Source organism: Pan paniscus, chromosome X (assembly GCF_029289425.2).
Source record: "Pan paniscus chromosome X, NHGRI_mPanPan1-v2.0_pri, whole genome shotgun sequence".
Lineage (NCBI taxonomy): Eukaryota > Metazoa > Chordata > Mammalia > Primates > Hominidae > Pan > Pan paniscus.
The window spans coordinates 135,948,739-136,014,154 of NC_073272.2; the positions used below are offsets into that span (position 1 = coordinate 135,948,739).

Below are 65,416 nucleotides of genomic sequence, written 5' to 3' on the forward strand. Positions count from 1 at the left end.
TGGACTACAGTGAATGTTGGAGAGGTAGTAAGAAAGCACAGATTGGAAAGCATCTGGAAGGCAGAACTTTCAGGATATGTGGATGTGTTCCTCCAACCCCTCTGGTGGGTTTCCTTCTCACTTACAGGAAAAGCCAAAAGCTGTAGCGTGGCCAATGAGGTCCTATGTTACCTGGTCCTCATCTTCTTTTCCCCTCACTCCCTCTCTTCTAGCCACACTGGCCTGCCTTTCTGTGAACAGATTAAGCACTATCTCATCTTTTGAATTTGATGTTCCCTCAGGTATCAGGAAAGCAGGTGTCCATGTGGTTTTCCCCCCTCAGGGTTCTGCTGAAGTGTCACCTTATCAGAAAATCCTTTTTTGGCCACCCTCTATAAATTAGCACCTAGCCTACCACTCCCTGTTCTTCTACCCTGCTTAATATCTCTTTATAGTACTTATCACCATCTGGCATTGTAGATATAATGTACATATGTGTATATATACACAAAAACATATAACATGTGTATGTATTTATTCCATGAGGACAGGGATTTGGTATGTTTTGTTCACTATAGAACACAACCTCCAGAACAGTGCCTGGCACACAGTTGGCATTCAATAAATATTTGTTGAATTAATATTCATGAAGTAGACAAAGAGAGGAGCAAACAATGGTTCCAGGATTTGGGGCCTGAATAATGGTGCCACTTACTGAGGTAATATTGAGGGGTTTTTAAAATGAGGATTAGGATCCCCTCCTCCAAACCTCCTGCCCTGAATTGCTTTGCGTATTGCAGATTGAGAGAAGTCCTTTCTCCCTCTTTGGCCAATGGAAGCCTGTGACAAGTCCAGACTCCTAGGGGTCTGAGCTCTCTTTTTCTTCCTATGGAGAGAGAGGGAAAAACTAGAGATAAACCAAACTGACTCTCAGTTCCTGAGACTGATGTGACATCGGCTTGATCTAAACCCCAAAGCTGATGTTTTATTTGTTGTTGACTCTGTGTATGGTTTTGGACAAACAATTGGCCTCCCAGTTTAAGAGACAATCTCACAAAATGCTTTTTTTAAACCAAAAAGAAAGAAATGAAAAAAAAAAAAAAAGAGCTACCATGTTCCTCATTCCTGCAGGTGCCCAACCAGGTTGACTTGTTGGAGTACATTTTCTGCATTCTTAATAGATAGCTAGCAGGAAACGCCTTGTACAGTCCCAGCTAGAGGGGCGGAAAGTAACAAGGAGGTGGGGGTACAAATCCTCAGCTCTTGCTTCCGCAAGCACTAACCTGCTCTGAAGTGAGCCAGGCAGCTCTGGCCATCTTTTCCCAGCCATAGAATCAGGTGATGGTCCAGAATTAAGAGGTAAGAGAATCTGGGGATTTTTTTTCTGGGGAGAAGGAAAGAAACTTAACTGGGAAGAAATGGGGGTAGTCATCAAATACTTTGCTCAATGAGATACAATCTGGTCCCCTTGGGGATTTCGTTCCAAGTGATTGGTTTGACAAACTAACCCCTCTGACTTCCCACCCTACCCCAGACTGCTAGGTACCATTTTGGAGAAGTGCGGTAAGTGCGTCCATGCAGGCAGATTGTGGTAGAGTTCTGGCCAAAATGCTGGTTTGGGATTCTGTGCTCAAATATTTTTCTTTCTTTTTTTCTTTCTTTCTTTCTTTCTTTCTTTCTTTCTTTCTTTCTTTCTTTCTTTCTTTCTTCTTTCTTTCTTTCTTCTTTCTTTCTTTCATTTTTTGTTCTTTTTTTTTTCAGAAGTGTGGGCAATATTTGAGGGAGCACTTTCTGTCTTTGTATCTTGTGAGATGGGGAAGTTGCAAACTGTCTGTTGTTCAGTAATTATGCCGTTCTGGCGGTACCACTGGTAAAACTTGGCCTTGGGGTTTTGTCTACTACGAGAGGCTTTTGCTATAAGCCAGGCACTGATATGGAAACATCTTCTCTGGGAGACAGCCACCCTTTCTTTAGCTTCACTGACATCCCCTTCTATCCAGCTTTGCAGCATCTCTTTCTCCTAGGCGAGACACACCCCAGCAATTAATTCATGAATGAAGAGACCTCTTATGGAGGGCTCATTTGAGGATGAAGCTCCTCATGTTTCTCCAGAGGTAGAGTGAGATGCAGTTCTTCATAGGACTAAGCCAATGACAGTTCTCAGAATTTTAATATTCCTCAAATACATTTTCTCTCCACTTTGGTCCAAGTGCAGCCCAGGGAGTTGCTTGTGAGCCGATCCAGAGAAGTGGCCTATGGCTTTCCTTTTGATTGTGTGCAGTGTGGTTGGGGAGGAAAAGAAGGGCATAGGTAGTACTTATTCAGTGAATACTGAATTTATTATTCAGGATGCCCAATTGCCCACGGACTGAGCTCTCCAAGGTGAAGGGGCTGAAACACCACCTCTGACTTTCTCCATCTCTAATATTTCCTGACTGTAGCCAGTTGGCCTGGGGCATCTGTGGATTCTACCCAAGGACACTAGGCACATGCTTCAGGGCCCTAATGTCCTCAGGGTCCTACCAGCTCCTTCCCTTGTGGCTTCAAGGGGAGTTAGCAAAGAGAGATTGCAAGCTGTGTCAAGCCTGAACCTTGAGCAGTGGCCACTGGAAATTCTGAGAATGAGAGGGTGAGTCCTCCAAAGTTGTTCACTGGCCCTGCCAGCAGCAGGCAGAGGCTTCAAGGAGAAGCCCTGAGGGAGCAGACAGAGTTGGGAGTTGCTGCCTGCGTTATCTGAAGGAAACCAGATGGCTGGTTTAGGGTTCTGGCTTGAGGCCCCCTAGGGATTAGGAGATAGATGGAGAGACTGAGGCCCATAGAGGAGAAGGGACTATTAGACCCAATGGGTAGTCAATAAGGGATGGTGAAGGTAGGACAGAAGTTAACGCCAGAAAGACCTAGGTTGAAATCCCAGCTCTGCCACTCCCCAGTTGTGTAGCCTAGGCAGTCTATTTCACCTTCTTTAAGACCCAAATTGCTCATCTGTAAAATGGGGATAACAATACCTAATTTGAGGATTATGAAGATTGGAGAAGATAGCTGTGTAGTTTCTGGCACACAGTAGGTGTTCTGTAAACTGCAGCTTTAAAAAAGCACTGCCTCCATGCTTCTCATTGCTTTATAATTCATAACACCTTGGTTTTTATTTCTGTCCCTTCAAGTATCAGAATAGATCATGAGCTTTTTCTCTAAATAAAGGAATAATTTACCTACAGTGAAATGCATAGGTCTTATGTGTAGAATTTGATGAGTTTTAACAAATTTATCCATTCATGTAGTAACCATCTCCCTCATCAAGATGTAGAACCTTTCCAACACCCCTGAGGGCTCCCTCATGCCCTTTCCTAGTCAATCTCTCAATCTCTACCCTACAGGCAACCACAGTTCTGAATTTCATCACCGCAGATTATTTGTGCTTGTTTCATGTATGTGAAATTGTACAATATGTGGCCTTTAGTGTCTGGATTCTTTCACTCAACATGTTTTTGAGATTCATACATGCTGTTGTGTAGATTGGTAGTTTGTTTGTTTGTTCTTTTGCTGAGTAACATTCCATTGTATAAATATGTCACAGCTAATTTATTTATTCTCCTGGTGATAAACATGTGGGTACTTTCCATTTTTGGTTACTATGAAGAAAGCTGCTGTGAACATTCACGTACATGTCTTTGTGTGGACATAGTTTTTATTTCTCTTGGCTATGTGTACCTAGAAGTGAGATTCCTGGGTCACAAGATAAGAATATGTTTAACTTTATAAGCAACTACCAGTTTTTCAAAGCATTTGTTCACATGTTTTTGGAAAGTAAGGGTGCAATGGATTCGTTTTTGAGCTAGTACCTGGTTACGCTTAGCATGACTGTCAACCAGAGGAAACATTGGTTACTTAACACCTACATTATGCTAGGTGCTAGGAATAAAGAAATGAATGTGAAATTCTGTTCTCAAGGATCTCATAAACTAGAGAGAGAGACAGTCTATTAAACTCTAGTCATTTTCATTAAATTGACAAGAATGAATAGGTCAAACCCATCTTTAGCCAGAGCACATGGCAAGTCAGATTCGGTGATCAAAGGTAAAGAAGCATCCTGACAGGCTACTTCCCTAGTAAAGGAAGGCCACAGCATGTCTTGAGGGCCCACTGTGTGCCAGGACCTGGTCTGAATGCAAATAGCCAGCCTCTGCCCACAAGGAACTCTCAAGGTGGGATATGATGATACCAATGATGGAACCCAAGTTTAGGGCAGTTCAATACACAGCTATTGAGCATCTACTCTATTCCAGGCACTGTTCTAGATACAAAAGATGTGCTGGGGAACAGAGCTGACAATCTTACAATCTTTCAGGAGGTTTCCACCAATGGTGACAACATTGGTATAAAAATGTTTTTTTTGTACATCTGCATTATGTTCAGAATATATCTGTTGGAGTCCTTAGAGATGGTGTTGTTTGTAATTGCTAGTTTCTAAGATGGGATGCGGGTAGGTGTAGGACACAGTCTTACATAGATTAAGGCGTCAGGGGAGTAGGAGAATTTGATGTGTTTACTCCTCTGCGTGCGAGTGGTCAAGATGGAAAGCAATGCCTACTATTGAAATTGTCAAGCACCGACTGGATTGCCTGGTCAAGCTCTCCATGGGAGCCCATGGTAGTTCTGGGCCAACCTTGGCTCATTCGTTTAGGAGAAAGGCACTTCCCCAGGAGGCAAGTTACTCTGCTATTTGGCCTCAATGTCCTCCCACCTCCCCATTTCCTGATGCTCTCTCTAGTCAGGTTGCGTGATCATTCTCATTTGTAAGAGAAGGCCCCTTCTCAGCACTTCATGGAGATTTGTCGTGTTGTCCCTTGAAGACTGATTAGACAAGGCTTCTCAAAAGCATCGTCATTGACCTTTAGGAGCTATGTGGCTCCCTGGGGCCCCAGTGAGCACGTGTACCTGGTGGGAGCAAATTGCTTGCCCCCAAGGACACTGCTCACCCAAACCACAGCCAAGCCACTTGGTAAATAGTGCCAGTGACATTTTGCCTTTGGTCCACAGCTGTCACCTGTGTCATTCACTCACAATGGAAGAAATGAAGAAGACTGCCATCCGGCTGCCCAAAGGCAAGCAGAAGCCTATAAAGACGGAATGGAATTCCCGGTGTGTCCTTTTCACCTACTTCCAAGGGGACATCAGCAGTGTAGTGGATGAACACTTCTCCAGAGCTCTGAGCAATATCAAGAGCCCCCAGGAATTGACCCCCTCGAGTCAGAGTGAAGGTGTGATGCTGAAAAACGGTGAGCATGTGGGGAGGGAGGGAGCTGGGATTCCCTATCAAGGCTGCCACGGATACACCAGTTCTTTGATGTACTTGACACACTTGGACACTTATATGTTTGCTAAAGGCAAGTTGCTCTGACTAGTGAGAAGCCACACCCCTTCCTAGAAGTTTAATGTCAAAATGGGGCTACCATCTACTGCTCCAACCTCACCTCCCCAGCACTGTCCTCCAGAAACTGGCTTCCTTCTGTCCTTCATGTTCGCTTTGATTTCTTCCTGGCCTTTGCACAAACTGTTCCTTGTCTGCAAATCTCTTCCCTCCCTTCTCCTAATTAACCCACATTCATCCCAAGATCACTTCTTTAGGGCAGCTTTCCCTGACCACCCACACCCCCAAGCATTCAAATATCCTATTACAGATTCTCCTACCGTTCTTTAACTCTCCTTCACAGCCCTTGTCACAGTTGCAGTTTTTACACTTGTATAATTATTTGACTATTGCATACTCCTCCATTAAATGAAAGTTCTGTGAGGGCAAGGACCATTGCTGATTTTGCTTAATATTGTATTTCTAGCATCTAGAAACAGTGACTGTGACATAGGGGACAACCAACAAGGATTTGTTGAATGAGTAAATGAACATACAAATATGCAAATTTGTGAGCACTATATCTAGGTACAAAGAACCTTGAAATTTCCATAAAAGACTAAAACATAAATTAGAATCTTGCTGAATAAGCCATTAGAGCAGAAGTATGTTATGATAGTTTTTAAATGTTGATAATATTTGCATTTTATATAATTTATTTCCATAAATGGAAAGTTCCCAGTTGTAGAGAGGTGGTTTTGAAAAGTTTTAAAATCAAAGCTGGCTGGGTGTGATGGTTCACACCTGTAATTCCAGCACTTTGGAAGGCCAAGGCAGGAGGATCACTTGAGGTCAGGAGTTTGAGAGCAACCTGGCCAACATAGTGAGACCCTGTGTATACAAAAAAATTTAAAGAAATTATTCAGGTGTGGTGGCTCATACCTATATCTCTGGCTACTAAGGAGGGTGATGCAGAAGGATCACTTGAGCCTGGGAGGTTGAGGCTGCAGTGGGCCATGATTGCACCACTGTACTCCAGCCTGAGTGGCAAAGCAAGACCCTGTCTCAAAAGAAAAAAAAAAGTAAAGCTACTGGAAAAAGAAAAAAAGAAGTTTAATGTAAAAATGGGTGTGTTTAATCAAATCAGTTCACCTATTTTATTATTTCCTCAATCATGTTAAATGCTGGGTTTACTGCTCAGCACACTATGAAACTCCACAACTATTTACTGTAATCATTATCAGTATTTTTCTTCTTCTTCTGTTTTTTAGAGACAGGGTCTCACTCTGTTGCTCAGGCTGGAATGTGGTGGCGCGATCATAACTCACTGCAGCCACGAATTCCTGGGCTCATGAAATTTTCCCGCCTTAGCCTCGCAAGTAGCTAGAATTACAGGTATGCGCCACCACACCCAGCTAATTTAAATTTTTTTTTTTTTTTTTTTTGTAGAGACAGGATCTCGCTATGTTGCCCAGGCAGGTCTTAGATTCCTGACCTCGAGCGATCCTCCCACTTCAGCCTTCCAAAGTGCTGGTATTACAGGTGTGAACCACCACACCCAGCTAGTATTATTATCACTATTATTATTACTATAGGCCTGTTGGGGCAGGAACACCAAAGCATCTATGAAAAGAAAACGCATGTCCCATGTAGGTGCTCCCAGCCTCTTCTCAACTAATAGTGCATGGTTTGGTGAGCAAGGGTAGGGGCCAGAGGGAAGTAGATGAATAGTCTTGCCACATCCCTTTCCCACCCTTCACAGGGACAGGTGTGTCTATTTGCTAATTGTTAAGAAATAAACAGTCGTACATCTCAAAACAGTTACTTCAAGATAACTAAGTCAAAATGTGCACATCAAAATATCCAGGTTTGAAGGAAGCCTTAAACATCACACTAGCAGGGGCTGTAGTATGACTTTCACGGACCCTAGACACTTTTGTCTTCATGGACCTCCTTCCTCCACAAAAACATTAAAAGTTACATTTTATGACTGCATTGGTATAAAGATGAATATAATCCAAGCTGAGTTCATGTTTTAAATATATTCAGTATCACTGTCATATTTATTTTTTCTTCTGATTTTAAAACATTTTTGTGGGCCCCTAAAACTATTAATGGGTCCTAGGCACTGTGCCTCCTGTGCCTAATGGAGAAGTCACCCTCGCCAGCTGGATGTCACTCAATATGGCTCCCTTTACCTTTTTGGAAAGTGAGCAAATATATCAGGGTCTGGTGGATTTCAAGAGCTCTTTATTGGTGTTGGTGAGTGCACATGTTGAATGACTTGCTCCCACTGGAAGACATACGTACCTCCAAGTGGGGGTTTTTGTGTAAAGTGGACAAGTGGGGCCTCTGCCTCCAGGCAAAGAGCTCCCCTGTTTCCAGATGCCATCATTCTGGCTTTGCTTTTTGGGACTGGAGAGGGAGTTGATGTGTATCTGATGTATTCACCTTTGCAGAATTTACTTCTCTCTTAGAATTTACTTTTGCAGTCAACCAATGTGGTTTTCTCAGAGAATCTTGTGGGTTAAATAAATATGTGGAAGGGCATGGGGTAGCAGCAGATACTAAAGGAAATGATGTGGAGCTTGCTGTTAAAATGGGCAGGAGGGGGTGGGTGGGGAGTGGGGAGGTGATGTCTAAGAGTGTGCTGAATAATCACAACAGAAGCAGGAATGACCATGGTCTTGAATCATTTGGGGGATTGACATGTGGTAAGAGCTGAGAAATGTGGTGTGTGGGATTCAGAAGATCTAACTGACTCCTTGGAAGTGTCAAAATCTCGGGCAGTTAATACACAGACAAGTATACTGACTTCGGCTATTTGACTCTGATTTATTTCTGAACACATTGGCTTGGATTCATTATAATCATTCCCTTGTAAGCATCATCAAGCCATGGTCTCACTTTCTCTATTCTACTTGCCTGGTAAAACCCAAGCTGGGATAAAACCAACTCTTGGCCTATTGCCCCATTTCTCTGCTTCATTTTGCAGCAAAACTCAAAATTGGTATTTATGTGTACTCTGTCCTTTCCTCTCATGCTCTCTAAACTCCATTCCACTCATGCTTTCAACCTCATCACTCCTTGAAATCGCTCTTATCAAGGTTACCCAGTGACCTCCACTTTCCAAATCCAATGGTCCCTATCTGTCCTCATCTGATTTGACCTATCATAACATTTGCTGCAGAAGATTGCTCTCTCCTCGTGAAATACCTACTTCGCCTGCAGTCAGCCCATAACATTATGCTTTCTTGGTTTTCCTCCTGCCTCCCTGGTTACTATTTCTTCTCAGTCTCCTTTGCTATATGTCCTTCTCTCTCCAACTTCTAAACATTTCAGGGCCCCAGTACTCAGGTCCCAGACAACTCCTTTCTCTGTCTACACTTACTGTCTTGGTCTTAAATGCCATCTATATGTTGAGCAATTCCAAATGCATATCTGCAACCCAGAATGGATTTCAGACGTGCCTGTCTAACTGCCTACTTGATCTTCACTTAACATGCCTAATAGGAAACTCAAACAAAATAGCTCCCAAACTGAATAAACTCTTAATTTCCCCCTCAACCTGCTCTGCCCACAGTCTTTCCCATCTCAATAAATGGGAGCTGCACCCTTCCAATTCCTTGAAGTCATGCTTAACACCTCTCTGTCTCACACCCCACATCCAATCCTTTTGGAAATTGTGTAGGTTCTATCTTCAAAATATCCAAGATCTGACCGCATCTTCTCACCTCCGTTATCACCTGGGTCCTAGAAGCTATCATCGCCCCCCGCTGAATTGCTGCAGTCACCTCCTAATTGGTCTCATTGCTTCTTCCCTTCCTCTCCTTCAGTCTATTCTTAGGAGGGCAGTCAGAATGGTAGCATTAAAATGAAAGTCACACACTAGCACTCTTCTGTTCAAAACCCTCTGCCAGCTTCCCATGTCACTTGGAATCATATCCAAAGTCTATAATGGGGCCCTACCTCATCTGGGCCCCCGTTGTCTTTCTGATCTCATATCTTACCACTTTCTGCCTCACCCGCTCCAGTCTAGGCTTCTTGGTATTCATAAACTATGCCAAGGACAATCCTGCCTCAGGCCTGCCCTTTGCACATGGTCTCTCCTATCCCTGGAATGCTCTTTCCCCAGATACCTGCATGGCTTCACCTTTCTCCATTCAAGTCTCCACCTGGATGTCACCACTTCAAACAGTCCTTGTCTGAGCAATCTATTTAAAAAATGAAAGCCCCCACCCTCTCACGTCTGTCTTCTTACCCTGCTTCATTTTTCTTCTTAGCATTTGTCACCACCGGGCACATTATATGTTGTATTTCTTTCTAGACTCCTCTCTCCCCTTACCCTCTGAGCTCCGTGGCAGTAGGGACTCAATCTGTTAACTGCTGCTTTCTAAGTACCTACCACAATGCCTGACACATGGAGGCACTCAATACATACGGCTTGAACGAATGAAATTATGATTTTGATCACAAGGTGTTGACCCTACAGATGGGGGTCACTGTAGAGAGGGAGTACGGTGTGGTGTACAGCTTTAGAACCACTCAGCATGGGGCCAAGCCAGCTCCATCACTTACTAACAGTGTGGTCTCCAGAAATATCACTTCTCCTCTCTGTGCCTCAGTTTCCTCATCTCTAAAATGGAATAATATTGAATTATAGGACAGTGCTTGTGAGGAGTCAATGAGATAATGCATGTCAAGTGGCACATAGTAAGTGCAATGTAGTCCAAAGCTTGAGTTGAGTTTTTGAACAGCTAAGATAGATGTGAGGACCTGTGTTCAAAACACCAGGTTCACAGAGCAGCAGGCATCTCCCATAAGCCTCCAGGTTTTCAGGGGGTTCTGTTTCATGGCTGCCATAGAGTTTCCTGTGCCTTCTGATTTCACCTCGACCTTCTGTGAAACCCCTGCCTGCTGAGGGAAGTTGGGCATGGCCCTGTTCCTTGCCCAAGCCAGCCTTCACAGGCCAGATAGAGAGGTGACTTGGTTCTCCATCTTCCTTCTTGGTTGTTGCATTTTCCCTATAAGAACCCCACAAATCCTTTGACTGTGAAGATGTTGTCTCCCTCACAGAGTGTGGTGCGGGCTAGGCAAATATTTGTCCGCTGATTGAGCAAATGAAGGAAAAACTGCCTCCCTCAAAGCCTCTCTTATCACCACTAGGAGTCAAGTTTCTCATAAGCTCTGCTGCCTCAGGGGAGGGCCCCATGAAAGGCTTCCAGTCCCACAGAGGTTCTCACTGGAGGTGTTATATGACATACATATGGCTTTGAAAATGGTGGGAAATCTTTCAAGTGGCCTTTCATTACTGACTGTTAGTATCCTCTCAAACCCTACAGACCAGCACCAGGCCGTCCAGCCCAGCTAGGCCATTCCAAGGAGAACAGGCTCCCATTCATGGGCTCCCATGGCCGACTCGCCCACATTCTAAGGGCTCTCTGTTGAGCCAAATATGCAAGTCCCAAACACAGAGACCCGTGTGGCTAGGAAATGCCGTCAAATTTCCTGGCTTCTCTTCCCCAATCAGTGTTGTGTTTTTATTTACTTATGTATAATTTATACTGGCTGTACTTCAGAAAAGAAAATACAAGTTGAAGGTATCTTTGAATTATCTCCCTTTTAAAAGGACATTGGGAATTTTAGAATCAGTAACTAGAGAAGCTTCAGTAACTATAGTTTGTAGGGGGCATGGTCCTGGTACGTATGCCACCCTGTGTTCTTCTTGTCCTGTCCCCAGCCCCAGTCCTGAGGCCGGCCTCAGACCTGGCAACATTGCTCTAGGGCTGCTGAGAGAAGGTGAGAGGGTATATACATGGGCCTTTAGAGGTCTCAAAGGATCCAGCCTCCTTCTCTCTCCCCTCCCATCTGCCATAATCAGTAAGGGTAGGGAAGAAATGCTGGCTTTTTTTTTTTTAAAAAAAAGTGTAAATATCTATGTGAGATATAGTCATGCTAGTTGTTTATGGCCCTTGTAAATACTGACAGTTTCCTGTCCTCTTTTCCCGTAAGGAAAAGGAATCTTTCTGCACAAACATATATGGAGCTTCCAGCGAATACCAGACACCACACTAAAATTAGTGCATTTTAGTTCAGTCCACGAAATCCACTGTGATTTATAAAGTTCAAAGACAGGCAAATCTAACCTATGGTGTCAGAAGACAGGATATGGTTACCTTTTGGGGGTGTTGTGACTGAGAGGGGTACGGTGTGCTTCTGGGGTGGTGATCAGGTTCTGTTACTCGAGCTGGGTGCTCATTACCCAGTTTATGAAAATTCCCCCAGCTGCACACTTCCATTTGTGCATTTTTCTGCATATTGGTTGTGCTTCACAAAACTATTTTGCAATGGATATTATTATCCTTATTTTACAGAGCAGGAAACTGCAGCCCAGAGAAGGTAAGTGCCTAGAGATGGGTCACACAGCCAGTGAGTGATAAAGATTGAAACCCAAGTCCATCGATCTCCAGAGCCAGTCTCTTGAATACCCCATTGTCTTGCCTTTGTACACTCTGACAATGCCCCAGCAAGAGGATTTAATACCTATAAGGACTATCGCTAATAATGTGTATAATGGCTAACACTTTTTGAACACTTTCTGTGTGCAAGGCCCTTTGCTAGGGTCTGTCACGTGGATTATCTCACTGAATCTTCACACCAACTCTACTGGTTAACTCTGACTATGTCCATTTTCCTGATGAGGAAACTGAGGCTCAGACAGTCAAGTGACTTGCCCAAGATCTCTCAGCTAATATGGGGAGTCTATAGTATTTGCCGGCAGATGGAATTGATTTCGGATCTTAGCCACTCAGCATTTTGAATACTAGCTCATATTCTGTGTTTGATCTCTATTTTCAGTTGGGAAAAGGAATCTGGATATTCATCCAAAGACTAGGTACCCCAGGGAGGCAGCTGTGAAAGAGGGGAAGGAACTGAGAGGCCCCCCTGGTGCCCTGGAACAGCACAATCTCCTCTAAGCTGTCCCTCCATCCCCAGTGATATTTTGGCCTCAGCTAATGCAAACAATATGCTTTTTGTACTTGGGGGTGAATGGATGAAGTGCAAGTGCCACCAGCAAAGAGGGCAGAGAGGGAAAGTCAATGTGTGCAGATCATGCAGGCCAAAGGTTGGACTTTCACAGTGCAAAGTGTGCATGTGTTCAGAGGGTTCTTGATTTCAACTTCATCATAAAATGAGATTTGTAGGCCAGGCATGGTGGCTCACTCCTGTAATCGCAGCACTTTGGGAGGGCCAGGCATTCAAAACCAGACTGGGCAACATACAGAGACCCTGTCTCTACAAAAATATTTAAAAATTGTCCAGGTGTGGTGGCTCACACCTGTATTTCCAGCTACTCAGGAGGCTGAGGCTGAGGCGGGAGGATTGCTTGAGCCTGGGGAAACTGAGGCTACAGTGAGCTATGATCTTGTCAGTACACTCCAGCCTGGGAGACAGTGAGACCCTGTCAAAAAAAAAAAAATCCCACAGAATTTGCATTAAAAGATGCAGAAAGAGGGAGAAGAGAAGGAAGGAAAGAAGAAAGGATAGATGGAAGGAAATCAGGCAATCATGGATTAGTCGTTCACAGCTGTGACTCGTTTTTTGGGAGCTTCACGTGTCAAGTGGTTTCTTATGTTTTTGCTTAAAACATAATTTTTACTATTTACAAACATAAAATATACTCCTTTTTGGAAATTTAGAAAACACAGATAAGCATTCAGGAAACAAAAACCACATGTACATCCATGGACATGTACTAATTTTTACAACGTGACATCATTTTGCACAGAATGGGTTGTAACCTGCTTTTTTAAAAAATTCATCAATGTCATATCCACTTCTCCATGCCATTAAATGTTCTACTACAACATCATTTTAATGGCTTAAGAGTATCATTTTATAGATGTACCAAATTTATTAAAATTTTGGATATTTAGGTTGTTGCTAATCTTTCGCTATATTATACAAATCACTTTGAACATCCTTGTGGGTACATTTTTACATGCATCATTGACTATATCCTTAAAATAAATTGCTACAAGTGGAATGCTTGGGTCAAAGAGTACACACAAATTTTAGGGTTTTGATATTTACCGACAAATTTCTTCCTAGAAATGTTATGCCAATCTGCCAGCCCTCCAACCCAAGGAGCATGTAAAAGTGCCCACCTCACTGCATTCTTTGCAATATTGGGGAGGCATAGTTGGTAAGAGCATAAGGTTTGGAATCAGACACCTCTACCACTTGCTAGCCGTGTGTCCTTAGACAAGTCACTTTAACCATTCTGGGTCTCGATTTTCTCATCTGGGTTGCTGTGAGGATCACATGAGATCATGTATGCAGAGTGCTAAGTAAAGTGCCTGGCCCATAGTGAGTACTCAATAAACAAAAACTACTATATATTTACAAATTGTTCCTGCCCACCTCTGATGTGTTATTCCCTGGGAATGGCCACAGACTGAGCAAAGACTTCTGAAATCCCTCTTTTATAACCAGTATCTTCTCCAGCCTCCAAACCAGCCCTGAAGTGCTGCTGCTGCCTCTGCTGCTGTTATGGGCCCCTTGGCTCAGTCCTTTCTGCCCCTCCCTTCTCCAGCACTAGGTGACTGTTGGCAGGGAGGGTTCTTAGGCCTCATGCATTAATGACCATCTTGCTTTTTCTCACGTTGATTGTGCTGAGTGTTGCAAACCAGTAAAGAAACCCAGAGTGGCTTTTTAAACTGAAATGATGAATAATAACAACAGCAAGAGCTACCACTTATTGAGTGGCAATTGTGTACCAGGAACTGTGCTAAACCTTTTACATGGATGGTCTCATTCAATCTCATAACAGTCTCAGAGGTGGGAGGGGACTTGCTCAGTGTCACATAGCTAGGAAGTGGCAGATCTGGGATTGGATTCCAAGCCTCTCTGATTTCAAAGTCTGTGCTTTTAACCACTTTCATCCTGCTCTCTTCGATTTAGAAAGGTTCAGTGGGGAAGGGTGTGTATGTGTGTGTGTGTGCATGTTTGTGTTAGTGAGTGTGTACATGTTTGCAACTGTGCATATGTATGTGTGTTTGTGTGTAAATAAGTGTGTGCACTCATTAGAATAATACTTTTTCAGGGCCACTATGTGCTAGGCACTGTGCAAGTTCTTGGGGATATAATGGTGAACAAAAGAGAAATGATCTCAGCTCTCGCCAAGCTTACTGAACAATAAAGAAGACCAATAGTGAATGAATGAATGTAAGAATTAAGAAATAAATAAATTACAGTATTACTGCCATGAAGGAAATAAACAGGGTGCAGTCACAGAAAGTAACAGGGTCACAAACTTTAGATTGGAAGTTGAGGGAAGGCCTTTCTGAAAGGGTGACATTTAAGTTTGTATGTTGAAAAACTAATCTGGAATAGGAAGTCAGGGCCTCCATGCAAGGATAAAGTGGAGGGAAGGTACTCTGGAATGGCAGCAAACTCATAAGTGCCTGAAGATGTTTTCTAGAGTGTTCTGGGGCTCCCAAAAGTGTATATGGGTGGAAATGTGTGGCGCCTCTGGGTATGCATGGAAGGCAGGGGGAATGGCCTGCCAGTTTCACCGAAAAAGGGCAGTGCAGGAAATGGAGACCAGCTCTCTCTGGACAGGTTTTGTCTCAGGACCAACAGCATCAGGAATTCTAGGGTTGAAGTTAGTGGAGTGGAAGCCATTTGTACTCCTGCTGAAAGAAAAATCCTAGCCTGCCCCATGTATGCCTGCATCAGGGTGTTTCTTACCTGCTCTCCACTCATTCATGTGGTCAGGGGCTTGAGAAGGCAGCAAATTCTGCCCTGGGGCTCCCTCTCTCACTTCTAGAGGTAACTAATAGGGGGCACTTGGATGAAAAAAATGTCACCAGGATCACTTTTAGTAGCAGCAGCAGCCTTGAGCCAGTGCAGGTTTGTAGTTTAAGAGGTCTTTACCCATCCACAGGGTAGGTGGGAGTGGCTGCTGGAGCAGTTGGCCCAAGAGGCCTGAAAAAGAGAGGCCCACTCAAATCCAGGGTCTCCACTCCATGGGCCACTGACTTCCAAGCCTAATCTGGAATGATGTGTTTCCCCAGGCCACCCAAGGCCCGCTGTTGGATCACTGTGAATTTGGGGTTAGGACACCCTGTGCGTGCCCAGAAGCTCCCATCCAAACTGTGCTCTGGGGCACCTGGTGACCATATAGGACTTTGGACTGTGGCACACCAACCCACTTCCCTTAACATTTCAGAGAATTCTAGAAAGGAAGCAGTTAAGAGAAATATTCAAAACATTCTGGGGCTCTGCTTTCCACATTTCAAGCATTCAGCCCCTAAGTCATATGTATGAGATCTGTAAGGCCTGTTCAGATGGAAACTGCCTAGTTGTCAGGGGCTACGCTTTGTTTCTAATTTGTGCTTAGGACATGCAGTACCCTCATTCAATATGAAACACAGACTGTGATTACACCAAATTAGCTTAATCACTCTCTTTGTGCACTGAATTGCTTCTGGCCTGGAGATACCAATTTTCAGAAGTAGCATTCACCCTCACCAAAACAAATCTTAATATATTGTCTTGCCTTTGGTTTCATAAGAAGGGCCAACCATCCCCCATCACTCACTGTGAATGGTGTGAGATGTTGGGGAGAATGTCTTTGCCTTGAGGGCTTGGACTTCTGTTCCTATCCTTTGTGTCACACTGAGTGACGGCACTCCAGTAACACTGGGCAGGCCTCTCAGAATTTTTTATCTTGTACACAATCCAGTCAAACCAAACATTCAAGAGCGCTAGGAGAGGTTTGTACGGGAAAGAGGACCAGTGTCCCAGACATCCTCTCCAGCCGGCTAATCTTCCTTTGTCTCCACACCCACCCTCTCTCCATTATCTTGGATAGATGATAGGCTCCAGGCTTTAAGAACTGTGTGGAAGAACTCTTTCCTTCCTCCCTTCTTGCCTGAGTGGGTGTTGAGAATGGGGAAAACATTCATCCTTGTCCTAAGCTATCCTGGACATTTGAGATCTCAGATTCAGCGGCTATCATAGGCACAATAAGAATAGTGTCTATGGGACCAAAGGACACTCCATCCCTCTTAACCAATCCACATGAACTTCACAAGAAGAAACTAAGTCACCTCTTGACCCTCAGAATTCTGCTTTTGCAAAATGGGGTCCAAGCAACTACTTCCCTCCCCATTACTTATCGTTCCAGCTCACTTCCCTTCTTGGCTAATCTGTTTTTGCTACCTTGGTTCAGTCTCTTAACATCCCTGTGCCTCATATTACTCTGGAAAATGTGGTTTTAGCTCCTAGAGTTGTGTGAGTGACCAGCACAGGTAAGTGTTAAGCCCTTTTTAAAGTTCTGTCGAATCCCCCTATTTGGTGTATTTAAAACACCAGCTGTAAAATAAAGCTAGATGATAGCAGCAACCAAACACAAATCAAGCACGTTTACTTCCAGAAAAGCATCCTTAAGGAGCTGGTTGGATCCGGGAGCAAAGGTATCTATACAGAGATGCTCATTGTAATGCTGTTAACATAATAGAAAAAAATGGAAGTAACCAAGCAGTGCACAAATATGACATTTGTTAATTACTGCCTTACCATGGACTACTTACTGTACAGCACTTTAAAAAGCTGGTGTTTGGCTCTCCCCCTTCCCTTCCTTTCCCTTCCCTTCCTTTCTTTTTCTTTTTTTCTTTCTTACCGAGTCTCACTCTGTTGCCCAGGCTGGAGTGCAGTGGTGCAATCTCGGCCTACTGCAACATCCGCCTCCTGGGCACAAGCAACTCTCCTGCCTTAGCATCCCGAGTAGCTGGGACTACAGGTGTGCACCAACACACCCAGCTAATTTTTGTATTTTTAGTAGAGATGTGGTTTCACAATATTGGCCAGGCTGGTCTCGAACTCCTGGCTTCAAGTGATCTGCCCAACTCGGCCTCCCAAAAAGCTGGGATTACAGGCATGAGCCACTGTGCCTGGCCTATTCATTTCTATAGGAGGCTTTTCATGATATTTTAATGAAGCAAAAATGGCTTGAATAACAATATATGTTGTGAAAACAATGCATACATGAATAGAAACCAATCCTAGAAACAGTACACCTATGGAGGACAATGGCTATTTCTGGATATTATCATTAGGATGATTTTATTTTAGCTTTTCTGTATTTCCTTCAAGTTAAAAAAAATAGAGTATGTATTAAAAAAAAACTACATCCATTTTGAAAACAATAAACACCTAACATGTCTTCTAAATCTTTCCTTCTCAGATGATAGCATGTCTCCAAATCAGTGGCGTTACTCGTCTCCATGGACAAAGCCACAGCCAGAAGTACCTGTCACAAACCGTGCCGCCAACTGCAACTTGCATGTGCCTGGTCCCATGGCTGTGAATCAGTTCTCACCGTCCCTGACTAGGAGGGCCTCTGTTCGGCCTGGGGAGCTGTGGCATTTCTCCTCCCTGGCCAGCACCAGCTCCTTAGAGCCTGGCTACTCTCATGCCTTCCCTGCTCGGCACCTGGTTCCAGAGCCCCAGCCTGATGGGAAACGTGAGCCTCTCCTAAGTCTCCTCCAGCAAGACAGATGCCTAGCCCGTCCTCAGGAATCTGCCGCCAGGCAGAATGGCAACCCTGGCCAGATAGCTGGAAGCACAGGGTTGCTCTTCAACCTGCCTCCCGGCTCAGTTCACTGTAAGGAAATGCCTACAGATACTTGGAGGGGTGCCTCTGATTGGTTGTGGTTGAGAGTGAGTTGGCATGAGATGAGGTGCCAAGACTAATTGCTGCCACTCTGGACATAGGGCTGCTGAGGGAAGGGATGTTCTGCTTAAATGTTCCATACATCTTCACTAGGCTTCATTGACATTCACAGTTTAATAGCTAAAGGGTTACATAGATAGCCAGCCAGATGGACTTGGCCCGAAGTACTCACCCTAGCCTGTCAACTTGGCCTTACCTTAGAAAAATGATGGGCTGCTGTGTAATATCGCAGGGTCCTGTGTTTACCTCATTGGGAGCAATTAAATAAGCCATTTGCAGAACAGAGCTCTGTGACGTACCTACAGGCTCAAACTGTAGCCTCCAAACAGGTTGGCAACTTGCAGTGATGTCAGGCTCCAGGCAAACAACAAGGGCAATCTATACCAACCATCTGCTCCACACATTAAAATTCAAAGCGACTGTAGAGGCAGCCCCATTGCTGCTTGGAGACCTAACAGTGCCTGACTGTCCTTGGCTTGCTCCTGCACTCTGGGATCCTCCTGCTTGGTTTCCCTTGGGTTCCTGCTCCCTGATCACCACCCCTCCCCTGAACTAAAAACACCCTTAAGGCTCACTCACCTCTTCATTCACTCATTCACCCAGCAAATATTTAATTTGCGCCTACCAGATGCGAAATATCCATCAGAAAACAAGGCTCCCTTCTTTGTAAAAGGACGGGGAAGAATTGGCATTAATTATACTTCCACCAAAAAATCAACCTACTCTGTTGCAAGATTTGCCTTTCATATGAAACACTTATAAATATATATTTTATAGTTTCATGGAACCAAGTCTGCATCCTCTGCCATTCTGTACTCTGGACGAATTTTCTTTTGCAGCTTCCTTGTCCATACATAGTGTGGTTCTAGTGTTCCATGCCTGAAAGAAATTACTAGAAGCCATCTTTACACTGAACTAAGCATATAGTAAACAAAAGGCCTGTTCAGCATAGCCTACCTAAGTCAGGCACTGTGTTCTATTCTAATGTGGAAAACAAATTTCCCATTAAAATACCACTCTGTCATTTCCAGAATTTGATTAGGAATGTACTTAAGGAGTAAATCATAGAAGTGTCATGTTTGGGAAACCTGTGAAATTTCCTACCCCTCTACTCTTTTTCAAAAGTCCTTTCCTACTGGATTCACAGGGAAAATTAGGCCAACTGTGCTTGTATATATGCCTGTGCATACACACAGCAGAGCCCTGTTTCGACAGTAGGTTAGAACACAGATGGCTGAAATCATCACCTTCCAAACTTAGCAACTCTTTACAGTTCAAGTCCAATTCAGCAAATATTTAGTGAGCATCTACTGTAAGCCAGGCACATCATGGTGAAACTAATGCAGGCATTGTCCTATTCCTGAAATCTCAAGACACATTCACAAACAAATGGTTATCACCAAAGTCTTCATGCTCTACTCATGTTGACATGAGTTGTATTAATTGGTGACTGGAAGTCCAGGATCTGTTGAGGAAGTCAGTGACCCTTAATCAGGAACACTGCCTTGGAATGTGGTGGACCTTTAAAACAGAAGCTTCTCAGTTTTTGTAGCATCTGATATGAGAGACTATGCTAGATATTCATAAACTTAGGGCCAGGCAATGTGGGGCCCCTGGAATGCTACTGGGCACTCTCTAACCTAGTCCTAGAAATTTCAGTTCCAATAATGTTTTCTTCTTCTTTTCTAGATAAGAAACTATATGTATCTCGTGGATCTGCCAGTACCAGCCTTCCAAATGAAAGTAGGTATCTGGGCCAGCCTTTGATGGTGTGTGTCTGTATCCTGAGAACGAACTTGAGAAATAAGGCTTCTGTCTACTACTGGAGACACTGGTAGTATAAAACCCAGAGTCTCCAGTAATGGACGGGAGCCTTATTTCTATCACTCAGTGTTTTCATAGATAGAATTTGTTTCATTTTAGCCTCAAAAAAGAGTATATGCACTTCCTATCTTGTAAAATTTTATTTTGCTATAGAAGCAACTCTCCTTAGTTTCTTTTTTCTTTTCTTTCTTTCTTTTTTTTTTAACCTGAGTTTGACTTAACTGAAGTAGCCAAGGTGACTCAGAAAAATTAAGAAATTCATGAGGATGAGGATTAGCTTGCTGTGTCCCAGATGTTCAGTTTTCAGCCTAGTATTCTTTTATTTATTTCTTTTTTTTTAACCTGAGCTGGACTTAACTGAAGTAGCCAAGGTGACCCAGAAAAATTAAGAAATTCATGAGGATGAGGATTAGCTTGCTGTGTCCCAGATGTTCAGTTTTCAGCCTAGTACATAGGGCCACCCCAGGACTCTGCAGTCAGTGAAAATGTCAACTGAGGCGTGAGGCCAGGACTCTGAGCTCCACACTCGATTTGAAAGTGGTGTCAGTGGGAACTTACAAAAGAGGACAATCTGGGTGGAATGACAGGAGGATCTTCATGACCTGGGTTCAGGGTTCAATTGCCAGCTTTATTATTTACTTGCTTCAGGAACCTGGTCACATTTCTTAACCACTTCATGCCTCAGTTGCTTCATTTTTGTCAAATAAGCATAAAATAGTGCCCACCTCATTGGGTGAGGTGTGAGGAGTAAATGAAATAATGTATACCAATGCTTAGAATAATGGCTGGCACATTACTCTAAGCGTTGGCATACATTAAACCATCAAGAAGTCTTTTTGGAGGGCATCCTGTGTTCCCCAAGCTGTGCTCTGTGTGCTGTGTTTAAGAGAGGACTCAAGCTGGGTGTGGTGCCTCACACATGTAATCCCAGCACTTTGTGAGGCCAAGGCGGGAGGAACACTTGAGCCCAGGAGTTAGAGACTAGCCTGGGCAACATAGCAAGACCCTCATCTCCATAAAAAATAAAAATAGAGAGGATCCAAAGGAAGAGCCACTACCACAGCCCCTGATCTCTGGCATTTGACAGTCTGGTGTGAAGTAGGGGTGAGGGCAATCTATAGACCCCACTAGAATGTCAACCCCATGAGGACTGAGACTTTGAGAGGTGTACCACTGTATCCCTAGCACCTTGCACAGTGGTATACAAATTTGTTGAATAAATGAATGAGTGAATGCTGGAAACAATAAAAGAGCATTTAACAAGGAAACGGTAAGAAAATGTAGTAATGTAGTAAAAATTATTCCAATGTAGTAAAAATTATTCTGTTTGATGCCTTCGTGTGAGAGACAAACAAAACAAAAACCAACCCTGGTGATTAATTGGCCATGCCTTCATGAGGAGATTCATTTAGAGCTGGTTCAAAAGCCTTAGCCTGGCCAAGGCAGGCATCACATAAGTCCCTGCCCAAGGAAATGAGTTCTGCTGGCCTTCTAACTTATGAAAGGCAAGGATTGTGGTGTTTCCTGAGTACTTGTTAATAGTTTCTACATTTGTTTATTGTGAGTCTCAGAATTACTGATAACTTGATGCTTAAAATTGTTCATAGACTAAAACTAACAGCAACAACAACATGTATTGGGTGTTGACTATGAGCCACATACCACATACTCCATCTTGCTCAGTCCCCACCATGACCTTGTGAGGTGTATGTGAATATGTCCTAGGTGCTTTACTCAACCGATATTCAGTAAATAGTGATTGAATGAATGAATATCCCCATTTTATAGATGAAGAAACTGGATCTCAAAAAGGTGAAAGGACTTGCCTTAAGTCACACAGCAGCAAGTGGCAGATGCAGTATTATCTCCTTGCTCTCACAGTGTCATAAAATTATCAGAAACAATTCCAAGTTAAGTCAAGTATACAACAGTGAAAATTAGTCACTGGTGAGATTATTTTACCACACATGAGTTCACTGTCTATCTGGGACCAGGGCACTATCCTAAAATAAAGGAAGGGGGATGCAGAAGGCTCAGAAAGCAAGCAAAAGAGCAAAGAAAAATATACCTTTGGGAAAGAAGGTGGGGGATGTTCTTTCCTTGCAGAGAGTAGTTGAGGAAAGGTGGCTATGCCAACAGGCCCAAGTCCGCCTTTCTAACACTGTGGCCCTGGGCAGAGGGAGGTAACATGGAGCTGAGAGGAAGAGAAGGGACTTCCTAGGGCTCCAAGTAAAAGGACAATGGAACCCAGCAAAGCCCATGCTCTTAAGCATGACACCAGTCTCCCAATCTTGCCTGATGGTACGAACCACCTGGGGAGCTTGTTCACTGCCCAGATCCTGCTCCCCCACTTCCTGGGGGAATAGATTTGGCATGAGACTCAGTTGCCTCTTCATGTTTTATTCTTTTTTTTTTTTTTTTTTTTGAGATGAAGTTTTGCTCTTGTTGCCCAGGCTGGAGTGCAATGGCGCAATCTCGGCTCACTGCAACCTCCGCCTCCTGGGTTCAAGTGATTCTCCTGCCTCAGCCTCCCAAGTAGCTAGGATTACAGGCACCCGCCACAATGCCCGGCTAATTTTTTGTATTTTTAGTAGAGATGGGGTTTCACCATGTTGATCAGGCTGGTCTTGAACTCCTGACCTCAGGTGATCAGCCCGCCTTGGCCTCCCAAAGTGCTGGGATTACAGGCGTGAGCCACCGCTCCTGGCCTCATGTTTTATTCTTTATATAATTTATATTAACCTCATTTCAAAGTGAACTACATGAACCTTTCAGTGGAAATTTAGGTTGTTCTGAAAGATTTCCTATGTGAGGCTCCAGAAAAATATTTGTCAAGGAAGGGAGGCAGAGTCTCCTCCTGCCCCTCCGATACGGCCCTAGTCCCCTCATGTGGGCTGTCATGCATCTATGAAGCAGGGGCATGTGGAGCAGAAGAGTCATCAGAGCCAAAAGGGTAGTCAGAGAGACCTTGGAGAAAGACATTCTGGAGGTTAGTCTCACAAACGTTGGTCAAAAGTTTTAGTGAATTTGATTTTATCTTTTGGTCGGTAGAAATAGACATACTGGTTATATATTGCTTCAATGGCTACAGATAATAATAACAGTTGATATTGCTAATTTCCAGACATAGGACTATAATATACATTGGAGATATAACAGTGAATAAAATTGTCTTGGTCCCTGCCCTCATAGAGTTAATAGTTTTGTGGGGAAGACATGCCCACCCCCAAAGGGAAAATACAAAATATTTGCAAGTTATGATAAGTGGAGTGAGGAAAACACATGAGGTGTTGAAATAGGGAAAAATGGGGGCCAACTTTAGATAAAGTGTTCAAAGGAGGCCTTTCTGAGGAAGTGACATGTGATCAGGGACCTGAATGAAGTGAGAGAGCCAGCTCTGGGAAGAATTAGGGCAGAGATGGAGGGAGGTGGAGAAAATTGTCCCTGCAAAAGCCCGAGATGTGTGTGAAGAATGGAAAAAAAAAAAAAGACCAGGGTGACAGGAGTGGAGTAAGAAAGGAGAGAGTGTGGTACAAGAGAAGTCTGGAGAGGTAGGCAGGGGCCAGGTGGTACAGGGGCCTTATGGGTCACATTGGGAGTTGAGATTTCATATTCTAAGTGACATTGTGAGCCATGGAAGGATTTTACGTGTGATCCAACTTGCATCTGATAAGATCACAAAAGCTGTTCTGTAGAGGACACATTGGAGAAAGGGAAGAATGAAAACAAAGAGGCAAGAAGCATGAGAGGATGATAGCCTGGATTAGGTGGCAACAGCAGAGACAGGGGTATTTGAGATCTATGTAGGAGGGTTAGCTCTTAGGACTTGGTAATGGATTAAATAGGAATGGCAAAGAAACGGGAAGAATCCAGGTTATCTCCTAGGTTTCATGTTTCAACAAATGGATAGGAGAATACAACTGTTTTGGCCATGTCAATTCTGAGGTGCCTATAAGACATCCAAGTGGATATACCTTTTAAACAGTTGTATATGTAAGTGAAGAAAGTCTGGGTAAACATTTGGGATGTATATTAGTTCTGTACATAAGTGGTATTTAAGGCCATTGGATGTGATCACCTAGGCAGAGGACGTAGACATAGAAGAGAGGAGAGCTGCAGAAAGAGGCCTGGAGGGTGTCAATATTTAGAGACTGGGGACATGAGGAACAAACGGAGGAGACTGAAAAGGTGTAGCCAGTGTGATAAGAGAAGAACCAGGGCAGTGTGGTACATAACAGAAGCTAAAAGAGGTGAATGTTTCAAAACAGAAGGAGTGATCAACTGTGTTAAAGGCTGTGGAGAGATCAAATAAGAGAAGGTCAAATAAGAAGAAATTCCTATTGGATGTGGCATCAGAGATTTTTGTAGACGTGTTAAGAGCAGTTTTCATTATGTGATGTGGACAGGAGCCAGATTGAAGTGGGCTGAAGAGTGAACCAGAGATGAGAAAGTGGAGATAGTAAATTCGAGGAGCTTCTTAGAGAAATTTAACATTGAAATGATAAAGAGAAAAAAGATGTTAGCTAAAGAGGCTAATGGGGTTTGAGAAGGTCTTTTTTTAAGAGGCAAATATTAGAGCCTCTTTGCATGATAATGGGAATGATCCAATATAGGAGGATGAAGGTAACTTGAGGGGTGAAGTCATTGAGAAGACAGAAGGGACATGTAGAAGCACTGACCTTTCATAAGAACAGGGGCTGTTCTGCCATTGAAAGTATACAAAAGAAAGCTAATAAGGACACAGATGCAAATTGATTTTCAGGCTTGCTTGTGAGGAGACTAAAAAGTACTAATCTAATGATTTCTATTTTCTCAATCAACTGTGGAGCAAGACAGCAAGAGTGTGGGATATTTAAAGAGAGTGAGAAAGTATGAAGAAGTCTTCTTGGGCATTGGGAAAGCAAAGCCTGATAGTAGACAAACATAAGTAGGATTTCTGGGTGGTGATCTGAAGTCTGAGCTCATGAATTTCAAGTGCGAACTCTCAGTTGGGTTGTGCAATTTTCATCAGTGATGTTAGCTTAGTGTAATGTGCAGAGAAGGCAAATGGGGACGCTTATCTAGGGGTGAGGTTGTGGCAAGTGAGTATGAAGGATAGAGAATAAGGAAAAGGAGTCAAGGGTGGGCAAGATCCATTGAGAATAGGTTGAGGCTGTGGGTTTCCTACATTTTCAAAGTTTGAAAAGAAGCTGAAAAGTCTCAGTCTGGTCCTGATGAATGACATACTTTCACTTGAAAACTTTGGTTTCTCAATTCTAACAAAGTGACCCCCAAATGCAATTGTTGAGAAATCTGATAACTTACTTATTAGAAATTGAGTAAACTGCCCATCACAAGTTGAATAAATTCTGTTGTGGCTGTAATAGAATTTATTCTGTATCCAGAGCATTTCTTGGATGCAGTTTCATGAGTTTCTGTCTTCCCTTCCTCTGAGGTTGAGGACTCTGGTATCTGACATCCCACAGGTGTTCATCTGGACCCTGGAGGAGACTTACAGTCTTCCATAGGGGCCTAACTGGCTTTCATTAACCATGTAACTTCTCCTTTAGCTCTTTCAGAGTTAGAGACACCTGGGAAATACTCACTTACACCACCAAACCACTGGGGCCACCCACATCGATACCTGCAGCATCTTTAGTCAAGTTGGAGGAGAAAGACAACACTTGGTCTAAGACACGGCAGCAAGACATCCCTGCATATTGTTCCAGATAAAAATGAAAGCTGCTCACACCCACTTGCCTCCCCAATCTGTTAAACAGCTTCGTGTCTAGTATGAGCTCAGTACTTGCCCTGTGAAAATCCCAGAAGCCCCCGCTGTCAATGTTCCCCATCCACACCCTGCTTGCTCCTGTGTAACAGCTCAGATGATGAATAATAATAAAACTGTACTTTTTTGGATGGTGCTATGCCGGGTTCTAATTTCTTTCACATCCATCATTTCATTCAAATTTTCCAGCAACCCTAATATTGGCATTATTATCTTCATTTAATATATGTGGACACTGAGGCTTAGAGAAGCGAAATGACCTGCCTAAGATCACATGGCCAGTATCAGGGCCAACACTGAAATCCAGGCCTCTGAACTCAGGGGTCTTTTCTCACCACTGGAATACTTAATATCAGGATATTAAGTTAATGTCAGGATGGCTCTTAGATATTTTCCCCTCCCATCTGCTATGTAAATAAAGAGCACAACTCTTCTATGAGTGGATTGGCGATCTTGGCATTAATACAGTAATTCTCCTGTCTCAAGAACAGTTTTTCCAGTGTATTACATATGTTTCCTAGATTCAGTAAGAGGAAAAAAGGCTTAAGGAGTACATTTTCTTTCAAAGTTATTTACTTTCAAAATCCATGTTCTTCTTTAGGTGATGGTTGGAAAAATTCAGGGTGGAGGCTGATTCTAGAGCGCTTGTAGCACATAATTATAGAAGTGTGTGTTTATCTTGGCTGACTCTAGAAAGATTCATCTGTGTTAGAAGATAATATATACCATTAGAAGTGAACTCTTAACATGCAGTTTAGGGAAAAGAAGAAATGATTCCAATAGAATTGGCATATTATGTAGCTTGGATGATCTAATAACATTTCCCTGCAAACCCCTGGAAGCTCTCTCTTGAATAAAACTGAAGGCAGTAATAATTTTTCTACTTTAATAAAGAGGAAAGAAAAGACTCCCTGTTCCTAAGAGACAAACGCTCACTCCTCTGACATAAGCAGGTAAATTCCTGCTCACATCAACTGATACTAATCTCAGACTCAGATTTCTGGCTTTTCATATCTATCTTGTTTTTCCTTTCCCACCTTACTTCCAAAGAGCTAAGGGGAAAATTATTTCTTTGTATCACTTTGGCATTTTACTCTTGCAATTAAAAAAATACTCTCTCCCCTTGCAAACAAGGTGTATACCACCCTTTACACACAAAGGTGGGGTAATTGACCTCTGCGTGTTGTCCGTGTGACTTCATCTACATGCTAGTTAATAATCTTGTGAGATGCTAACTTGGGCAGAGAGTAGGGGAGGTGGGATTTTTTTTTCCACCAGGTCAATCAAGGTCTTGAAACTGTGGAAAGTCAGGGCCCCATAGGACTAGAGCCTATAAACCTCATTCACCTCTTTCTCTATAGTTTTGAGAAATTTACAAGTGGCCCGATTGGCTTTGACTTAGCAGCTGCCTCTGCCCTCCACATCACCCACCCATCACACCCCCAACACGCACCCATTCCTGACTTTACAATCTGGAAGAATTGAAATTGCTTCAAATGGACTGGACACTCACATACTCAAATGATGCCTGTCTCTGAAAAAGCAAAAAGGTGGCAATTCCCTTTTTCTGTTAGCAAAGATTATCCTTTAAAAATCTCAGCTAAGACTGTTGTTTGCAGATCCAAATGAGACTTGTGTTTAAGAACATTTCCATTCTAAAAATCAGTGATCATGTTCAACACTGAAAATAAAATCACTCCTCCACAAATAAATGCTAAATAGAATATGTTATTTTTTTCTATGTAAACAATGAACACTGACCTTTCCCTAATTATTTCCCTAGCTTAACATAATTAATTGAAAATAATTTTGCAACCCATTTGTGTATACAATGGTTTCTTTCAATTAATTTAATGTGTAAGATTTTAAAATAGCATGTTAGTATGAATTTTTATAGATTAGTGATTATAGAAATGAACTAGGCTATAGCATCCTCATAAGGATTACAGTTTTATCACTATTTTTATTTTTATTTTTTGTGGTTACATAATGGATGTATATATTTATGGGTTGCATGAGATATTTTGATACAGGCATGCCATGTATAATAATAACGTTAGGATAAATGGGGTATCCATCACCTCAAGCATTTATCCTTTGTGTTACAAACAATCCTCTTACACTATTTTAGTTATTTTAAATTATTTTTGACTATAGTCACCTTGTTGTGCTAGCAAATACTAGGTCTTTCTCATTCTTTCTAACTATTTGTTTGTATCCATTAACCATCCCCATTCCCTCCCACCCACCACCAACTCTCCACTATCCTTCCCAGGCTCTGGTAACCATCCTTCTATTCTCTGTCTCCATGAGTTCAATTGTTTTGATTTTTAAATTCCACAAATAAGTGAGAACATAAGATGTATGTCTTTCTGTGCCTGGCTTATTTCACTTAACATAATAATCTCCAGTTCCACCCATATTGCTGTAAATGACAGGATCTCATTCTTTTTATGGCCGAATAGTACTCTATTGTGTATATATACACATTTTCTTTATCCATTCATCTGTTGATGGACACTTAGGTTGCTTCCAAATCTTGACTATTGTGACTAGTGCTGTAATAAACATGGCAGTGCAGATATCTCATCGATAGACTGATTCCTTTTCTTTGGGGTATATACCCAGAAGTGGGAATGCTGGATTTTATGGTAGCTCCATTTTTAGTTTATTGAGGAACCACCAAACTGTTATCCATAGCGATTGTACTAATTTACATTCCTGCCAGCAGTGTACGAAGGTTCCCTTTTCTCCACATCCTCACCAGCATTTGTTACTACCTGACTTTTTGATAAAAGTCATTTTAACTGGAGTGAGATGATATCTCATTGTAGTTTTGATTTGCATTTCTCTGATGATCAATATTGAGCACCTTTTCATATATCTGTTTGCCATTTGTATTTCTTCTTTTGAGAAATGTCTATTCAGGTCTTTTGCCCATTTTTAATCAGCTTATTAGATTTTTTCCTATACAGTTGTTTGAACTCCTTATATATTCTGGTTATTAATCCCTTGTCAGATGGGTGGTTTGGAAACATTTTCTCCCATTCTGTGTGTTGCCGCTTCACTTTGTTGATTGTTTCCTTTGTTGTGCAGATGATTTTTAATTTAATATGATCATATTTGTCCATTTTTGCTTTGGTTGACTGTGCTTATGGGGTATTACTTAAGAAATCTTTGCACAATCCAATGTCCCAAAAAGTTTCCCCAATGTTTTCTTTAGTAGTTCCATAGTTTGAGGTCTTAGATTTAAGTCTTTAATCTATTTTGATTTGCTTTTTGTATATGGTTTTGCGGGGTCTAGTTTCATTCTTTTGCTTATGGATATCCAGTTTTCCCAGCACCATTTACTGAAGAGACTGTCCTTTCCTCAGTGTAAGTTCTTGGCACCTTTGTAAAAAATGAGTTCACTGTAGATGTAGGGATTATCTCTGGGTTCTCTAGTCTGTACCCTTGGTCTATGTGTCTGTTTTTATCTCAATATCATGCCATTTTTTTGTTACTATATCTCTGTAGTATAATTTAAAGTCAGGTAATGTAATTTTTCCAGTTTTGTTCTTTTTGCTTAGGATAGCTTTGGCTATTCTGGATCTTTTGTGGTTCCATATAAATTTTAGGATTGGCTTTTCTAGTTCTGTGAAAAATGTCCTTAGTATTTTGATAGGGATTGCACTGAATCTGTAGATTGCTTTGGGTAATATGGACATTTTAACAATATTGATTCTTCCAATCCATAAACATGGAATATCTTTCCATTTTTTTGTGTGTCTTCTTCAACTTCTTGCATCAGTATTTTATAGCTTTCATTGGAGACATCTTTCAATTCTTTGGTTAATTCCTAGGTATTTTATTTTATTTGTACCTATTGTAAATGGGATTACTTTCTTGATTTCTTTTTCAAATTGTTTGCTGTTGGCAAATTGTTTGCTGTTGCTACTGGCCGGGCGCGGTGGCTCACGCCTGTAATCCCAGCATTTTGGGAGGCCGAGGCGGGTGGATCACGAGGTCAGGAGATCGAGACCACGGTGAAACCCCGTCTCTACTAAGAATACAAAAAAAAAATTAGCCGGGCGCGGTGGCGGGTGCCTGTAGTCCCAGTTACTCCAGAGGTTGAGGCAGGAGAATGGCGTGAACCCGGGAGGCGGAGCTTGCAGTGAGCCGAGATCGCGCCACTGCACTCCAGCCTGGGCGACAGAGCGAGACTCCGTCTCAAAAAAAAAAAAAAAAGAAAGAAAGAAAAAAAGAAATGCTACTGATTTTTGTATGTTGATTTTATATCCTACAACTTTACTAAATTTGCTTATCAGTTTTAATAGTTTTTTGGTGGAGTCTTTAGGTTTTTCCAAATACAAGACCATACCATCTGCAAACAAAGATAGTTTGACTTTTTTCTTTCCAATTTGGATGTTCGTTACTTCTTTCTCTTATTTGATTGCTCTAGCTAGGACTTGCAGTACCATGTTGAATAACACTGGTGAAAATGGACATTCTTGTCATGTTCCTTCTTAGAGGAAAGGCTTTCAGTTTTTCCCCATTCGGTATTATACTATTTACGGATCTGTCATATATGATGTTATTATGTCAAGGTATGTTCCTTCTATACCCAACTTTTTAGGGGTTTTACCATGAAGAGATGTTAAATTTCATCAAATGCTTTCTCAGCATTTGAAATGATTATATGGTTTTTGTCCTTCATTCTGTTGATATGAGATATTGCATTAATTGATTTACATGTATTGAACCATTCTTGCATCCCTGGGACAAATCCCACTTGCTCATGATGAATGATTTTCTAATGTGTTGTTGAATTTGGTTTGATAGTATTTTGTTTAGGATTTTTGCATCAACATTCATCAGTGATATTGGCCTGTAGTTTTCTTTTTTGTTGTGTCTTTGTCTGGTTTTGGTATCAGGGTTAATACTGATCTCATAGAATAAGTTTGAAAGTATTCCATCCTCTTCTATTGGAATAGTTTGAGTAGAATTGGTATTAGTTCTTCTTTAAATGTTTGGTCAAATTTAGTAGTGAAGCCATCAGGTTCCAGGCTTTTCTTTGCTGGGAGACTTTTTATTATGGCTTCAATCCCAGTACTTGCTATTGGTCTGCTCAGGTTTTGGATTTCTTCCTGGTTCAATCTTAGTAGGTTGTATGTGTCTAGGAATTTATACATTTCTTCTAGATTTTCCTATTTAATGATAGATAGTTGCTTATAGTAGCCACTAATGATCCTTTGAATTTCTGCAGTATCATTTGTAATGTCTCCTTGTTCATGTCTGATTTTATTTATTTAGGTCTTATTTCTTTTTTTCTTAGTCTGGCTAAGGGTTTAACAATTTTGTTTACCTTTTCAAAAAGTTGACTTTTTGTTTCTTTGGTCTTTTGTATTATTTTCTCAATTTCAAATTCCTTTATTTCTGCTCTGATCTTTATTGTTTATTTTCTTCTACTAATTTTGGGTTTGGTTTGCTCTTGCTTTTCTAGTTCTTTAAGATGCATCTTTAGGTTATTTGAAGTTTTTCCTTTTTTGACGTAGGCACTTACAGCTATAAGCTTTCCTCTTAGTACTGCTTTTACTGGATCTCATTGGTTTTGTTATTTTGTGTTTCCATATCATTTGTTTCAAGAATTTTAACATTTCCTTCTTAAGTTCATTTGCCATTTTGTTATTTGTTTTCTGGCTGTTTTGTGGCTTTCTCTCCTTTCTTTCCTTCCTTCCTGTTTTCCTTTCCATGAAAGGTGATTTTCTCTGGTGGTATGATTTAGTTTCTTGCTTTGATTTTTTGTGTATCTATTGTATGTTTTTTGATTTGAGGTTACCATGAGGCTTGCAAATGGTATCTTATGACCCATTATTTTAAGCTAATAACAACACCGTTTGCATAAACACACAAGCAAAACGAAAACTAATAAAAACTCTACAACTTAACTTTGTCCCCTCTGCCCCCTGACCTTTAAACTTTTTGTTGTTTCTATTTATATCTTATTGTATGGTCTATGTTTTCAAAATTTGTTTTAGTTATTATTTTTGTTTGGTTCATTTTTTAGTCTTTCTACTTAAGCTAAGAGTAGTTTGCACACCACAATTACACTGTTACCATATTCTGTGTTTTTCTGTGTACTTACTATTAGTGAGTTTTGTACCTTCAGACTTCTTATTGCTCATTAATGTCTTCTACTTTCTGGTTGAAATACTTCCTTTAGCATTTCTTGCAGGACAGGTCTGGTGTTGATGAAATTCCTCAGCTTTTGTTTGTCTGGGAAATTATTTCTCCTTCATGTTTGAAGGATATTTTCACTGAATATCCTGTTCTAGGGTAAAGGTTTTTTCCTTCAGCACTTTAAATATGTCATACTACTCTCTCCTGGCCTGTGAAGTTTCCACTGAAAAGTCTGCTGCCACACATATTGGAGCTCCATTGCATGTTATTTTCTTATTTTCTCTTGCTGCTTTTAGGATCCTCTCTTTATCCTTTACCTTTGGGAGTTTGATTACTAAATGCCTTGAGGTAGTTTTCTTTGTGTTAAATCTGCTTGGTGTTCTACAATCTTCTTGTATTTGAATATCATTATCTTTCTTGAGGTTTGGGAAGTTCTTTGTTATTATCCCTTTAAATAAACTTTCTACCCCATCTCCCTTTCTACCTCCTCTTTAAGGCCAATAACTCTTAGATTAGCCCTTTTGGGGCTATTTTCTAGAACTTGTAGGTATGCTTTATTGTTTTTTATTCTTTTTTCTTTTCTGATTGTGTATTTTCAAAAAGCCTGTCTTCAAGTGCATTAATTCTTTCTTCTGATTGATCAATTCTGCTATTAAAATATTCTGATGCATTCTTCAGTATGCCAATTGCAGTTTTCCGCTCCAGAATTTCTGCTTGATTCTTTTTAATTATTTTAGTCTCTTTGTTAATTTATCTGACAGAATTCTGAATTCCTTCTCTGTGTTATCTTGAATTTCTTTGAGCTTCCTCAAAACAGCTATTTTTGAATTCTCTGTCTGAAAGATCACATATCTCTCTGTTTCTGTAGGATTGATCCGTGGCACCTTATTTAGTTTATTTAGTGAGGTCATGTTTTCCTGGATGGTCCTGGTACTTGTAGATATTCATCTGTGTCTGGGCATTGAAGAGTTAGGCACTTATTGTAGTCTTCACAGTATGGACTTGTTTATATCCATGCATCTTGGGAAGGCTTCCCAGGTATTATACCACAATTGGTATTGTGTTGTGATCTTGGTGTTGTGATCTAGGCCATATCTGCGTTAGGGGCAACTCAAGACCAGTAACACTGTGATTCTTGCAGACTCATAGAGGTATCACCTTGATGACCTTGGATAAAATCCAGAAGAATCGTCTGGATTACCAGGCAAAGACTATTGTTCTCTTTCCTTACTTTCTCTCAAACAAATGGAGTCTCTCTGGTTCTGAGCTGGCTGAGGCTGGAGGTGGAATGACACAAGAACCCCTGTGGCCACCACCATTGGGACTGCACTGGTTCAGACCTGTAGCCAGTACTGCACTGGGTCTTGCCCAAGGCCTGCTGTAACTACTACCTGGCTACTGCCTATGTTCACTCAAAGCCCTGGGGCTCTACAGTCAGCAGGTAGAGAAGTTAGCCAGGCTTGTATCCTTCCCTTCAAGGTGGTGAGTTTCCCTAGGCCCTTGGCAGGTCCAGAGGTGCCATCTGGGAACCAGGGACTTGAATCACAAACCTTAAAAGTCTCCCTAGTGTTCTATTGTACTGTGGCTAAGCTGGTACTCACACTATGAGATGTAGTCCTTCCCACTCTTCCCTCCCCTTTCTACATGCAAAGGAGCCACACCCCATGGCTGCCACCAGCACAGGCCCATGGGGAGTACTGCCAGGTTACCACCGATGTCCTCTTAAGGCCCAAGGGCTCTTCAGTCATCTTGTGGTAAATGCTTCCTGGCCTGGGACTCACTCTTCTGGACAACGGGCTCTCCTCTGGCCCAGGGCAGGTCCAGCAATGCCACCCAAGAGCTAAGGCATAGAATTAGGGACCCCAAGAGCCCACTTGGTGCTCTATGCCCTTGTGGCTGAGCTGTTACCTAAGGTTCAGGACAGAGTCTCCTATACTTTTCCCTCTGCTTTTCTGAAGCAGAAGGAGTCTTACCACATAGCCACCATAGCTTGGAATGTGCTGAGTCTCACTTGAGGCCAGCTAGTTTCAGAATGTCACCCAAGGCCATGGCATCCTACCTGGGTATTGCTGCTGGTTTTCAGGGCCCAAGGGCTTTTTAGTCAGCAGGTGATTGGTCCTGCCAGGACTGGGTCCTTCCCTTCAAGGCAGTGGGTTCTCTTCTGGCCCAGGGTGTGTCTAGAAATGCTGTCTGGGAGCTAGGGCCTGAAAAGAGGGCCTCATGATGCTGAGTAGTGCTCTATCCTGCTGTGGCTGAGTTGGTATCCAAAATGCAAGACAAAGCCCTCTTTACTCTTCCCTCTCCTCTCAAGTGGAAGGAACGTGTCTCTTATGGAGCCATGGGCTATACAGCCTGGGGTTAGGAGAGGAGTAATGCCAGCACTACCTTAGCCACCCCAGATGGTGTTTCAGAAGATCATGTGTCCTTCACATCCACTGGCTTTGAGCCCAGTTCAGCACTAGGAGTTGCAGTCCTTTTGGCCTAGGCTACCTTTCAAGTTTATTTAGGGTTCCAGAGCCCTTGAGCCTATGGTTGGGAGGCTTGCCAGAACTCAAGTTCCAGTTGCTGGGATAGGTGATTGCCCTCCAGCTAGGGCTGGTTAAATATACCCTCCATGGGCAGTTGTCAGTTGACTTCAGTCTGGTTTTGCTTTCTGCTGTGACAGGGCAGCACAGAGTTCAATCCAATATCTCACAATCCCTGTGCTCTTCCTCTCCCAAGTGCACAGATTCTCTCTCCACCCCACACAGCTGCTCCATGGGGATGGGGAAGGGGTAGCATCAGCGATTCAAGACTGTCTTCCCTACCCCTTCCAGTGCCTCTTTCAGCGATAAGAAGTTAAAACCAGGTACGGTGAGTGCTCGTTTGATTTTTGGTTCTTATGAAGATTTGTATGTGTGTGTATATAGATAGTTGTTAAATTGGTGTCCTTGCAGGGGGTGGGAATGATTGGTGGAGTCTTCTATTCAGCCATCTTTCTCCATCCTCTATCACTATTTGTTTTCTGTTTTTATTTAGATTCAATGGGTACATGTCCAGGTTTGTTAAATGGGTATATTGCATGATTTTGAGGCTTGGGCCTCTAATGATTCCATTGCTCAAGTAGTGAACATAGCACCTGATAGGTAGTTTTTCAACCCTTGTTCCTCTCCCTCCTTTCCCTTCTTTGGAATACTCAGTTTTTATTGTTCCTACCTTTGTGTCTGTGTGTAGCCAACATTTAGTTCCCAGTTATAAGTAAGAACATGCCATATTTGGTTTTCTGTTCCTGATAATGGGATAATGGTTTCCAGCTGAATTCATGTTGCTGCATAGGACATGATTTCATTACTTTTTATGGCTGTGTAGTATTCCATGGTTTATATGTACCATATTTTCTTTATCCAATCCACTGTTGATGGGTACCTGGATTGATTTCATGTCTTTGGTATTGTGAATAGTGTTTGGATGAACATATGGGTGCATGTGTCTTTTTGGTAGAACGATTTATTTTCCTTTGGGTATATATCCAGTAATGGGATTGCTGGGTCGAATGGTAGTTCAACCCTTAGTTCTTAGAGAAATCTCCAAACTGCTCTCCACAGTGGCTGACCTAATTTACATTCCCACAAACAGTAAAGACATACACAAACAGTGTATGTGTTTATATATTTATAAATTGTCTCAAAGTTCTACTCAAATACGTTTAGTTATATTATTCTTCATTTTAATGATTCTGTATGCTTAGGAGTAAGTCAATGAGCCTATGTATTATATTTACAGCAGTTATACTTACCTTTTAGTTGAAAGCTGTGACCTTCCACTAATCTTTAAAGATGAGAAGTCTTTTCCTAATGCTACTGAGAACCTGGACTGAGAGTTAGGACAGCTGGGTTCTGGCCCTGGCTCTTCCACTAGCTAGCTGTGTCATCTTGAATCAGTCACAGCCCCTCTTCCCTGTTTCTCCAAGTCTCAGTTTCTGTATGTATAAAATAAGTTGATTCCTAAGGTCATTTTCAACTATGTAAGCCTGTATTTTGAAATAAATGTTGTAGCTATGAGAAAACCCATCAACAGTTGCCATATTGTGTCTCGAAGAAGAAGACAGGGTCTGGATAACTGAGGAGCAGAAGAGAGAACTGTGGCAGCCATTGAGGGCGCTGCCAGGAACTCCCTTCAAGAAAGAATTTGCCATTCAGTTGCAAGAAGTGTCGTTAGTTGAGTACTTCCACCTATTAGCACCTTAGGATCTGTTTCAGCTATGCTGTTTGTGGGCTTTCCCAGTCAATGGTTGAGCATTATATGGGTACTAGGGCCTGGCCATTTCTGCCCCAATGTGGGACTGCTCCAAGGGGCAATATTTGTTCCAGAACCCCTACTAATTTGGCTGAACTTTTGTCAGATCTGCATCTTGGTCTGAGTCTCTCCCTGCTCAATTCTTCTTCTTCCTTTTCTCTTTTGCAGGTGTTACTTACCAGGCCCCATAAACCCCTCACACCTTTAACTCCTCAGCTCCTGCTTTCTGGAGGACCTGCTGATACAAGGATATAGCGCACTTTAAGAGAAAATATAAAGGGAGAAATCCCAAGACTTATTGAATAGATGGTGATTAGACTAGTCTGGCTTAAGCAGAATATTTGGGTTGATGAACAGTTGAAAATTAAGCTGGCAAGATAGATTAAGGTCAAATTGATGGGTTGAATGACAGTGTCACTTAGGAGGCAGAGTTAAGGTTGGTGCCAGATTGGAGCCCTGGGCCAGCCCCAGACACATCTTTAATCACCTACCAAGATCATCTTCCAGACCAGCAAGTGACTGTCTCCATATCAAGAGATGGTTACTGTTGCAGACCTATGTGGTCTATATCAGTGGTTCCCCAAATCCCCACTAGACACATCAGTATCACCTGGGGAGCTTGTTGAAAATAAATGCCCCCTGACTCTTCCCTAGACTACTGAATCAGCATCTCTGTGACCACCCCCTACTCCTGCCATTAGTCACATGTGCAACCAGTTGTTATCAGTTTTCTAACCTGCTCTAACAAATTACCACAACCTTGGTGGCTTAAAGCAACACATATTTATTATCTTACAATTCTGGAGATCAGAAATCCTCCTACATGAATCTCACTGAGCTAAAATCAAGGTGACCTCAAGGCTGCATTTCTTCTGGATCCTCTAGGGAGGATTTGTTTCATTACCTTTTCCAGCTTCTAGAGGCTGCCCACATTCCTTGTCTCATGGCCTCCGGCCTCCATCTTCAAAGCCAGAAACGTGCATCTCATTCTTCCATAATCACACCTCCCTAGGAATCACTTATTTTGCCTTCCTCACCCATTTTTTAAAAACCCTTGTAATTACATTGGGCCCCAGATGATCCTTCTGTTTTAAAGTCAGAAACCTTAATTCCATTTGCACTCTTGGTTCATCTTGCCATGTAACATAACATATTCACGGGTTTTGGGGGGATTAGGATATAGAAATCATTTGGGCTATTCTGCCTACCATATCAGGTTTGGAAACCAGCAATCTATGTGGTATAAATGTTTCTTCCCAAGGCTATCATATCTGAAGACATTTGCTCAGCCAATCTGCATAAATGTATTGACAACCTTTTCCTTTAAATGAAGTGACTACTCTTAAAAGTACACATGCCCTTTGAGCTGACAACTTCACCTCTACGGATGTATCTAAAGAAAATAAATTTGACAAATGCACAAAGATTTAAATACACAGATGTTCAACACTGCAGTGTTTATAATAGTGAAAAATAAAGAACAACGTGAATGTCTAACAGCAGGGCATTCATTAAACAAACTATGTTTCATCCCTCTGATATAATATACAGCCATTAAAAATGATGCTAGAGATCTGTATTTATTCATTAAATTCAGATTAAGTATAAAAAGTTATATACACATATACTGCATACGCACATGCACTTTAAGCTCATTGTAAAAATATATATATATAATTTGAATAGGTATAATTATTTATTACAGCATTGTTAGTAGTAGCAAAAAACACCGTAAATGACCCCAATTTTTATCAAAAATAAATTGTCTAAATAAATTATGATACATCTATACAACTGAACACTATGGAGCAGGTAAAAAAAATCAGGTAGATTTGTATACACTGATATGGAAAAACATCTAAGATATATCATTAATTGAGAAAAGCAAGTTATGAAAGTCTATTTAATATTACTGCATTTGTGTTTTTTTTTAAAGGGAGATGTTAATGTGTGTGTGTTTGTGTGTGTGTGGAGTTGTTGTTTTGTGCAATGCTGCACAATTCCAAGGGAGACCATTCACATTCTATCACATGATAGTCTGTGTGGCAAAGACTTTATGAAACACAGGGTTATGTATGTATATGCATGCATGTACATATGTTTATGTGTGTATACATACACACCATATGTGTATACAGTATATGTGTATAGGAAACTCATAGCTAATTCCAAAAAATCTGTTCACAGTGGTTTCCTTTGGGGAATGTGATTGGGGAGACTGTGTGTGTGTATGTATGTGTGTGTTTGTGTGGTGGTATTGGTCAGGGAAATTTTACTTTCACATTATATCCTTCTGTGCTGTTTAAAATTTTTTACAATCCTGTGTCACTTTCATGAGAATATATATATATATGTGTGTGTGTGTGTGTTTGTGTGTGACAGAGTCTTTCTCTGTCGCCCAGGCTCGAGTGAAGTGGCACGATCTCGGCTTACTGCAACCTCCGTCTCCTGGGTTCAAGTGATTCTCATCTCAGCCTCCGCAGTAGTTGGGATTACAGGCGCCCGCCACCACACCTGGCTAATTTTGTGTAGTTTTAGTAGAGACAGGGTTTCGTCATATTGCCCAGGCTGGTCTCGAACTCCTAAGCTCAGGCAATCCACCCACCTCAGCCACCCAAAGTGTTAGGATTAACAGGTGGGAACCACTGCACCCAGACGAGAAAATCATTTAAATATGTATCTTATTCAGAAAATTTTTAGAAAAATGAGCAGTGGCTATCTCTAAGTAGTTGTAATAATTGTGAGGCAGTAAAATATGCTCCATTCTCTCCACGTTTCTCTGATAACCCAGACCACTTCATTTTTCCTGTCCTGTTCCTTTTGTAACACTGGAAGAGAATCATACACTCCTGGGGGCAGCTACAGCCTCAAGAGATTATCTAGGCCAGGCTGCTACCTTCGTACAGATAAATTATTTAAATGATCCAGGAAAAATCATTGCCTATCAGGAAAATGTAAATAACTTTCTTTGGAAAATACTAATCAAATACTAATTACCTGTATTCAGTGATTATTTTCTTTCTTGATTAGTTATAACTTTTGTAGAAATAAACTTGAATTTAAAAAATTTATTGAGTGTCCATTATGAAGTTATTTTCACATACATTGTCACAACTTAAACCTCACAGTGACCCTGTGCAATTGGCTGATGAGGAAACTGAGGCCCAGGCCTCAAGGAGATGTGTATATACTGCTAAACTGGGGAGAGAAGATGGAACCAACATTTATTTAGCACCTACTATATACTAGTTACAGTATAAAACTTACTTCGTTTTCTCTTAACAGCATATAGAAGTTATTGTTCCCACCTTGCTGATGAGGAAACCGAGGCTGTGAGAGGCTCAGTAACTTCCCCCAAGGTCACACAGCTTGAAACTTGGCAGAGCCAGAATTCCAAGCCAGCTCTTTCCTCCACCCCCACCCCCATTTTTTGTTTTGTTTTGTTTTTTTAGACAGGTTCTTGCTCTGCCACCCCAGGTTGGAGTGCAGTGGTGCAATCATGGCTCACTGCAGCCTCAATCTCCTGGGCTCAAGCGATCCTCCTGCCTCAGCCTCCCAAGTAGCTGGTACTACAGGTGCATGCTACCATGCTTGGCTATTTCTTAAAAATTTTTTTGTAGAGACAAGGTTTCACTATATTGCACAGGCTCGTCTAGAACTCCTGGGCTCAAGCAATCCTCCTGCCTCTGCCTCCCAAAATGTTGGGATTACAGACATGAGCCACTGTGCCTGGCCCAGCTCTTCCTCTTCTGAGAAAAGTGTTCTCCCCATTAGCTTGATGGGATATCTCTGCAATTTTCCCCTGGGGGGCCTTGAATCCCCTTGATATAATCCTGCAATCTTAAAAAAATCAATTTTTAAATTTCACAGATTACAGAATCCTGCATTTGAGGATCTCAAAACTTCTGCTCCTAAGCCTTGTGAGCAATGATGGTTACAAAAATAAACTCAACTCGGAGATTTTAGTTAACAAAAGATAAAAGCATTGCTATTTCCAAATCATTTTTTTGTCCCTGAGGTGGTGGGCAGGGAAAAAGAGAGAGCTGTTTATTTTTGTGGTAATTACTGCTTTGGGTAAAAATACTGACCCGTATAGGAATGTCTGTGAGTGATCCCTTGATATAACCATCAGAGTAGGGAAAGGAAAATGAGGAGCTGCTGTTTAATAAATATAGAGTTTCAGTTTTGCAAGATGAAAACGTTCTGGAGGTCTGTGTTGCATAATAATGTGAATATCCTTAACACTACTTAACTTGACACTTAAAAATAGTTAAGATTGTAAAATGTATTTTTTTATTTTTATTTTTTAGAAACAGGGTCTTCTCTGTCACCCAGGCTAGAGTGCTGTGATGTGATCATGGCTTACTACAGCCTTGAACCCCTGGGCTCAAGCCATCCTCCTGCCTCAGCCTCCTGAGCTGCTGAGACTACAGGCATGGGTTACCACATCTGGCTAATTTTTTAGTTTTCTGTAGAGATGGGGGCTCACTATGTTGCCCAGACTGGTCTCAAATTCCTGGACTCAAGTGAACCTCCACCTCAGCTTCCCATAGTGATGGAATTACAGGCATGATTTTTTTTTTAAAGACAAGTCAAGTGCAGTAGTGAGAAGGGATGGGTGGAAGTAGAACAAGGAGTTCGATCTGCAATTGTGAACAATCAATTGAGATAACCCACTACCTTCGGACGAGCCAAGATGGCAAATTTTATGTTATGTGTTTTTTACCTCAATTTAAAATTAAAAACAAAATATATTAGAGATTTCTGGGAACTTTTAAACAATGTCCAAGAAAGAGAAATATGAGAAAGAGGGGTGATAAGCATGTTATTTTCTTCATCTTAACAGTCTAAGTTTATTGCTTGCCCTTACCCTTGTAATAAATGAAGATCTAGAATCTTCAAATTTCAGACCTGAATCTATGTCAAGGTGAGGAATCAAGACACAGAGCTCATGGTTATAGCGAAGAGTAAGGGAGCTGACCATTTCTTTGCACCTATAATCTATATGTGAAACAATCCACAATGACCTGAGCCCTCAAGGATTCTCTTAAAGAATTATTAACTTAAAAAATATTTACATGTCAGCTATATTTTGCCATACCACTAGATGGTACAAAAACCTAGTTTTCTGGTAATGATTCGCTCATGTTGTGAAGGCAATGGTAGAGTATTTAATGTGAAATACTCCGAATATGTTCTTTGTGATGTTGAAAAGTAAAACATGTTGGAGTAACACCTGGAAAAAGTAGCATTACACTCTCATTTTCTGTTAGTTTGCTTCCAGCTTGCTAATGACAGAAAAGGCACATTTGGGAAGATAGTTTATACACGTCTTTTAAATCTCCCAACCCTTTGACTGGGATTTTGTATCTCAGATATAGTTTTGATGGTGATATGTCTACTCTGTCTGGTTTAATCTCAGTAACTTCTAGAGTTGTTAAAATTATGGTAGAAACATCTCCAATTTTAGGTCACAAGTGCTTGATACTTTGAGAATATATTGGCTTTTCTGAAAAGAGAAATGCTTTGAAGTTCCAAAAGAGGATGTAGCAGTATTTTGTTTAGATAAAGATCAAAAACAGGTTAAACAAATCCATGTGTTAAACATCAAGGTTCTAAATGAAATAAAACTAGAATTTTAAAGTAAAAACTAAAAAGACCCTTCAATCTGGAAGTTTTAAAAACTCTTGAGTGAAAGGGGGGAAAATCAGAAATTATAGATTTTCTGAAAAATAATGGTAATGAAAACACTACACATCAGAATTTATGGGATTTAAAGCAGTGGCCAGAGGAAAATTCATAGCCCTGGACATCTACAACAATTAAAGGAATAAAAACAAATGAATTAAATTCTCAACTCAAAAAAAAAAAAAACTGGAAAAAGAACAAGGCAAACCAAAAGAGAGTACAGCAAAGGACATAACCAAGATAAAAATAAAAGTGGAGGTTTCCTTTGGAGGGAGTGGGCAGTGGCTTGAAAGGAGGCCTTGGGGAGGAGTGCCTCGGCGGTGCTGGTAATGCTCTATATCCTGAGCTGGCTGTTGATTACACAATTGTTTTCACTTTCTCACAATCCACTGAGCTGGAATTCACTCTCTCTAGAGAAAGAAAGTTTAAAAGGGCACAAATATTAAGTGGCCATCTCAGTGAATATATATATGTATAATATATAATATTATATGTATAGTATATAATATATATTATATAATATATTATATACATATACATATTATATGTATATATACACATATGTACATGTAAATATATACATATATACATGTATATATATACATATTATATATAAATATATATAATATGTATAATATATAATATATAATATATTTTTTAAATTTTTTTAACAGAGAAGACCCTGTTTCTAAAAAAATTAAAAAATTATACATTATATAAAATTATATATTATAAATATTATAATATATTATATATTATAATATTATATTATATAATAAATATATATTACATTATATATTATATATAATTTTATATTATATATTTATATATTATATATTATTTATATTATATTATATATTTTATATATTATATATATTCTCTCTATATATATTCTCTATATATAGAGAGGGAGGGAGGGAGATATTTACATTTTTATGGGTACATAGTAGGCATATGTATTTATGGGGTATGTAAGATGGGGTACATAAGATATTTTGATGTAGGCATGCAATGTGAAATAAGCACATCATGGAGAATGGCATGGTACTGGCATAAAAACAGACACATAGACCAATGGAACAGAATAGAGAACCCAGAAACAAATCCACACACCTACAGGGAACTCATTTTCAACAAAGGTGCCAAGAACATACGCTGTGACCTTTTAAACTTCATTGAAGAATTTCCCCAAAAAGAGAAACTGTAATTTTATTATTCTGTTTCCCCCAGTACATTGTTCTCCCTCTGATGCTTAGCACAGTATCTTTCACAGAGCAGGCACTCAATAAATGTGGAATTGCCTTTAATGGCTTTATATGTTTCACCATTGAACCTGCCATTATTGGAATGTGAGGCCATAGATAATGAGAGTAATAGTAATGGTTTAAACACATACAGCACTTTATAATTCAAAGCTCTGAATCCCTGACTTTCATGTAAGTGGAACAGGTTGCCTGGATCCATTAATTATGTGGATCAGATGTACATGTGGAGGTCTCCTGACCTGGAAATGGTGGCTATTCCAGTGATAACGACAAAGTAGGGTAACAACATACTATACTCATCTAGGTTGACCATTCATCCTGGTTTGCATGGGACTACCCCGCTTTTAGCATTAAAAGTCCCATGTCCCAGGAAATTCCTCGTTCCCAGGCAAACCAGGACAGTTGGTCACATTATATCACTTTATGTGCATGATCTCATTAGCCTTCACAATAACCTTATCAGGGAGGGACTATTATTATTTTTATTTTACTGATGAGAAACTGGAGGCTCAGAGGGGTGAAGTCACTTGTGTAAGGTCATGCAGCTAGAAAGTAGTGGAGTCTCGACTTTAGCCCTCTTTGGACTGAATCCAAAGTCAACATTCTTTCCACTCTTCTGCAGCTGCAGAGAGCCAAAAGAGATAGACGACCGCAGTCAGTGGGGACTGGATTACTGAAGTTATCCTATTGGAAAGGACATTCTTCAACTTGTCCAGAGAATGACAGAGAGATTCAAGACCAGTTGGGAGAAGTGCAAATTGGGATAGCTCCCTTGGCCCAGAGCCAAAAGCTATGGTTTAGTGCAGTCATTCTGGACAAGGGGTTGATTAAAACCTTCAAATATGAACAAATGTTGCAGAGTTCTCCCTAGGTAGAGAAGCAAATCCCAATGACCTATTAAATTCATTAGCAAAGAGCTAAATTCCCTGAGGACTTGGAGCAGCTCCTCTGAGTACAGTTTCTAGATAACTTACCAAGCAGGGTGGCCAACTCCACCCAGAGTGGAAATTCAGAATCACAGTTACAGTTTGAGCTAATTGATGTCAGTTTTTTCCAAATGACCCACAAAGACTGTTTTCTGATCTTTGGAGTTCATTAAGTCCAGGTTCCTATTATAGACCCAAAGATTCAGGAGGAAATGCAGGGTTGGAAGCTCCAGGATGGAACTTTCAGGAAGCACCTGGACAGAAATAGCGAAAGATGAATATGATAACAAGTAAACAAAGGGCACAGAAGCAGCAATGCCTTCCCAAACCAGCAAAAGAGCATAGAAAATTATATTCAAGAGCTGCCCTGGTGGGATATTCTGAGGTGTGCAATAAGCACATCATTTGAACCTCATTAGTTTCCCAGAAGCACAGCTGGGAATATCTCAACTCTCCATTAATGCAATTTAGCATGTCCTACCTAAGTGCTCTGCCCCCTGGCAGGTAGAGCAAATCTCAGTATTAACATGCATGTTCATATCACTGACATTAAGTTTCATTTCACCCTCAAAAGCCAAAGGACGATCAGTCTTCGATATTCTGTTAGCTAATCCCATAACATATAATCATGCAGAAGGTTTCAGAAAGTCAGGTGTGCTTTCCTGCTTATAAGCCAACACACTTTGTGACACAAATAATAACAAATAATCAACAGATATTTTAACCAGGCAGAAATCCATCCAATGGATTATTCAGCCTTGGTTATTATTCTTTGTTACCTGAAGCTGATGGAGTTGGTAATTCTGAATAAACTGAAGAGCACCATTGTCACCCACTTCCTAAAGGAAAGTACCAGCTTTCAGAAGGACAATGCCCATGTCTGAGCCATCTCTGTATTTTATCATGCCTAGCACAGCAACCTAGTTCAGTAAATTTTTTCCCCAAAAAATAAATGAATGAAAATAGCATTGTGTCACTGACCAATTGATATTACTCTTGGCCAACAAATAAAACAAATGAACTTTACAGATTGTTTTTGGACCTTCTCAAGACTGGAATAGCTAACCTCCTCTGATATCCCATGGCGCCCTGGGCTTCCCCTATCTCCTTGACACCAAGTCACAGCATAGGTCACTTTGTGTTTATCCCAGGTGACTATTTCTTTGTCTGTCTTCCCCACTAGACTATGAGCTAGGTCTGCCGTGATCATCACTGCATCCCCAATGCTATGTTTGTGAATGACTGGTTGCATGAAATATTAATTCTACTCTATGTTCCAGAAGCACTAGTTTGAGGCTAAGGAATAATCAATTTACCACTCTTTCCCCAGGTGCCCTTGCTCATCCAACTGTGTGACCTTGGGTAAACAGCTCAGCTTCCTGGGAGCCAGTGTCAGTTAGAGTAGTGGGCTCGGGGATGGACCTGCAAGGGGGTGCAGGGCATTCCCTGATACTAGGGCTCTGAGGGGGGACCTAAGGCTGGAGGCAAGAGTAGATTGCTCCTCCCGAACAAAGTTGAAAGGGGGAGGCTTGGTTTTCTGGTGATAAGGTATAGAGCCTTTGGCTTCAGATAGATGAAGGCTTAAGGTATATCTCCAGCACTTATGACTAACTTTGGACAATTAACCCCATCCCTCTGAGCTTTATTTCTTTATCACGGCTCATTTTGGCATCTTACCCTAACCATTGTGTATCCTCAAGGTGAATTCATAATTTTGTGTGCATGCGTATTTGGAATTTTAAAATAATATTTGAACAATAAAGGCTACCATTTACTGAGCACTCAACATGTGGTGGGCTCTGGGCTAAGTGCCTTAGATACATCATCTCATTATATCAGCAAAATAACCCTTGGAGGCAAGAATTAGTGTGCTATTTGACAGATAAAGAAATTAATTCTTGGAGTGGTTTAGTAAGTGGTCCAGCCCATGCAGCTGGGTAAGTTGAAGAGCAGGGATGCAAGCCTGGTTTTGTCTGACTACAAAATCTCATCCTCTTAACTGGTACACTAACTGCTGTAATTAAAAGATATTAAAACGGAAACATGTAAAAGCCAAAGTACAAAGTAAATAAATAGAAGAGCTTTTGCTTTCTGTTGAAGGGCCATTAGTTCCAGGCCCATTCTGATGTCAAATGGAAAAAATAATAAGGTTGGTCCATCAGTTAGCAGAAACAAACAGACCACTTTTCCAGTATGCTGGTCCTTTCTCCCCATTACTAGCTAAAATGATTACCATCCACTCAACCACTTTAATGACTCCTGACTCAGAGCTTTCATTTGGCTCTCTTTTTACCCATAAGATATCAAAATATTATGTAGCTAAAAAGTTCTCTCTGAAAGAACTTTGCAAACTTTTTTTTTAAAGCAGAAGTCATCAGTTATCAGTCTTCTAAAGCCAGGAATTCTTTCAAAATTCTATAAGATCTTTTGTCAAATGAATTTAGCTCTGAATGAAGGAAATACTAAGCACCCTTCACACTGTCCTTCCCCGGAGAGTTTCAGACCTCATGGACGCTGTGTAACATTGGGAATGACTTTGGTGACTAAAACTGGTCCTGTTGCCCTAGTTTCAGGACAAAATTTGCAAACTGCTTAGGTGTCAGGGGAAGCACATTTTAGTCAAACCAAGCACAATTTCCATCCTGTTAGAGACAAGCCAATTACTGTGCCAGGTTAGAGAAGAAAGGAGACAGGCCACAGGCACAGGGGCTTGCATCGTCTATGCACAGGTCTATGCTTTGGGGGCTCTGCTGCTCTCTGCTGGCCACAGGCTGTTGCTGTAGTCGCCGAGAAAGTGATTCATTCAAAGTGCTGCTTCTGGGGTTTCTCCTACTATTGTCACTACCACTAAATAGTACCTTTTATTGAGTGCCCTTTCGGTGCCAGGTTCTGAGCTAGGTGCCACGTTCTGAGCTAGGTGCCACGGAGTCAGAGATGACAAGTCTTTGTCCTCATCCTTGGCAAGCTCAGTCTAGTGGGGAAGATAGATTCTCAAACAGAGAATTATAATAAAGTGCAGCAAATGCCAAAAGAGAGTGTGAGAAAAATCCTTGCTTTCCCTCAATCAGCAGTATTGAGTTCCTACTCTGTGTCAACTGTCTAGTGAGGTTCTGGGAAAATAAGCACAGAACTTTATAGGTGTAGCTGTCCACTCAGTACATGTCTCATCTCATTTCATCATCACAACAAATCCGTGAGGTTTACAGGGCAGATAGTAATAGCCCTATTATATAGATTAGGAAGCTGAGACTCAGAGAGGTTGCATGAGTTGCCAAATGTAACACAGCTAGGTGCTAGGTTATAGAGGCTTGGACTCGATGGACTTCAAATTCACTCTCTTTACTGCTGCACCACACTGCTTGGTGCTGCTTACTGAGAGGTTGGTAGGGTAATGGTTAAGACTAAGTGCTCCTAGAGTCAGGCTGCCTGGGTCCGCTCTGACTGTACCACTCTCTTGCATCAGGCAAATTACTTAGCTTCTCTGTGCCTCATTTTCTCCATCTTTTAAATGAGAAGAATAACAGTACTTAACTTACGAGATTATTTTGAGGACCAAATAAGTAAATGCTTATGTCAGTCATATAATAAACAATAAATGTCAGCTCTTTTATTATTATTATTATTATAAAGATGGGGGTCTCACTATGCTGCCCAGGCTGGCCTTGAACTACTGGGCTCAAACTACCCTCCCACCTCAGCCTCCCAAAATGCTGGGATTACAGGCATTAGCCACTGCACCCAGCGGTCAGCTGTTAATATTACTGTCAACACGTGAGGCAGAACAACTTGGGGCAAGTAGGAAGAATAGATGTAGATCAAGGAAGGTGCTAAGTGCTGCTAAAGTAACATCTGATTAGTTATTCTTGCTTGATTAACAGGAAAAACCCTTCCAGCTCTCTATACAGAGTCCACTCTGATAGCTAATTTTTCCAGTCCTCCAGGGACAGCCCCTCTTCTCCTTGTCTCCAAGAGTACCCGCACAAGTAATGGGGCTACAGAAAGCAGAAGAACTAATTCTGCCCTGGATAGGTGACCTCTGCCTTTGTAGGGCTGGGGGCAGAATAAAACTGTCAGAAGGACCAGGATTTGTAAAAGCGTCTACTGTAGAGGATTTATAATTGAATGAGTCATCTTATCCATATCTTTAAAACAGGGCCAGTATGGGTTAGTACTGGAAATATGAGCAGAGACTTAATTATATAGTGATATTTAAATTGGATCTTCCTTCTATCTCAATACTCTGGGATGCCATGGCAATCCCCTTCTCCCACTTGGCTGCTTTACCTCAATTCGCTCTGACAGCTCCTCTTTTGGCTCCTCCATGAGCTCTTCTACCACCCCTTAAATGCTAGTGTTCCCCAGGGATCTTTGCTTGGCCTCCAGTCCTCACACACTACACTCTTTTTCTATGTAATTGCATCATTTCCCACAACATAAATGACCATCTATTTCCAAGTTGATAACTCCAGAATCTCTGTCTCCTGCCAAGACATCTGCCCAAGCTCCAACCTCATAATCTACCTGTCTGCTAGATATCAGCACCTAGAGACCCCACAGGCAACAGTCCCTGCCAAATGTGTTTCTTCACTTGTGTTCTCTACATTATTTTCTGACATCAGCATTAACCTAGCCAGTCAACGTAGGCACTTGGAAGTCATTCTTTTTTATTGAGATATCACATACCATAATATTTGCCTTTTTAAACTGTACAATTCAGTGCTTTTTAGTAAATTTACAAAGTTTCTCAACCAGTCCCACAATCTTGTTTTAGGACATTTCATCACACCCGAAAAAGTTCTGCTTGTCCATTAACAGTTACTCCCCATCGTCCCCTCTCCCGGTCTCTGGAAACAATGAATCTGTGTTCTGTCTCCTTGGATTTGCCTATTCTGTATATTTCACATAAATGCAATTGTACAATATATGGTATTTTGTGACGGCTTATTTCACTTAGCATAATGTTTTCATGGTTCATCTATGTTGTAGCATGTATCAGTCCTTCATTCCTTTATGTGGCTGAAAAATATTCCATTGCATAGATTTATCACATTTTCTTTATTTATCAGGCAACTGACATTTGAGCTGTTTCCACTTTTGGGCTACTATGAATAATGCTGCTATGAACATCCACATACAAGTTTTTGTGTGGACATATGTTTTACTTAGTTTTAGAGTTGCTGAGTATATACCCAAGATTAGAATTGCTGGGTCATTTGGTAACTGTACGTTTAAGCTTTTGAGGAACTGCCAAACTATTTTTCAAAGTGAGCACACCATTTTACAACCCTACCAGCAATGTATGATGGTTCAAATTTCTGTAGGAGTCATTCTTGATTCCTCCCTCTCTCTCAGTCCACACAGATAGTCAATCACCCAAGTCTTGCCAATTTAACAACCTAAACCTCTCTCAGTACTGCAACTGCTGCTCTTGGTCAGTTCTACATCATCTTTCACCTGGACTATTGTAATAGCCTTCAAGCTGGTTCTTGCCTCTGGCTACTCATCCACCTGTACCAGCATGAGCTTTCTAAAAACAAGCCCCAAAGAATGTCAATTCCCTGTTTGAAACCCTTTAATGCAGTGACTGTCAACCCTGCCTGCACAGTAGAATCACCTGGACAGATTTCAGATATCCTGATGCCAGGGCTGCACCCCAAGCTGATTAAATCAGAATATCCAGGTTTGGCATCCAGACATCAGTATTGCTAAAGCTCCCGAAGAGATTTCAATATGTAGCCAAAAACAGAAACATTGCTTTAGTGACTCCCTACTGCCCATAAGATGAAGTTCAAGCTCCCTAGCATGACCCACGGGTCCTTCATCATCTGACTCCTGCCCACCTATTTATCTGCATCTTGTACCCCTCCCTGCATCACACGTAATACCCCAGCTGTACTGATCTGCATGTGGCCTCCAGCAGAAACATATCTTTCTTCCCTGTCTTCTCTGCCTGGAATGTCCTTCTCAGCTCTCTTTGCCTCGGGAGCTCCCTCCTACTCATTCCTTAGGATTCAACATCTCTAGAAACTCTTCCTTTATCATGTCCTTTTTGTCCTGTGTACTCCTTCAGCGCTATTGGAATTGTTTGTCTTCCCCAGAAGACTGGGAACCACCCCATCCCCCACCCACAGTTTAGCACCTGAAATTTATCATGCCCTCTAAGTAAGAGCTTTTGGGTAAGTGAATGAATTAATTAATGTCCTCGAAAGAGTTGCAACACAGCATTTTGTTGTGTACCATCTTAACAATCAGACCCTGAAGGCATCTGGGCCAGAGTAGACAAGGACCTCAACCATGAAGAAATGGCCCGGTGTACCCAACCCCACCATACCAGCACACAGCTTCTCTAGCCAGGGGAATCTCAGGTGCCACAGAAATTGGACCTCAACCAGAGAAGTTGGCTCTTGACTAGAAAACACTGAAGATGAAATAAATTAGGACCTAACATGAAGTGGATAGCTTAGCAGACCCTTCCTGTAAAATTCGAAAACTCCTGCCCAAGAGAAGAGGGACCACTGCCTGCGCTTGAATAAAGGACTCAAGTATAGGCAAATCGAAGCACCTTCCTTCCCTGAGCCCATTCCAATGCTCATCTGATCTCTGGAGCTTTCATGTTGTACACCTCTCCACCCTATCTTAACCTTGAATCCCAGGTACACTCTGCCTGCTCTGACAACTCTCTACCTACCTACCTGCCTACCTGACTCTCATACCTTAGCTCCACTTTGATCACCTGGTAGCAATGGATTGTCCAACTACACCAAGTGTCAAGCCTACAGGCTCTCAGGAACCCATCTCTGAGAAAGGCATCAGCTTTGCCAGCCAACTGCCTGCCCAATGTCCGGCCCCAGACTTGACCCCTTGATGAGGTATTCTCCTTACATATATCTCAATACTAAAATGACTTACCAACACTGCTATAGACTAAATGTTTGTGTCCCTCCAAATTCACATGTTAAAACGTAATCTCCAATGTGATGGTATTTAGGATGTGGGGCATTTGGGAGGTGAATAGGTCATGAAGGTGAAGGCCTCATAAATGGAATTAGTGCTCTTATAAAAGAGGCCCCAGAGAGCTCATTTGACTCTTCTGTCATGTGAGAACACAGAGAACACCACCATGTATGAACTGGAAAGTGGGCCCTCACTAGACACTAAATCTGTTGGCATATTGGTCTTGAGCTTCCTAGGCTTCAAAACTGGAAGAAATAAATTTCTGTTGTTTATAAGCCACCCAGTCTATAGAATTCTGTTATAGCAGTCCAAATGGACTAAGATAACACTAACACTAATTGCCCATATTGCATGCCAGCTGTAAGAGAAAGCACCATTTGAGGAAACATAAAACTAAACACACATTAGAGTCCTTTTTACAACTCTGCTTTGTTGCTGTTTAATTCATGGTTCTCAACCTTGACTGCACATTGAAATACTGTGTGTTTCGAATGTTTCGAAAATACTGACAGCTATAAGTAGGTAAACCAATCAATTGAATTGCCTAATTTTGAAAGTAAATAAATAAAAATACCAATTCCTGGGTCTCACACCCAAATATTCTGATTTGATTAGTTCAGATGGCAGCCCAGACAGCAAACGTTTTATAAGCTCTCCAGGTGATTCTAATATGCAGGCAGGATTGAGACCCACTTGCCCAAAAGCTACAGTCATGTGCCCCATAAAGATGTTTTGCTCAATCACAGGACCACATGTACAGTGGTGGTCCTATAAGATTACAATGGAATTAAAAATTTCCTATTGCCTAGTGGCATTGTAGTCATAGTAACGTTGCAGCCCTAACACCATAATGCAATGCAATGCATTACTCGTGTTTGTGACACTAGTGTTAACAAGCTATTGCTCTGCCAGTCATATAAAAGACTAGCAATACGACTATGTATAGAACATATACTTGATAATGACAATAAACAACTATGTTACTGGTTTAGATATTTACTATACCATACCTTCTATCATTATTTTCAAGCGGACTCCTTCTACTTATTAAAAAAAAACAGTTAAGTGTAAAACAAGCTCAGGCAGGTCCTTCAGGAAGTATTCCAGAAGAAAAAATTGTTAGCGTAGGAGATGACAGCTTCGTGAATGTTACTGTCCCTAAAGACCTTCCAGAGGGGAACAAGATGTGGAGATGGAAGACCATGATACTGATGATCCTGACCCTGTGTAGGCCTAGGCTAATGTGTGTGTTTGGTCTTAGAGTCTAACAAAAAAGTCTCAAAACTGCGCTTGCTTTGGCAGCCCATGTACTAAAACTGGAATGATACAGAGAATAGTAACATGGCTCCTGTGCAAGAATGACACACAAATTGTGATGCGTTCCATTAAAAAAAACTAAAAATAAGTAAAAATAATAAAAAGTAAAAGTTTTAAAGTAGATAAGCTTAGAGAATAAGGATATACATGATGAAAATATTTTTGTACAGCTGTACAATATGTGTTTAAGTGTTATTACAAAACAGTAAAACAGGTAAAAAAATTTAAGGTTTATAAAGTGAAAAAATTATAGTAAGCTAAGGTTAATTAGTTATCGAAGAAAGAAAAAAAATTATGTATTTTTTGAGACGGAGTCTTGCTCTGTCACCCAAACTGGAGTGCAATGATGCAATCATGGCTCACTGCAGCCTTGAACTCCTGGTCTCAAGTGGTCCTCCCACCTCAGCCTCTCAAGTTGCTGGGACTACAGGTGTGTGCCTCCACACACAGCTAATTTTTAAATTTTTTATAGAGATGATGTATTGCCATGTTGCCCAAGCTGGTCTGAAACTCCTGAACTTAAGCGATCCATCCACCTCAGCCTCCCAAAGTGTTGGGATTACAGAAGTGAGCCACCATGTCCAGCCAAGAAAAAATATTTTTTATAAATGTAGTGTAGCCTAAGTGTACAGTGTTTGTAAAGTCTACAGTAGCATGGAGTGATGTCCTAGACCTTCACATTTACTCACCACCCACTCACTGACTCAACCAGAGCAACTTCTAGTATTGCAAGCTCCATTCGTGGTAAGCCCCTTATACAGGTGTATAATTTTTTAAATCTTTTATACTGTATTTTTACTGTGCCTTTTCTATATTTAGATATGTTCGATACATAAATACTTACCATTGTGTTCCCATTGCCTACAGTATTCAACATAGCAACATGCTGTTCAGGTTCGTAGCCTAGGAGCAATAGGCCACACCATATAGCCTGGGTGTGTAGTAGGCTATACCACCTATGTTTGTGTAAGTGCACTCTGTGCTGTTCACACAACAAAATCACCTAACGACACATTTTTCAGAATGTACCCTCATCATTATGCAACACATGACTGTGCTTCTTAGACTCCAAACATACTTCCCCTGACTTGGTTCTAGGGAGTCAACATTGTCAATGTTACAACTTCGTCTTAGAATGGTTTAGTGCTCCCCCACCTTCTTCTTATACCCAGGATCATAAAGGCTTCTTCAAGGGCATTTTGTTGGGCACGGAGCTGACCACCTCCATGTGTTTCCTTCCCTTCAGGCCTTACAGAGCTTATTCTCATTATTCCACCTCTATTTGCAATGGAGCCTGAAACCTATCCTTATTTGCAGTTTGCCATTTAAAAATCATCCCTTCTGGCTTTACTTTTTGCCCTGTTCTTTCTGTGTCCAAACTGAAAGTCCGAAGTGAGAGAAACTCATGCTACAGAGTGACTCGCTGGGGTTTGGTGTCAAATCTTAAAACGCCCACTTTCCAATCAAGGGTGACTAAATTATGAAGTAGCACCGCCCCCACCCCCTCCTTTTTAGCTCTTCACAATGCTTGCTATCACCTATTTTATAATTAGCAGTAGATTAGCATGAAAAAGATCTTCCTTCCTGAATTAGGCACTGCAAATATATTTTCTAACTTTTGACCTAAATTGCAGTCTGATTTAAAGTTTTGTTTGTTTGTTTACCGGTTTTCTAGAGAAATAAGAAAAAAAAATAAAGTTTTGTTTGTTTGCTTGCTTGCTTGCTTTTTTTATTCACTCAACAAATCCTTAGCACATTTTGAACAAAGCAGCTTGAAAGCAGAGTTAGGCTATTTCTGTACACAAATAGAGAGCAACTAAGCTTGTGTTTTCACCAGTGGTCTTTTGCAGAAGATAAGGGTCAATAGCTATGAGGGACCAAGGCTCAAGTTTCACTTAAGGGAAACTGGATTCACTTCTCCAAGTGATACTGAAAGCTTGTATTCCAGGGTTAAGATTTACCAAATCAGGGACTCTCTTGTTTTCAGGGATAGTGCAGATTCTACATATCGGGTTTTTAGGGTGCACATGATGAATAGTTTGGAAACGTTTCTGCACCAGTTTATCACTGGCAAGACAGAGGTACCACTTGCAGTCCTCTTCCTGAGAAGGTTCCTCCCACAAGGCATCCCACTTCCTTTTCAAATTTTACTTATTTTGCTCATCAGCAATAAAATGAAAATGTGTCTTTCGCTCTCTATAATCATCTCCCCAACTCAGCAACTTAAGGTGCCTCTGTCACTTTGATTTATTCAAATGATTTGAAATGTCAACTTATTGAAGATCTGTAGAGGACCGTGGGTAATGTCACCCACTGCCCTGAAAAGCCAACGAATTTTAACTCTCTGAACGGATGTCAGACAAGGGCAAAGCTGAGCCCATGGAATCACTTTTTGCCATGCTTCTCAATGGAGCAATTCAAGGTGACTTCATCATGCTCATTGAGGAAGCCACATCTCCTGCCAGTTTGTATGGCATCATATTGGGAAAAAGGAAAAATGGTCACTGAGAGGAGACTTTTCCCCACAAGTATGATTTCTTAGAGAGCCATGGCATTATTTTGGTGCTTAATGAAGTGAAACCTTTTTATCCCAGCTACAGTCTGGCCTTACTGGATTGGCAACAGCCCCAGCAAACTGACAATTTAAATGAGGGTGCCACTGCTTGAGGACTTTATGTGAGGCCTCATTAATTAGTCTATGAGGATGGTCTAACACGGTGCTTGGCACAGTGGTAGATAGCACTCGTGGCATATTAACCATTGCTATGATTATGAAAAGTTCATTTCTAGAGAGTTCCACCAGTAGTTAAGAGGTAGGCTTAGGGATTTGACCTCTAACACACTGTGACTATTCCTGTCATTCTATCCTGCTGGTGCTCTAGGGTAGTCAAAACCATTTTAAGAAACCGCAGAGAAATGTTAAATTCTCCTGTTGTGCTGGAATTCAGTGAATGCCAATGGATCTTAAAATAATTGGGTCAGTGTCTGAGGCTTAGAAAGGCAAGAATTCTCTTTTGCCACATGGGATTTTGTGTGAATTTGGCATTAATATCAGACCTGTGCTATCTTGGCTTGCTTCTTTAGGAAGTAAGCTGGTGCTAACCCCTCAAGGAAAGGATAAAACACTTAGCAGAGCCTTGTTTGTTTCTCAGTAGGGAGTGGCACACTAGCTTAACATGTAGGAAGTTGGCAATAAAGTACTATATATGACGGAGATCTGACCTCGTTCTTAGCTGAGGTTGGTATGGCTTCCTCTAGAGCATTTGCCAAGTGGCCTTTGTGGTTAAACAGCACACTGAACTTTCTCTTAACTCCTTTTAAAGTGAGGACAAAAGGATGGATATGCCTGGCTGCCGCCAATGAACATTACACAGTGCCTCCTCTGTGTTAGGTGTTGGAGGTGCCATGAGCAGCACAGCCCCAGTCCCAGTTCTCAAGTTCACAGTCTAGTCAGAGATACAAACAGTGATGCGCTGGAGCCCATTGCTACTGACTCATGAGAGTTGATAGATGTTTAGAAATTTTTGCCAGTCAGTCGTTAAACACACACTTATTAAAAATAAAATTCTATAAGCCTGCAATTAAAATACATTTCAAACAAAGGTAAGAAACACTCAAAATGTATCACTTCCTAATTATTTTACTGCCATTGCTTATTATATATGCTCTTGAGGTGATCTATAGCTATTGTAGCAGTCTGATGGAAATGCTGTATAATGCTGTACTACTGGGCATTTCTACCCAAATCAATGTGTAACCTCACGTTGGTAGCTTGAAATTGGTCATGGTGGGAATATTTACACAGTGGAAATTGGCAATCACTATAAACTTGGAATGTTTTCTTTTTTCCTTTCATAAAATCAGTTATTAAACATTTATTAGCACACCTGGAGACATTCTAGCAAATAGATTACAGTAAATCCAGTGGGCCCCATGGCTGTGGGATTATAGCCCATGGTAGGAGAACATGGGAAAGTGTTGTGAAAGGCTTCACACAGGAGGCAGGTGCTTGAAGCAAAGCTCTGAAAGATAATTAGGAGTGAAGGCCCAGAGGCAAGATAGGGCAGAATTGATCGAATGAAAAAGATGTGGGTTTTGCTCTCAGGGGCTCTCAGTTAAAAGGAAACAGGAGAAAGGGAGTGAAGGGTCAAGTGCTCTGTGGGGTCTACTGGGACTGCTGTAGGGGGCACAGAGGAGGGCACAGGGCTGGTGGGGGTAGAGTAAGGCTTCCTGGAGGAGGTGATGTGGCATCTTACCACGGAGATCAAAAGAGAACTAGGAGTAGCCACCATTCCTGGAATGGAGGTAGAAAAGTAATGTCTTCTTATATATTAAAATATATTGCCAATACAATCAGCATAGAAGAGTAATCAATGTTTTAAAAATGTATTCTCAGGAAATGCTTCACTCTTGAGATTGTGCAATCCTTGAAATATTGCCTTGTGAGTGGGGATCTTAGTTTCTAGTGCAGCCTCCCACCTATCACGGGGCTTTGCTTTATAATAGCCCTGGCTGAGGGCTTTGAAGTTCTGCCTGAATACTACGGGTGTTGGGGGAGAAGGGAATTGAGTGCATTTGTTAAATTCTGAACTAAATGGGAACAAAGACCTCATTTGGGGAGATAATTATTAAATCCTATATTCAGAAGTCTGGTGTTTGCTAAGCCCTTCAGTTTCATGGACAAAGCATAAACAATATTCCCTTTTCAACACCACAAATTAACTTTTCCAAGAAAAATTGGCTGTGAGATAAGGATAGATTATATTCTGGTATGTGTATGAGGAATGGGGACTTTGAACTGCTCTCAAGTCCCTAACTACAGAAAATCTAAGAAATGATGTTGTCTCACTTTGGTAAAATAACATCTGGGGAAAATACCTACTTTCTCTTTGCATTTAGTGCCTCATTAAAAAAAAAAAACAAAAAACTAAAGGTCAGATTAGCAACCTAAAAATGAAACTAGAATGGAGGTGAGGAAAGAAGTAGTGTAACATTTTACCCTGAGGCTGAGAAGAGGGAGCAGATCTAGTTGTGCAAGCACTCAGAGTCTGAAACGTAGGCCCTTAGTGTTACAAACAGGATGAATGCCTTGGCAAATAAACTCTTGAAAAGAAACCTGTGCTAAGCTTTCCCAGAGACTCTGAGTTTTCTTTAATCCTTTACATCCTTCTTTTTGTTACAAAAATAAATTTATTTATTTATTTATTTATTTATTTATTTGGACAGGGTCTTGCTCTGTCGCCCAGGTTGGAGTGCAGTGGTGAATCACAGCACACTGCAGCCTTGACCTCCAGGGCTTAAGCAATCCTCCCACCTCAGCCTCCTGAGTAGCTGAGACCACGGACACACACCACCATGCCTGGCTAATTTTGTCATTTTTTGTAGAGACAGAGTTCTCTCCATGTTGCCCAAGCTGGTCTCAAACTCCTAGGCTCAAGAAATCCTCCCACCTCAGGCTCCCAAAGCGCTGGGATAACAGGCATGAGCCACTGCATCCGGCAAATTCTTCTTAACTTTCTTGTTTGCAAGAAATAGAAACCCATTCAGCTAGTTCAGATAAAGGATGGGTGGGAAAATGAAATTAATTCAGAAATATTAACTGACACTCACTATGTGCCGGGTTCTGAGCTAGGAGTCCCTGGTAAGCAGTGACTAAGATGGACACAGTCCCTGTCCTCACAGAGCGTACCATCTAGGAGGAAAAAAAGCACTAAACTAACAATTACACAGTTTGGGTGTTGTTGTTGTTGTTGTTTCTGAGACAGGGTCTTGCTCTGTTACCCAGTCTGAAGTGCAGTAGCGCAATCTTGGGTCATTGCAACCTCCGCCACTGGGGTTCAAGCAATCCTCTTGCCTCAGCCTCCTGAGTAGCTGGAATTACAGGCATGTGCCACCACACCACACTAATTTTTGTTTCTGTTTTGTTTTGTTTTTTAGTAGAGATGGGGTTTCACCATGTTGGCCAGCCTCGTCTCAAACTCCTGACTTCAAATGATCCGCCCACCTCAGTCTCCCAAAGTTCTGGGATTACAGGCATGAGCCACTACGCCCAGCCTATTTGTTATTTAATTATAAACACAATGTGCACTCTGAGGGAAAGGAGTGAGGGGTCGTGAGATCCCATGGAGCTCCAACCTAATAGGGCTGGATGAAAGGCCAGAGGAGGCTTCACTGGAGAAGTGATATCTGAGAAAACTCAGGAGCATACCTTTAGCTGGGATGAAGGAAGCATTATCTGGTACCCTTGCTTTTCTTTCCAATTCCCTTATCAGGCAATATGTTACAAAATCAGCATGAAATTTGATAAATTAAAACTCAGAAACAATGTAGAAAAAAAAGCCTCCCAATCTATTTTATACTCGCAGGCTCCTTCAACCAATATGCTCAATTATTTTCCCTGAACAGATGTTCCCAGACCTTTCACTCACCCAGGAGTTTATTTCTTGTTTATTCCTGACAAAATTGCTGTTTAGCATAAGATTTAAAATGTGTGCATTTACAGCACTACATCCAGAATGCACCCCAGAAAGGAATTTTCACCATTAAATGTACAACTTAGTCAGGGGTATGATGACTAAAATGTTGTGGGAATGCTGATTATTTAAACATGACATTATTAAGTTTTAATTCATCTTTGTAAACAATTCTTTATTTTTATACTGCTGCAGAATTAATACCACTGTTGACTTGTGTTTCAGTCTTTACATATCGCATTCCCTGTGCTTTTCACAGGTCTACTGTGTTTCCACAGTTACTTCCCATCTGAGAAGCTGGAGAGGAGGCATTTGCCTTGACCCTCCACCCACCTACAGTCAGGCAAACATGCCTCTGACTAATAGAAACTGCCTGAAGGTGATGACTTGGTACATCCAGCAGACACTGAACTGCTGGACAGAATCATATTTATAGCTTTCTTACAACTATCTTTTGCTTCTCACACAGGGTAGCTACTGGATACAGGAAGGTGCGTCTTCTTTTCTCACACCCATTTCTCTCCTTTGGGTTTATGACTCCACCATTGTAGACATACTTGTCTGGCCTAAGAAAGCAAACTGACCAAAGAGTTGCGCAAAACTCAGCAGTTTCCATTTTGTAAACCTTCTCCAGTTGGAACTGCATAAAAGAGCCCTTCTCCTTTAAATTTCACTTTGAACTCGACCTTGGCTGAACCAAAATATCAGAGGGAAACTCAGTCAAAACCACAGTGTAGACCCCAAATAAGTAAAGATTTACTTGAAACCTGAAGATTTTCTCAAAAGCTTTTGAGAAGGTGCAGATAGAAAGGCCAACCTCACTTGGATTTATGATAAGGAGTGATATCTGAAACCATGGGTTCTAGGCACTGGCTACCACTAGAGGTAGGTGGTAAAATAGCAATAATAATAATAATAATTACTGCTGCTACTACTACCTCTTGTCTTAAGCCTTTGCTATATGTCAGTAGATATTGTGCTAAGCATTGTTTATCTCAATGGCTTATCTCAGCAACCCTCTGGGGTGGGTGTGATATGACATCTCTTTACAGATGAGAAAATAAGACTTGTTCGAATTCTGCCAATTATACTTGCAAGCATGTATGTGTAGCTCTATGCAATTTTATCACATGTGAAGATTTGTGTAATCACAACCACAATCAAGATACTCAACTGCAGCCTGGGCAAAATAGTGAGACCTCGTCTCTAAAAAAAAAAAAAAAAAAAAAAAAAAAAAAAAAAAGAGGCCTGGCGCAGTGGCTCATGCTTGGAATCCCAGCACTTTGGGAGGCCAAGGCGGGTGGATTACCTGAGGTCAGGAGTTCAAGACCAGCCTGGCCAACATGGTGAAACCCTGTCTCTACTAAAAAATACAAAAATTAGCCAGGTGTGGTGGTGCATGCCTGTAATCCCAGCTACTTGGGAGGCTGAGGCAGGAGAATCGCTTGCACCTGGGAAGTGGAGCTTGCAGTGAGCCGAGATTGCGCCACCGCACTCCAGCCTGCGTGACAGAGCAAGAGTCCGTCTCCAAAGAAAAAAATAAAGAAAAATAAAGAAAGAAAAAGAAAGAGAGAGAGAGAGAAAGAAAGGAAGGAAGGAAGGAAGGAAGGAAGAAAGAAAGAAACAAAGAAAGAAAGAAACAAAGAAAGAAAGAAACAAAGAAAGAAAGAAAGAAAAAGAAAAGGCCGGGCACAGTGGCTCACGCCTGTAATCCCAGCACTTTGGGAGGCTGAGGCGAGCGGATCACCTGAGGTCAGGAGTTTGAGACCATCATGGCCAACGTGGTGAAACCCCGTCTCTACTAAACATACAAAAAAAAAATTATCCGGGCATGGTGGTACACGCCTGTAGTCCCAGCTACTCGGGAGGCCGAGGCAGGAGAGTTGCTTGAACTCAGGAGGCAGAGGTTGCAGTGAGCCAAGATCGCACCATTGTACTCCAGCCGGGGTGACAAGAGCAAAACTCCATCTCAAAAAGAAAAAAAGAAAAAAGAAAAATAAAACAAAAAAAGAGCCAAGCTCACACCTGTAATCCCAGCACCTTGGAAGGCTGAAGCAGGACGATTGTAATTACAGGCGGGGTGGCTTGTGCCTGTACTCACAGAACCTTGGAAAACTGAGGCAGGAGGATGGCTTGAGCCCAGGAGTTTGAGGCTGCAGTGAGTTATGATAGCACCATTGCACTCCAGCCTGTGAGACACAGCGAGACCCTGTCTCTAAAAAAATTAAAATAAATAAATAAAATAAAATAAAAGATACTTAACTGTACCATTGCCACAAAACTCTGTTATTATCCTTTTACGGCCACATTCGGCCCCTCTCTCTTATCCCTGGTAACCATTAATCTGTTCTCTATCATAATAGTTTTGCCATTCTGAGAATATTATATAAATGAACTCATAGACTACATAAACTTTTGAGATTGCCTTTTTTTCCCCTCAGCATAATTGCCTCGAGATTCATCCAAGTTGTTGCATATTGTATTGTTTGTATTATTGAGTGGCATTTCACGGTATGGACATAGAACAATTTCTTTATTGAAGTTTATTCCTATTGAAGGACATTTGGGTATTTTTCCAGTTTTTGGCTATTACAAATAAAGACAAGTTTCTGCATGCAAATTTATGACCATAAAGTTGTTTGTAGTATTTCTTATTATCCTTTTAATGGCTGCAGAGGTTGCTGTGATATCTTTGTTTTATTCCTCATATTGGTGATTTTTGGTTTTTTGGGGTTTTTTTTTTTTTTGTATTTTTTTAGGGACAGGATCTCACTATGTTGCCCAGGCTAGAGTGCAAGTGGCTATTCACAGTCACAATCATAGTGTACTACAGCCTCAAACTCCTGGGCTGAAGCAATTCTCCTGCCTCAGCCTCCTGAGTACCTGGGACTACAGATGTATGCCACTGTGCCTGGTCTGATATTGGTGATTTTTATCTTCTTTCGTTTTACCTTTGTCAAATTTGCTAGAGGTTTATCAACTTTATCAAGTTATTTCAAAGAACCAGCTTTTTTTTTTTTTGAGACGGAGTTTCGCTCTTGTTGCCCAGGCTGGAGTGCTGTGGCACAATCTCGGCTCACCACAACCTCCACCTCCTGGGTTCAAGCGATTCTCCTGCCTCAGCCTCCCGAATAGCTGGGATTACAGGCATGCACCACCACACCCAGCTAATTTTGTATTTTTAGTAGAGGCAGGGTTTCTACATGTTGGTCAGGCTGGTCGCAAACTCCCAACCTCAGTTGATCCGCCCGCCTTGGCCTCCCAAAGGGCTGGGATTACGGACATGAACCACTGCGCCCGACCTGAACCAGCTTTTTGTTTCATCAGTTTTTCTAATGATTCTCTGTTTTCTATGCCACTGAAAACAATGGTATTGACTTTCTCTTCTTTTTCTAGGCTCTTAAGATGTGAGCCTAAATTATTGATTTGAGACTTTTGCCCTTTTCCAATGTAAGCATTCAGTGTTATAAATTTCCTTCTTGGCACTGTTTTAGCTGATTTCCATATATTTTGATATGTTGTGTTTTCATTTTATTCAGTCCTATTTATTTTTAAATTTCCTTTGAGACTGCTTTTTTGACTCATGTATTATTAGGCATGCTGTTTAGTTTCCAAGTGTTTAGATATTTCCCTTTTATTTTTCTGTTATTGATTTCTAGTTTGATTCCATCTGGCCAAATAACACATTGTATATAATTCCATTATTTTAATTTGTTAAATTTTTTTTGTAACCCAGGGTATAGTTATCTTGGTGAATGTTCCGTAGGAACTTGAAAAAAAAATGTGTATTCTGCTGTGTTTGGGCGGAATGTTCTATATATGTCAATTAGATCCTACTGGTTAATTGTGTTAAGCTATATCCTTGATGATTTTTTGTCTAGCAATTTTATCAATTGCTAAGAATGGATTGTTGAAGTCCCCGAGTATTATTGTAGATTTGTCTATTTCGCCATTCAGCTCTATAGGTTTTGCTCATGTATTTTGCAGCTCCATTCTTTGGTGGTCTTCTCAGTGGTTTGACCCTTTATCATTATGTAATATCTCTCTTTGTCTCTGATAATTTTCTTTGCTCTGAAGTCTACTTTATCTGATATTAATATTGCCACTTCTTTCTTTTGATTAATGCTTGTAGAGCATCTTTTTCTATCCCTTTACTTTCAAACTATCCTGTTATATTTGAAGTGCATTGCTTATGAACAACATATAATTGAGTCACATATTTAAAATCTATTCTGCCAATCTCTTTTAATTTGTGAATTTAGACCATTTACATTTAAAGTAATTATGGAATTTCTAGAGCTTAAGACTGTCATTTTAATATTTATTTTATATTCATTCTCTGTTTCTTGCTCCTATGATATTTTTTCTTGCCTTCCTGTAGGCTACCTGAACAACTTTTAGAGTTTCATTGTATTTATTTATAACGCTTTTGATTATACTACTTCATATAGTTTTCTTAATGGCTGCTCTAAGTCTTACTATACACATACATAAATTATCATAGCCTAATGGTATTGACATTTTACCAATTGAGAGAAGTATGGAAACATTAATTCCATTTAGGTCCCTTTAATCTCCCCACTTTTCAAATACAACTGTCTTAGGTATTTTCTCCAAAATCATTGAGCTCCACGTCAGATAGTGTAACAACACTTCCTTCAACTATAAAATATGATTAAAGAAACTCATGAAGTAAAGAATAGTCCATTACACTTACTTCTATTTTTACCAATTCCATTATTCTTCCTTCCTTTCTGAAGGTCCATATCTCCTTTTGTTAACATTTTCTTGTTCTTTAGAGACCTTCCTTTAGCCATTATTTCAGGGTAGGTTTGATATTGACAAATTCTCTTAGTTTTCCTTCACTTGAAAATATCTTGATTTCCCCCTTCATTCTTAAAGAATGGTTTCACTGGATACAGAAATTGTAATTGACATGTCTTTTCTTTCATTACTTAAAAAATGTGCCACTTCCTTCTGGCCTCCATGATGTCATTTGAGAAACCCTCTGTGATTCAAACTGGTCTCCTATAGGTAAGGCATGGTTCTCTCTGGCTGCTTTCAAGATTTTTTTTTCTTCAGTTTTCAGATGTTTAATTATGCTGTATCTGACTCTCTACCTCCTACTCCATCCTTGCAAATTTATGTGGTGTGGATTCATATTGGTGTGAATTTCCTTGGGTTTATCCTAACAGAGATTTTCTCAGCTTCTTGAATCTTTAGGTTTATGTCTTTTGACAACTTTGGGGAATTTTCATCCATTATTACTTCAAATACTTTTTCAGTCCCACTCTGTCTCTCATGCACCTCTCATAATATTAATATTTTTATTTGTTTCAAGAGAACTTGTAAATTCAACAGAATTTGTAATAGATCATTGAAGCATTTTTATGACATCTGCTTTAAAATCCTTGTCAGATAATTCCAATGCGTGGTTCATCTCAGTATTGGTGTCACTTGGTTGTGTTTTTTTCTGGTATTTGGTATGACAGGTAATGCTTTGTTTTGTTTCACTTTATACAATACTTTTATCTCCTTTTGTTTTTAGTTGACATATAATAATTGTACAAATTTATGAGATACAGAGTGATATTTTAATACATGTATACAATGTGTAATGGTCAGATTATACACTGTACATTTTGCTTTTTTATGTTAGAAGACTTGATTTTATTTAAATCTTCTATTTTAGCAGTTAGTTTCTCTTCTTAGGTTTAGTATGCAAGTTCTGACCTACATATGTGGGCTTTAGTTCCAATGAAAGTTTAGTTTGCTGAGCCTTTGGAAGCCATCATCCTATGGGCATCAGCTCTGGGTTTAGGTCATCTCTCAAGATTACAAAAACCCCTGGAAAAAAAACTGAGTGTAGTGTTTCAAGCTGCTGCTATGAAGTCCCAAGGGTTTCTATTAGACCAGAATTTTCCAAGACCGTAGAGACGAAGCTCAAAACCACTCTTCTGCTACTACAGCTGCTAGCATTTTGGTAAATTATGTTGACTAAAGAGGATGTCTTCACAATGTTTGATGCTGATGTTTTTATCTCTTCTACTTAAAATTGATCTGTGTTGCAAGTTATACCCTCCTAAAGAGTATGCATACAACTTTTTTTTACTAACATTTTCTTACAGAGTTTGCTCTGAAGCAGTGTTTTCTCTATCCACTTCATGCTATGATGCTAGTTCTTCTGGAATATTTATTTTAAACAGGTACATTTCATTCTAACCAAGAATTTTGGAGGATAATCTTTCTGATTGACTTAAACTAAGAATTTTAAAGGTTAGTCTTTCTGATAGACTAAAGGGAGTAATACTATATAACTTTTCCATACCATTCTCATTTTAAAAAAATTACTTTGCTTTCCATCATAAACAAAATGGTTGGTGCAGTTTTAGATAGGATAGTCAGGGAAGACCATTTCAAAAGAAGGTAGCATTTGAGCTGAGATGATACAATAAGAATCTAGCTATATAAATATCTGGGGGAATAGCCTTAAAGGCAAAGGAAACAGAAATGCAAAGGCTCTAGCAGGAACATGTTAGGTGTGCTTGAGGAACAACAAGGAAATCAGTGTGGCTGTAGCAGCATGAGTAAGGGAGCAACTAGTAGAAAATGAGATGACAGAATGGCAGGAGCCAGTCCTATAGGGCTTTATAGGCCACAATCAGGATTTTAGATTTTATTCTAAGGTATTCCACTTAGA

The 65,416-nt window shown here is 40.9% G+C and overlaps 1 protein-coding gene and 1 non-coding gene across 2 annotated transcripts; both read left to right on the forward strand.

The window, feature by feature from the left end:
- Nucleotides 1-671: 671 nt before the first annotated feature.
- Nucleotides 672-25,806, forward strand: VGLL1 (vestigial like family member 1). Its single transcript, XM_003812323.7, has 5 exons — nt 672-1,338; nt 5,017-5,255; nt 17,580-17,999; nt 19,758-19,811; nt 25,442-25,806. The coding sequence occupies exons 2-5, from the start codon at nt 5,042-5,044 to the stop codon at nt 25,528-25,530; spliced, it is 777 nt and encodes a 258-aa protein (XP_003812371.1). The 5' UTR covers nt 672-1,338; nt 5,017-5,041; the 3' UTR covers nt 25,531-25,806.
- Nucleotides 25,807-52,212: 26,406 nt separating this feature from the next.
- On the forward strand, nt 52,213-52,318 carry LOC112438555 (U6 spliceosomal RNA). The gene has a single exon (XR_003026964.1). It is a non-coding gene; the product is annotated as a U6 spliceosomal RNA (small nuclear RNA).
- The last annotated feature ends 13,098 nt before the right edge of the window (nt 52,319-65,416 follow it).

Bases quoted from the DNA above. Each gene is read 5' to 3' on its own strand.
- VGLL1 (XM_003812323.7), top strand. From the start codon at position 5,042: ATGGAAGAAATGAAGAAGACTGCCATCCGGCTGCCCAAAGGCAAGCAG. The intron at 18,000-19,757 runs GTAAGGAAATGC...CTTCTTTTCTAG, and splicing joins GCCTCCCGGCTCAGTTCACT to ATAAGAAACTATATGTATCT. The intron at 19,812-25,441 runs GTAGGTATCTGG...CTTCTCCTTTAG, and splicing joins TACCAGCCTTCCAAATGAAA to CTCTTTCAGAGTTAGAGACA.